This window comes from Fundulus heteroclitus, unplaced genomic scaffold (genome assembly GCF_011125445.2).
Source record: "Fundulus heteroclitus isolate FHET01 unplaced genomic scaffold, MU-UCD_Fhet_4.1 scaffold_472, whole genome shotgun sequence".
NCBI lineage: Eukaryota > Metazoa > Chordata > Actinopteri > Cyprinodontiformes > Fundulidae > Fundulus > Fundulus heteroclitus.
In genome coordinates, this window is record NW_023396893.1 from 20,540 (window position 1) to 92,628 (window position 72,089).

Genomic DNA, 72,089 nt, shown 5'->3' on the forward strand with positions numbered 1-72,089 from the left:
TCTTATTATTATATATTTTTGATGTTTTTCAGTTCCTTTAGGCTGGATGAGTCAGTAATGCACAACAATTGCAGGTAAATCTTTGGGAACACTTATTACTGGTTCACTTAGAGTTTGAAACTTTCAAGTTATAAGCTGAAAAAAAATCAACTAAAGTGGAAAGAAAATGAAACTGATGTAAATTAAACCTTAAAAGTTGTAGTTTCTCACAAACCCAAACTTTGAAAATTAAATACAGCAGCTGTGCCCATAACATGCAGTAATGTAATACACACACATCTCATGGTAAACAGAGTAACGTTCACATATACTGTTGGAGCTTTTGAAGTCACTGAAAATATTAAATGCATAATTAGTTGCTAACCTGATCACTGACAGCAACAATGGCAAATTGTTCTGGTTTTCTGATTTCACATCCAGTTTAACCCAGATTAAGTTGGGTGTGAAGTATTGCCAGGTTGTGCCTTCCTAGGCTAAAGTAACACAGCATAATTCTTGTCAGAGGATGCTCCATTACATGTACACATATTATTTTTTAATAATTGTCAAGTCCCATTGACAATTTTGAATTTCAAGTAAAAAAGAAAATAAATTAACGCATCCTGAATTTGGAATCTCAAATTCAGGAAGTCATGGGGTAGGCTACTCACCAGCCCAGACTTCAAAATCCAATATGGCTGCTGCACCTATTAAGTGTAGTGGAAGTTACAGCTATATTGAATTTCTATCTCATTAAACCATTTTTAGACAGAACACTGTACAACATGTACTTGTAGAGATGTTGCTTAAATGTCTGAATGCATAAAACAAAAAAAAGAAGCAACGTGATTGAATCTCATCAGATGTTAACTTCGTCTCTAAGCAACAACAGCAGCCCTCTGCTTTTCTAACCTGCAGCTGGAGCACGTTTGGGACCTCATGCCAGGATTCATTTACATGAAATAAATATTTTCTAAAGATGCTTGGTTACTTTTTTTTTAAATCATGAAGCCATGCATGCAAACTTTCACAATTATTTTGTAGATTCCACATGTACTGTCTGAAAAATCAACTCGAGCAGCAACTGCAGTCAGAATGTTGACTATGACTATAAAATCGTTAGGTTAGGTGTGTTGTCAGCTCCACAATCTGGGCTTCCAAGGCAAAGAAATGCAGCTTATTGTTGTTGGAGGATGCTTGGTTACATGTTTAATCATAAAGCCATACCTTTAACCTATTAAAATGGTTATCTTAATTCTTCCCCATCTCCGGTGCATCTGGATCACAGTCCAGCAGAAGCAAAATGCACATGAGCTTCAACAAGCAGTGAAATAATCACCATGATACATTAACCATGAGCAGTTATGGTAATGGGGCTGAACATGACCTGTTATGCGAATGATGTCATTAATTAAGCTTATTACTTTAAGTTTTAATTAGCTGATTTTTCTGTCAGTGTGTTTGTCTTCACTTGGCTGATGTTAAAATGAGCCGAAGGGATGAAACTCCTTATGTGCAACAATTTCCGGGTGAAGTCTAAGTACCAGTAAAAATGAATTTATCTCCTCCAGCATTTTTTTTTTTATCTTTACAAATTTTTTTTCCCTGTTTAGATGCAAAGCAACACAAAGTTCATGGCCCATGCAGCGCCTTTTTTCTTCTTATGAAATAACACAAAATGCTTATTTGTGTTATTTCAGCACCTTGCAAAGATATTGATTCTACTTGAACTGCTGTGTCTGTGATTAGCTTAAGGCAAATGATTGTACTGGATTCAGTTTAGGCACATCAAAGTGAAGTGAAAAGCGTGTATAAGTTTACCTCCACTTCACAATTAAGCGATATTTGGTGTTGGTCTATGATATAAAAAAAGTAAAATACATTTATGCGTGAGGTGTGACAAAATGCTCAAGGGGTATGAAGACTTTTGAAAGGCACTGTGCGCTTGTACGGATTTTTGCAGTCATACTTTAAAAAAAAGCGGTCATGCAATTGATGTTATAAAGTGTTCATCTCTTTCAGTTTCATCTAGGAAACTGGAAAACGGCTACCAGGCTGACAATCAGGGTCCAATTCACAATCCATGAAGCAGAGGTCAGCGGTGTCATGGAGTGTCCTTCACTGCAACGGATAAGTGCTCAGCCTACTCATCTTTACAAGAGAAAAGCTCTGAAAATGAGCAAAGCGCGGGTCTCTGATGGTTCTTCATTAGATATAATTGTCTGCAGGCTGAGAAGTCAGGCGGTCTTGTATGAGCTACGGGGCCCTGCTCCCCAAAATGTGCAGGTGTTAGCACGCCGCTGTATCTCAGCCGCCACTCAGGAGCACACTTCCTCGGACAAAGGCTTAATCCAAACTGCTGTCCAAAAAGGGAATGACCTGTGAGAGGAATGTCTTGGCCAGATAACAGACATCGGCCTCTAAGTCCTCACAGGAAGATGAGGAGGAAAACTTCCCAACCACACTGTTAACAGCATTTCATTGTCGAACGGCAGTGAACCATGTGATTGGTCAGCCAGCGTGTTGCGTTTGTGCATTTCACACAGCTAATGATTACAATCGCAATCAATTAATGTAACAACGGCAGGAAAAAAAAATAAAAAAAACTCCCAGTTATGAAGTCTAAGGTTATCACAAACTGTGCGATGCATGCTCTGCAATTTTACAACTTATGTTGGGAGAAACTACAATGCAGAACTTGGAAGTATGCAGCATCTTGGGAGTCTTTTTTAACAGAAATACTCAAGTACAGAGCTAGAAGTCCAAGGTTGTGCAGATTATACCAGACTTTTAGAAGAATGGTGGTTAAAGCAGGCCGCTTGCTTCCTGGGAAGGCTTCAGGCCCCCCCAGTCCTCGTTCCCCCGGCGGCACACCGCTCCCTGAGGGATGGGATAAATGCTGAGGGCTGGCTTCATTGGAAAGTACAAAACTGCAATGACAAATAAAGATTAACTCTGAACGCTGTAACACTGGGACACAGGATCAAGATCACTGTGTTAGAAAGAACAGAGAACCGTCAAATACCAGTCAGGCATGTTTGGGCATTTCTGTCACCGAAGCGCTCAAGCTAATACACATTAAAACTGATCAGCCAAAGGGTCACACAAAGTAAGGACATCTTAGATGATAAAGGCTAGAGAAAGGCAACAATTACTGTTTGTTAGCGACAGGGTGCCCACCCAGTAACCCATATCATTGTTATGTTGTAGCGACAACAACGCCAGACGGAAGGAGAGAGTCTCTTTTTCTAGTCAATGGAAGGCGAGACCGTCTGGTTACCCCTCATCAAAAAGAACTCGTGACAGACTGAATCCCAATAATCCGTCTTCACAAGAGTTCAGAGGAGTTTTATAGCCCTCGCAGGTCACTGTGTCCTCACCCGGGAATTGAGCGCATTGTGATTAGAATACAGAGGAGCCGGTAGAAATAACAACTGCCTGCAGTTACTGAACCTTTGCTTCCGAGTCTGTTTTTAGGTTCACACTAAAAAGGATTTTAAAAACGTCTCCACACATCCCTGACATTTTAAGACAACCGATGCACACAAACATTTGTATAATTTTCAGGCATTAAATGAAGTCTACAAAGTTCACTTTGGCTGAATGAAATCTATTCAAGTTAAAGGAATCCACCCTATCAGTTATATGTTGATTTATAGACCTATCCCAAGAGTTTACAACAAGATTTAGTTAAAAAAAATGGCCACTTAGGCTTTTTAGGCCTGTGTATACGACAACAAACCTTTGAAAATGGGATTGTTTTTCCGTCTCCGTTAAAACTTCTACATGACAATGTTTGATTGCGATTTCAGTGGAGAACACAATAGTAGAAACGTTAAAAAATGTGAGAATTTTACTGTCATGCTACTAGTAGGCGTTTTGTTCATAAGAACTCAACAACATGTACAAACTGTAATGGATCACGGCAGCGGACCCAAAATTCAGCCAGACCAGCAGAGGTTCTTAAAAAAGGGATTTATTAAACAAAACAAAAAGCAGAGCAATGCAAAAAGGACTAAAGAATCAAAAAAGATTAATAAAAAAAACATCCAGAACTTCATAGGAACAGAAACTGACTGGTAAAATGACAGAATAGCTGAGGTTCTCTGGAAGGGGAAAAACTTGGTCAAAATTCCAAAACCAAACATCAGATCAGGATTGACTCACCCAAAACCATGACAAGACCAACAAGACGACCTGGCACTGATGTCTGGTCCCAACAGTTTATATGGAGGTGGAGGCAGGTGAAACTGGTGAGAGGTGATTGCAGCAGGGGTGGAGTTAGGCAGGTGTGCAGAGTAAGTAATTAGACCAGACATCAGTGCTGAGGCTCAAAACAAGAACAGATCAGAAACCAAACCTAAAAAGCTGAGAGGACAAGTGGACAGAAACAAACTACACCAGACCTGATAAGAAACAAAACAACCCCGAAGTATAAAACTAAAACAGAAGATAAAGCTAAGACTAACACAGATGACCAAAACAGGATAAACTAACTGTAAACAAGCTAAACAGGAACCTAGACAAGACAAAACTCAAAGCAGCCAGAGAACCTAAGGCAGGAGAGTAAACAAACCAAAACAGAACCTAGAATATTACACAAACACTCCTTGATTAAAAGGGCACCAAAACTAAATAAAAAAACTAAATAAACTTTAAGAATGGCAGGAACTCAAATGCTTATTATTATTATTATTATTAACTTTGCCCTCAACATAGATTTTTGTGGTATTTGTGCGTTCACAAACATGCCAGAATCCATCTGGTACCGCTCCGGCTTCAACCATGTGTGTCCGAATCAAAAACGGTTCGGGCCAATCACGTTGCAGTGATTATGGTGTAAGGCGTCCCAAGCGGCTGAGCCCACAGCAGAACCAACATGGCAGCACAAGATGCGTAGCTGCTGCTGGTTTGTAAGAATCCACGATTTAATCTTTAAAAGGAGAACGGGAAGAAATGCCTTGACGAACGTAACTTCTTGTAGTTTCTCATGATGGGTGCTGCTTACGTTTCCAGTTGATACCGTGATTGGCTAAAACCAACCGTTGGTAGGCGGGCACTAGGTGTCACTTCGTCCAATCAGCTCGGAGAGTTCTTCTGAATGTTCCTCCTTTCCCCAAACAGATTCAATTGGAGCAGTCCCAGATTGATAATGTGCAGAACGAAGAGTGCTACACATTATCAATCTGGCATGGTTACACAAACAGTAGAAATGCTACAAAACTTTACAGTTTTAACCAAAAAATGTTGTGCACACAGCCTAAGATTATTAACAAGATTTAGCGCCCGCATGTTGCTGCTGCAGGCGGCTCTATTGCAGATTGTTCAGAGCCGCCTGCAGCTTACATCTGGAGAGCTCGATCGTTTTTTTTTATTTATTTTATTTTCATTTATCTGTATTTACTAAAGAGGGACATTAAACATAGATGAACATTTTGAATAACACAAATGTAAAATCAGCCTAATACAGCCCAGGCTGATTTTTCTTTGTTTGTTTCCCTCTGAGAGATGGATCCGGTTGACTGACCAAAAACTAATAAAATAATAACTAAAACAAAAAAGAAAGAACAAACAACATTAAGATTTAACACCTGATATAAAAACAGGGTATACACAACATTGCATGAATACACTTCATATCCAACAAGATCAAAATCATGTACAATAAGCACAGATCTCACAAGAAGAGATACTTACAACAACTCTGATGTTATGAGAGGGGGTGGCTAACATTTTTTTTTATATTACTTGGTAGTTTAAAACAAGGCTTAACGTGACTTTGCACAGATTGTAAATTTGACAGACTGCAAGGAGTGATCCGATTTCCTTGGGTCAAAAAAAGTTACTATCCTGACTGCAGTGGGAGGATCATCATTACTGTACGCAGTACACTGAATAATTGGTAATTAACCTGGTTGAATGGCATGACCAAATGTATTTATTATGTGTTTAGGCAAGGCAAGGCAAGGCAAATTTATTTATATAGCACAATTCAGTACAAGACAATACAAAGTGCTTTACATGATTAAGATATACCAAAATAATAAAATGTAGATAGAAAATAGAATAAAAGCAAGTAGGGATAGAATGTAGTAACAAAAAAGAACATTAAAAACAGTAAAACTGTTTAACTAGAACAGTCAAAGGCAATTTTAAACAGATGTGTTTTTAATAGTAATAGTTTTCATAACTTGCAAACATGCACATCACCAGAGGGATAATTATTAGCATCTGGATCAGAATTGCCAGATTTCTGACCCATTCAGCCACAGACAAAAATGGTCTCTACATTTTCTGTGATTCTGCCGTCTTCTGCTCTCTTTTTCTTTCTGCTATCCACTGCTCTGCTCTCTCCTCCAGTAGTTTATGTCTCTGCATGCTTCTCCTCTCCTCTCAGTCTTAACTCTCTCTCTCACTAGGTGGCGCTCAGCTGCTCGGCCCCTCCGCCACATTTTAAGGCAGATTCAACTCAGGTATATGGAGGACCAAGTCTTCCAGATCTAAAAATAAATACAGAAATAAATAAATGCTCAATAAATAAATAAGCATACAATTAATTGCCACCAAATTAATAAATGTAGGTAGAAATTAAATTATACAGTGAGACATAAATGTATATATCTCTTTTAATTAGCTTATTCTTTTATTCGCCTTTGTAATAATTACCTTATTTATTTATTGTGCGTTATAATCTTCAACTTTATTTATTAATTATTATTTTTTTTAAGTATTTATTTTTGTGCATGTTATAATATTTTTGTCTGTTTTATTCTTCCTTTGTATTTTTTTTACCCTATATATTTCTGTGATGCTATTTATTTCTGCCTGTCGTTTTTACATTTCTGCCTGTCCTTTTTACATTTCTGTATGCATTTCTGCCTCATTATGCAAATGAGGAGGGGCTGTGTCTTAAGGGCTCAACTTCTTCCCATTGGTTGGTTAGCATTTTACTGCATCGGTCAAATCTACATGGCTTTTCCCCGCACTAAAGCTCGTAATGTCAAACTCATCAGGCAGACGTTCAGTGTCCAACCTCTTAAGGAAAGTTGCTAATAGACTGGAAGAATTAGAACGCTGTACATTTGGGATTTGAATGTTTTTCTGAGGTTTCAGATTCGGTTTTTCCAGATCAGTAACTCATCGGCGGATGATTTCTTCTACAAAACAGACACCTCTCCGCAACCACAGCAAGGGAGACACTGAGCTACAACCGTAGTTTCCTCAAAACGAGTCTCCCATCGCGCTGGGTGAATTACATTGGACCCTATGCAGAGCTCGCTTGATAAGAAAATACTGTAGTTGATTATAAAAGGCACAATATGAATTATCAGATTCACATCCAGGCAATAAAAAGCACTACATATTATCATTATTCTATCCATGTTGGTCTAATTTGTGAAGGAGGCGGAGTTTCATCAAGCCGATCCAACATTTCCCCTCAGCTGCAACACTTGGGGTTCACGCTGCGTCTTTACGCTTGATCCAGCACTGCAGTGAAGTTGGTTTGAATTTGGATATTGGACATTACAGTTCCGCGCAGTCAGCAGGATCTAGCTCATGGTTAATCCGGTTGAGGGACTCCGATTTCGGCCAGCGTCTCTCAGCTGCTCCCTCCTCCCACACGCGGTGGTGCAGTTAGAGACCGTCAAAAAACTTTTGAACCAAGCTCTCTTGAGAAATAAAAATCAATAAATGTATTATCTTGTGACCAGCTAAGATAAAGTAATATAAATTGATGCCAATAGATAAAAATCTGTAAGGCACACTTGTTTTTATTAATTTTTAAGCTATTTTCAATTTTAAAGACAAAAATTTGGACTTTTCTTCAATAGCTTCCAGGTCATGTGATCCACTCACTCAAATTCTTTGTGAAATTGTTCTACTACTTCAGCCAACTATTGTCTTTGAATAAATCTTAAAAATTGAAAATAGCTTAAAATGGAATAAAAACAAGGGTGCCTTACAGATGTTATTTAGTGGCATGATTTTATATTAGTTTTGTCATAGGTGGTCACAAAATACGGAATTTATTGATTTTTGTTTCTCAAGAGTGCTTGATTCAAAGGTTTTTTGGCGGTCCCTAAATGCACCACGCGTGTGGGAGGAGGGAGCAGCTGAGAGACGCTGGCCGAAATCGGAGCCCCTCAACCGGATCAACCATGAGCTAGATCCTGTTGACTCCGTGGAGTCAACGGGACTTTTATAATCAACTACAGTATTTTCTTATCAAGCGAGCTCTGCATAGGGTCCAATGTAATTCACCCAGCGCGATGGGAGACTCGTTTTGAGGAAACTATGGTTGTAGCTCACTGTCTGCCTTGCTGTGGTTGCGGAGATGTGTCTGTTTTGTAGAATAAATCATCTGCCGATGAGTTACTGATCTGGAAAAACCGAATCTGAAACCTCAGAAAAACATTCAGATCCCAAATGTACTTCTAATTATTTTTAGATATGGAAGACTTGGTCCTCCATACAGGTAATGTGGTGAGTGAAATGCAATCGAATTTCAAATGTTAATGTGTTTGATTCAATGGAAAAGTGGAAGTAAATAAATATGTGACGTGTCTTTTGTTTTAATTAGCTACTTAGTGGAGCTCAGTTGTTCGTGCTTTATAGACGCGGCTCCGCTACGTCTGCTTCCAGGTGTTAGCTGTTGGTACAATGGACCAAACCACTGTAGCAGTAATGGTGGATTGGTGAGTTATACATTTATAATTGTATCCTAGATGAATGGATTAGCTTTTTTTGTGTTTTTATTCTGTATGTAAACAATAGGTTATGTGTGTAGTGGGGTGGTAGATGAATGTTTTTCCTTGACAAATCTCTTTTGATTTGAGTCTGTTTATTGATGGTAACAGCTAATTACTTAATATTTACTTCTCATTGAGAGTTTCTGTAAAATGTAAGGTCTGTAAAAATACAATAGATTTCCTTTTTAAATCCTCTTTCCACTTTTTTTTTTCCTTTTTTTCTCTCATTGTTATTAAGTTATAATTAAGTTTTCAAAAACAAGTGCTGCTGAGACCGAGAGGAGAGAAACGAGAGAGAAGAGTGAGCGAATGCAGACAGAGAAAGAAAGAGTAAAAAAAAAAACAAAAACTGAAAAATCATAAAATGTCCAAATTAATCACTCTGGCTGAATTACTCGAAGTTTTGCCATTTCAGATTCAGATGGTAATATTTACCCTCTGGAGACGAGTGTCGACCTGGAATGCACTCCATTTGTTTCTGGTTTAGAACCCCAGCTTCAGACTTAATCAATGACTATATACTGTATATATATATATATATATATATATATATATATATATATATATATATATATATATATATATATATATATATATATATATATATATATATCAATTCTCCCATGTGTGAGAATCCCTTGATTCTCACACATGGGAGGCAGTGATGTGGTCGTTACTGAAACAGATAAGCTAAAAAATGAAGCTATGGATAAGCCGGTCCGTCTAACTTCTGACTCTCTGACTCTAGCCTGTGGTGACGAGATATAGAAAGGAATCAGATATCCGACCCGGTTGTCCCCTTTGGAGATGTTTTAGGAACATTTTCCTGAAAGAGACCCTGGAGTAGACCCAGAATCTGCTGGCAGGATTATATATCTCTCCTGGCTGGAATACAAATAAAAATGATTAATTTTTTAAATAAAAGTTTGTATTCAGCCTGGTCTTGTACATTACTCTTTTGTTTTCTTAGCTGTGCCTATCATTTGTTTCTTAAAATCACATTAAAACTATTTTACGAGATAATCCCTGAGCACCCCTGAAACAGTTCATTCACTCTGCAGAATTTCATAACTCATAATTAAGCGTGAAGGTTTCTGGTTTTGTGCAGACGACGGGACACCCTGAGTATTTTAAGTCTGAAAGCAAAGGGCAGTGGCATCAGTAAGAAGCTCCATGTATACATTTGAAATGATGAATAATGCCTCTCTTTCTGGGACACAACCTAAACACATAAAAGGGAGATTCGTACTCCAAAAGCATTCAAATTCTGAAGCAAACGCAATGCACCCACAGCTCACATCCACTCTTTCAGGAAAATAATCGAGTTAGCACAGACGTAATCATGTTATTGAGTGCTCTCCTTTTGCCTGGGAGTTTACATGCAATCTGCTGTTGGGAAGGTATGTTTCTTATACTGTATAACACTTATTTTCTTTTGTTGTTTTTTTTTTTAAAAGGGAACAAAAAACAAAAACAAAAAAAGAGTAGAAATCCTCCGATCCAGCTTCTATTGTAGCTCTCCCACACATATCCAGGCATTGATTATGATTGTATAGTGATTATGCATTCTGCATGCCAGCCACGCAGCAGAGGAGTGGAGGGGAGCATTAAGGGGCTTGGCGACTGCGGGACCCCCTGCTGAGATGAGAGGGAAGGTAAGAGCCAAGGAGAGGGGAGTGTGGAGAGGGCTAACCAATCGGCTCCGTGCTTGGAACGGGACCAATCATAGCTGTGGCTCAGGGCTCTGTTGCTCCCTATTTTTGTCTAATTCCCCCTTTTTTCTTTACATCTCTGTCCTGTTTACTTATCTCCTTTTAAAAAAGCGCTCTCCTTCTAGCTCTTACCCTGAGTTTCTCACTGCTGTCTGACTCATAAATCATCCAACCGGGCCTCATGAAGCTCTTTTACCTCTAAACTCCAGAGCACACCATTCAGCCGCTGCCGGAGCCCTTCCTCCTCCGCCTGACGCGTTTCTTCCTTTCTGATTCGGTGGCCTCTCCTCTTTACACGGTCAGATTATTATTCCGTCTGCAGTCACTAAGGAGATACACACACCATCCATCACAATGTACAAATTCTCAGCGCGCAGATTTGCTTGGGCTCTAATTAAAAACCCCTTCCACTCGTTTTCTTGAGAGATAATTAGACTTTCATCTCACCAGGATGCCACATCCATAGATCCATTCTTTTCTTCCAAGAAGCCTATAGGAAGGGGAAAAAAATAAATTCAAGGGCTTTTCGCCGCTTTCCTTCAGGGTGCCAGTCAATAATTAAAGATATTGTTATTCTTTTTCTTCTTTTCTTTTTTTCAAAACAAAAAAAATTCAAGGAAATGAGTGGAAAAACCATTAAATCCTAATACTAATATCTTCAATTCTTAACCAAAGGAGACCGATAAATAAATTCAAGGGCTTTTCGCCGCTTTCCTTCAGGGTGCCAGTCAATAATTAAAGATATTGTTATTCTTTTTCTTCTTTTCTTTTTTTCAAAACAAAAAAAATTCAAGGAAATGAGTGGAAAAACCATTAAATCCTAATACTAATATCTTCAATTCTTAACCAAAGGAGAGTTTCTGTTGAATAAATTATCAAGGTTGGGCTCTGCATTGATGTCCGCGCCGAAGAGTCTTTTAAGCAACCAAACTGGTGGATGTCCCGACTGAAAGTTGCCTTCCACAAAAGGCTCTGATGAGAGCTTGGAGGCCGTGGAGCTTTGGGCCTGATAGGAGACAGCTGGAAGGGTTGAATTATTGAAGAGCGCGGACCAGCTCTGAAACACGGGCCGTGTCCTCCCAGCTGCTCCATGTGCTAAAGCCGACACTTCAGCAGTCGTCAGACGTGTGCAGCTAACAGGGTCCATCTGTTATTGAGGCGTAATGAACGCAGACATAGCCACGGAGAAATGAATCACTGCCACTTTATTAGTGCCTCACAATGGCAACGACTGCACCATCCGCGCAGTCACAACGGTAATAATTATGTTATTTGTGATTATAATGATGATTAGAATGCAGATGATGGAAGCGGAAGCGACGCTGGCGGTGCAGGTGATGTGTGTCTGCAACGATGATGACGGCGCACAAATACATGTTTTTGGAAGAAAAGGGAAAAAAAAAAATGGACTTTGGAAGACGTTCACATTTGCGCTCATTATGCATGCATGAAGCGGGAACCATTTGCATACCGGCAGCGGACGAGGGGGACCTGCAGGCTCGAAGAAAAATAACAAAACATAAAACTGGCTGTAGCTGTAATTGTTGACAGTTTCATGTAAACACCTGCCAAAAGGAAAACTCATCATTCTAATGTACAACAGGCCAGCGTTGAAAGGCACACTGAGTGCAACCCCCAAAATCAATAACCAGCACGCCTTTCATTACATAAGTGACATCTGTATTCATCTCAGTGATATATATTTATCCCACTTATACCCATGGTCTAAGAGTAAATTCATTTAGTAATGATTATCTGACTCAGGTAAAACCATTTTCATTCACTTGTTACCCTGGGTTAGCGACAAGGGCACAGCGCCGGTCACTTTTCAGCAGTTTTTAGTTTGCATTAGCACCATCAGCACTTGGCCTGGAACGCATTCAAATGAAAAAACTTCCCTTTGCTTTACGATCGACTCATCAGAGAAGTTGCAATGACAGGAAATAGAAGGAGCCTGCATGGCCTTTTGTACTGATACGCTACTTTAAAGTGGACAGAGAGGTCATGTGGGAGCGCTCACCCTGGAAATGCTTGAACCCCCATAGCTGCCACTAGGGTAGCTCGGCATACCCAATCTACTTTATGTCTAACTTGGTCAGTAGCAAAGCTTTGTCTTTGTGGCGGTGGAAATATTTTTATTCATGAATCTAAAGCGGAGTTAGAGTTTATTTAAATGGTAAAATGACTCACATGGCCAAAAAACAGAGAAAATCTTCTAGAAATCTTGCGTGAAAACACCAAGTTAAACAACAAAACCATTTTCTTTCAGTTTGTTCTTTGTTTTCCTCATTTTGTGTGCAGGTCAGACAATGAATGTATTTCCTTCTTACAGTTTATTTTTCTTAAAGGCGTAGTGGACGATTTTTTCAGCTTTGGGTTCTGGGAGTATCACCTTTTTTTATTGGTTTCTGCTTACTAGCTACGCATGCACACTTCTGGTATTTATGCATCCTGTTAGCTTAGCTGTTAGCCGCTCATTGTACATTGAGACATTGCTGGTCTCACTGTATGCTTTGAACATGGCTGAGAGTCACAAGAAGCGAACCACGTTCATGTTTATGCGAAGAAGAGGAAGGAGTCAGTGTAAATAAATAAGACCAGAGTGGATTTGGGAGATCAGGTAAGATGGTCTTCTGCAGTTATTCAAACAGGGACTTGGGTGTTTCTTACCTACATTTCTGGAAAAATCATCCACTTTACCTTTAAAATATATGATTTTTTTTAAAAAAATCATTATTATTTTACCTTGAATTTCCTTGATAAACAACTCTTAATAAGCTAGTTAACGGAGATTTAGAAATAAGGTATAGAAGTTGTTTTTTTCATCTTGAAAGGAGCATTGAAAGCTGTCCTTACGGAAGATTTAAAGACAGGTGAATGTTCAACTGTGTTTTCTTTGGACGCTTTTGGGATCACATTTGTCTGTTCTATAATCAAAATTTTACACAGTGTTAGTAGAGTTTTTCTTTTGTCTTAATTTGGTCTTCTTTTACTCCCCTTACTAACTCAAGATTGTGGCTCTTGCAGCTGTGAATAAGAAATCCTTCTTAATCTGGTCAAAAAAAAAAAAAAAATAATGTTCTAGTCATTAGTCTGTTGGCAGATTTTGTCCTGTCATAAAAGATGTCTGCCACTGGCATCTTTGGACAGAACATGCATTTATCAATCAATCAATCAATCAATCAATTAATTTTATTGTCAACTACAATTTGAATTGCAATTGAAAATTCTGTTCCAGTACAACCGTCCATCACATACACTTAACAAACATTTTAGGGGAACGATTGACTGAGGCCGTGCGTTGCCAAGGAACGCAGCCAGTCGGCCGCTGCTGTTTCAGCGCAGCCGTTAGGTGCGTTCCTCCAAACAGCCACGGAACTAGTTTATGCCGAGTTTAAAAAAACAACATATTTTCAATCAGTTGATGATTTAAAGTATATACCTTTCATCTACTCACCCTTTTGCATGGAAAATCAGTTATGTGACTCCAATGATGATCAAGATTCAAGAATCTTTTTTGTCATTATGTAATGATGATGAAACTTAGGTAATAATAATAATAATAATAATAATAATTATATTAATAATAATAATGCATTTCATTTTTGATGCACTTTCAAAGTGCTGCAATTAAGAGACATCCAAAAAAAAAATCTGACACAATAGAGTAAAATAAGAAAAGATTAAAGAAAAGTTAGTGAAGAAACATTTTGGAAAGCGCAGTATTTAGTCCTTTCTTCAAGGACTCGGCAGTCTGTGGCGCCCTGCGGTCTTCTGGGCCAGCCTTCCACAGGCGAGGTGCAGCTGTACAGAAGGCCTCCCAGAGACGTTAGTCTGGTCCATGGGGAGGTAACTGCTGTGGGTATGGAGGGAGCAGCTCTTTAAGGTAACTGGGGGCAGTTAAATATTGTCTATCAGCAGGAGGCTGCTCAGAGTTTTTTCTGGGTCAGAATCTCCCATTTCTAATAGGAGTCAAATGTCCCTAAAGGGGTTTGGAGAGACAATAAATGGAAAAAGGGTGCGTGTGTAATACAATCTTTAGAAACTGTTATTAAGTTAAACTTTGTTTATTATGTTTCTGATTTGTTTCATCCACTTTTTTATTTCCTGCAGTGTTGTGTAACAGAATCAGCACCCCTTTAATATTTCAACGTTTTATTGTTATTCTGTTGCAGATGTTACTGTTTTGGGGGGATTTTATGGTTTAGCTACACAAAGCATAACTGATAATTCTGAAGTCAAAACAATGACACATGGCTTAATTTTTGTCTTACAAAGAAAAAGCTAAAACAAAATGGGAAATCGTCTTTTATTCACCTGATTTTACTTTGCTGATACCTGTAAATAAAATCCAGTGCAGCTAGCAGCCTTTGGAAGTCACCTGATTAGTAGATAGAGGTCACCCATCCTCATTTGTCTCATATAAAAGCGTCACTGGTTTGGTGGAGACCATTAGAAAAGGAACGAATCACGGAGACCAAGAACACAGCAGACAGGTCCGGGAGAAAGTTCTGGTTCAGTTTAAACAGGGTCAGGTTCTACATTAATATCCCAAGCTTTCAGCATCTCCCAGAGCTTTGTTTGTGCAAATGGCACAACTGCAAACCAACCAAGACATGGTCTATACTACATATTCGCCTTTATGCAAGGGTCCCAGGAAGAAATCCATACTGGGTCAGTTTGCAACAACTAAACTAACATTTGGATGAAGGCGTTTCAGTCAAATATGAGCACAATTGGACATTTTGGCTACCTACCTATCTGACCTGTATCGGTATTTGAAAAGTTATGTTTTGCAGAAATATGACAAATAAGAATGGGCAAACTTGTCATTCTTTAGATGTCCAAAGCTGGGAGAGACATACCTGAAATGGATTTGCAGCTGTGACTGCGGTGAAAGCTGGTTCAATAAAGTCAGTGGGGAGGGGGGGCTGAAAACAAATGTACGGTACAGTTTTTAGAGTTTTATTTATAAAGTAAGTCAAAAAAAAAAGTTTATTTATAAAGCACTTTTCAGTAACAAGACATTAAAGTGCTGTTCATGAACTGAAAAACATTACAGACATACGCAGGAAAAAAAAGGAATAAGCTAAATAAATCCTTGACTAGAATTATTTCATAGATTAACAAACGTATGGAAAGATTTAATTGTTTCAATTAACAATTAGAAATAAGATGAGTATTCAATTCATTTCAATTTTATTTATATAGTGCCAAATCATGAAACATGTCATCTCAAGGCACTTTACAAAATCAAGTTCAATCATATTATACAGATTGGGTCAGATTATACAGATTGGTCAAAAATGTCCTATATAAGGAAACCATATATATTTTTGAAAATTTATGATCTAAAGTAATTTTGCCCAACCTTTCCAAAGTTACAAATAAAATAACTTAGTAAGCTAAGTAAATCCTTTACTAGACTTCTTTCATACATTAAATTCAAAGCTTATTTTTTTATATTCATAGAGCTAAAATTTGATGTCTCTGATCTGACTTTACTGACTCTACAGCTAAATAAAGCTAAATCAAGAGATAAAGCTAAGACATTCCTACTTAAAAGTAGGAATAAGTGAATAAGTGCTTTAATAGGTGCTTTAATAAGTGAATAAGTGCTTTAATAGGTGCTTTAATAAGTGAATAAGTGCTTTAATTTCACTAAACATTGGGAGATTCCAGGGATAAGAACACTTTTTCAAGGTGATGTGATAAATGGGAATGAAACGGTTTGTTTACGGGTACAAAACGAACATGTGTTGGTCTGAAATCATCTGAAAAGTAAAGTTCTGAACCTGTTGTTTGATGTAAAAGTCTTTAGAATAACAGTTTGGACATATGGCCATGCAATATTCAACTTTAAAACCATTTGTAAAGGATAATTTTACTTTTACTCAGTATGAATTGATTTATATTTATGAAAAAAAAAACAGACCAAAACTAAATACTGATCTAAAAAAACAAGAGAAAAACCAGCAAAGACTGTGGCTACCGGGCAAACTGCCAACCCACGGATTTCCAAGGTGGGTCGCTCTGTTTTTATTTTATACAAACATATTCTCAAGCCGTCCACATGGAGCTGAAATGAGCCGAAGGGAAAACAGATTTTTATACTGATTCTTGTGTGCGTCTGTTTTTAGTCCTTAACGACGCTCTTTTTCTGCTTGTGAAATGCGCAGAGGGTAACTTTCTGTCGTGTTCAGCTCTGTTAGGAATAAAAAAAAAAATCTTAATGAAATTCATTTAACTCCTCAGGCTCATCGAGATAAAACAGTTACCAGCTGCATCCCACACGGGTACATTTGGAATTTCACAGACCATAGAGTTCGCTCCCTGTTTCATTTACACAGCTATTCAATTTGTTTCTCTCCGTTTCAAAGCAGGAAGATAATTGTGGCTGACACTATCAGAAATCATTTTGTCCATCGTTACGAGATAATGTGACACAAGTTTTCTGTCAAGTTGATGTAATCACCATCTGAATTAATAGCGTCTGGGCCTTCGATCAGTTCTGCTCCGCCATCAATAACTGCCACTGAAACCCTTGGGGCGTCAGGACTGACCGTTCTGCTCTCCAGCCGTGAGCGTAGACGTTACACTAAAGTGTGACATCTTGTTTCCATACAATTACTGGGGATGTGGGCCGCGCTCGTTGAGTCGGGCAAGTGTTTGCATGTGGGAACCAGGCGCTCGTCCTCTGAGAAGTTGCTCTTACCATGGGTGTTCTCATTAGCGGCGACATCAGTAGCTCAAGCTCAGCATCGCACCCTTGATCTTTCTCCGTTCGCCTTACTTTTGCCGGCATGTTCGATTTGACTCGCACATTGTTGATTTGCGGCGCCGCCGCGCCAACTCCTCGCAGTAAACACGCCGTTTGGATGCCGACTGGAAGCGGACACGTCGTCTGCCTCCTTGTTAAACTACCTGCATGTAGCAAACGGAACAGTTTGCCATCTTAGTCCCGCTCTAATTAGCTGCTGCAAGTATCCACAGAGAACAACAACATCTTTGCTGCTCTGCAGGGGGTGGCAGAGGGTCAAACTGAACCGAGCGCCAAACAGCAGCTTACTCCAGTTTATCAGCTTTTAAAATCTCTGCTAAATCCATGAAAAACTAGCTACTCCAGCCACAGGGACTTGTTTGTCGTGGCTATGTGTCTTCTGCTCAGGAACAAGCAGGTGGATCCTGCTCGCCGCCTTGTAAGACATGCACCTAGACCCAGCAGTGATACATTAGAAGCAAGGAACAGTTTGAGACTATTTGGGATGGTGAACGCTGCTGTGCACGTTACTCTGGGTTTCTGATTCCTGTCCTGCTTCGGGGGAAAGAAAATGCCGCTCCCTTTCAAAGACCCCCTGCTGGATGTGTCAGAGCATTAGCTCCCTCCGTGCACCGTAATTGAAAGTGATCCAAAATGTCTTGTGGCATAATCTGAAGCTTCAACCCTTTGCGCTCATTCATTAGCAGGGTGACACAACTCCTGCACTATCGGCATGAGCAGAAAGGCGGACTGGCGTCAACTCCTGTGTTCTTTCCCTAAATCTGTGGGAAGATGATTGTAGATTGATGAGAAACAGTGTGTGGGTAATAGGGATGTTTTACATTTTTGTTACATTAATGGGAAAGTTTAGCATGATATCATAAAAGTAAAAAAAAAATATCCATAGTTTCATACATTCTTTAATATTTCAGGTCTGGACTTTGACTTGTGACCATCCTAGCCCATGAATTTGATTTAAACCATCCTTTGCTCTAACTGTTAATCTCCAGCCACGTCTTCTACAGCTTCAAACCGGTTTTCTTCCAGGATTTAGCTCCACCAACCCTGACCAACTTCCCATGTCCTGCTAAAGCGATGAATCCCCTCAGCATGTTGCTACCACCGCCATGTTTCACCATGTGGATAGAGTTTTAGTTTTCCACCACAAATATAGTTTTTCATGTTGGCCAGAGCATCAACCAACACATTTGCTTTGCTCTAGATGATTTGTGTCAATTTAGATTTTTTTTTTAAATGAGACGTTGTGCCTCAGCAGGATCCACCTGTATAAATGCAGGTCATGACTTAATAAGATAACCATGATCTGAGCTATACGTGGCTTTGGCTTACCAGCAGCTTTATGTTTTTCTTTCTTTTCCATAAAGGCCAGATTTGCAGCTTGCATTACTAATAGTTTTCTGAGAAACAGCCTCCCCCACCTTAGCGGTGGATCTCTCCTGCCATGGAGCTCTGAGCTGCTTCTCTGGTTGCCCATCCTGTCAGTTTAGGTGGACGTCCATGTCTTGGTAGGTCAACAGATGCTCCATCCTTACATCTTCTTTGGGTTGGTTGCACTTGACATTATATTCAGGGGTGTCTGAGTAAAGGGGGTTGAATACAACTGCAGCAGCCAAGCGTCGTTTTTCTTCCCCTTCACAGTTAAGAACATATTTTAGTTTTTCTACCGAGCAAAATCATCGAGGTTCGTGGTTGGAGGTGACAAAACGTGGAAAAACTCATAGGGTGTGAATACTTTTGCAACGCACTTCACGTACGCAGCAGCATACTATCTGTATTAAGCTGCTCCTGTTCAAATTTCACCAGCTAAATTCTACCTTTCAATTAATAGTCAATTAGGTATCAGAAATACATTCTATTCAGTTACAAAACTGTGTAAAAATGGCAGTAATTATAATTTGATTATAATTAAAACAAACAAACCAAACACACATTCCCCTGAGAATATATGTATATTATTGCATATTCCCACCATGAAAACCCCCCACAGGTGAGAGGATTGATTACATGCCCCCGTCTTGTCGCGCCCTAATTAAAGATCTAAGCGATCGGCTCTCTCGGGGCTATCGCAGCTGTTTCATCACCATGGCACATGATCCTGATACGTAACTCACCACTGCCTTCACCTGTGGACCTGAAACACACTGAATCCGTGGTGCGTTTGTGCAGCTAGGTTCACAACAGAGAGAATCTGATCGCCCGGCTTCACGTGAGACAAAAGCCCACGAGGCAAAACAATCCGTTGAGAGTTTCTCGTCCGACATGACATCAGGAATTTCTCCGCCGGTGCGCGGAGCTGGAAATGACACAACCTCCGCCGGCGAAACATGCTCTGACAACTGTCTCAGCTACCAAGGTTTCCATGGCCACCTCCAAATCATTCATAATGCATGACAACAAAACAGATGGCGAGGCATAAATGTAAGCCAGTGCCATTGATTCAGTGATAGATGCCAATCAAAGCGCTGTCGGTGACGGCTTTGATGAGGACGGCATGATGAGAGTTAACATGCTTCATTATGCCTTCTCATTATCTGGAGAAAGGCGCAGCGGCAAGTTTTCACAAATGGACCTCTCGCCTTCACAACAGCTTCATTTGAATCCAAATCAATAGTTCTCTCGCTAACCTGAAAGAAAACAGTGATTAAAATGGGGGCCACAATTCTCTCAGCACTCTGGAGGACCTGCTCCTTTGGCTTGGCAAGAAATTTAATTTGGAAATCAGCATGGCTTGAACAAATCTTTACTCAGCAAACGAGCGAACATTGTCTTTTGGTGACTGAAGTCAGTGGGGAGAGGAGCGACCTGACTGGAAGCCCTATTGCCAGGAAAACAATTCGATTGTGGTGCTCACATTGGTTATTTGTCCCAATAGTCTGATAATTCCTCCTACATTGATCCCAATTAAACCCGCTGAATAGGCTGTGAACCAGAGAAAAGCAGCGGTCGCTGCTCAAAACATACCGACTTATTTAGCTTGAATGCTTTATTTTTTACAGTGCCTTCAAAAAGTGTTCGTCCATTCAGATTTTTTCTGTTTTTGTCACACTTGAATGCTTCAGATGACCAAAAAGATCTTAATATGAGACAAATAATGTGAGTGAAAAGAAAAATATTTTTTCTAATGATGATCCAAAAACTCCCAAAGCCTTTGAAATGGCTCTCTTTTCCTTTTCAGGGTGAAATATGTACTTTTCTTCTATTCTTGAGTTTCTTTGGATCGGGACATAACGTGTTGCTTTTTGAGATCTTTGCCGACTTCGTGTTGTCAGGCAGATTCTAAATAAGCAACAGCTTGATTCTACAGGTCTGGCAGACCATTGTGTAGTTAGTGAAATAAAACTCTTGTGGTTTATCAGGTTTAATTCATCAATGGGTGATTACTGTATCCCTAAATAAATGAAAGCATAATTTTTACCATGCTTCTTGCGTTTACCCAGGTTATCTAAGTCTCCTATCAAAATGAGTTTGAAAATTTAAAGCATTTATATGTTACATAAGAGTAAAAGCTGAAGAAATCTCCAAGGGAGCAAAATATCTTTTAGATCACTGGACAGTCCAACCATACTTCTTCAGTCCATGAAGCATAAAATAAATGTGAAATATAACGTCTGAAGCATTTTGTCATCTGCGTTGAACAGACGTGTTAAAAGTTCCTGAAACAAGAAGGCAACACAGAACCGAGCAGGAACAAGGGTACCAAGCATAAGAGGATGGGAATCTCTTTAGCTTTATTTTAAGAAACTGTACGTTTTTCTTCTTCTTCTTCTTTTGAAAGATTATTGGTTTCAAAATGGGGCAGGTGTGTTTAGATTTGTATTTGTTGGGAAGCTCAATGAATCTGAGTGTGGATGCCAGTTGCAAGTGAATAAAGAGCTTAGGAATTATCTATAAACTGCAGCTTCTGGCTTTGATACTTATTAAGATTAACAGCATGTTATGATCCATAAGTATCTGTTTTTTTTGGGTTTCTTTAGTGTCTGTTTTCAACACTTACCTGTTTATTTTTCTAGTTGTTGCCATTTTACTAAATTCCTTGTGAATTAGTTTCTTAATCTGTTTGTGTGTTAAAAAACAGTTGAGTAGGTTCTCGCGACGGGTTCTTCTTTGTTGAAATGTTTAGCCTATTCTCCAAAAGACTTCTTCAATGTGAGAAATAAAGGTAAACACAGCTTTATAAGCAGAACCTTCAGATAGTGGATCAACTAGTTTAACGGTGACAATCAAAACTGGTTGCTCACATGCAAAAGAGGACCATCAGCCTACCAACTGATCATCAGGGCTCTGATGGCGGCTTATTGTTCCCAGAAGGCTGAGTGAGACTAGCGGTTCGACTCCTATCAGCCACTTGAGGACAAATTAGGAGTCATCAGGACTGTGGCATTCATCTGCAGGCCAACGGTCACTCTTTCAGGCATGAAGACATTCTCATCCTGGATAGAGAGGAACGTTGGTTTGAAAGGAGAGTAAAAGAAGTCATTTTTGTGAAGGGAAACCATCTGTCATTAAACAGGGTGGAGGGCACCAGGTGCAATCGCTTCAGCTCCCTAGGAACAGTTAGTGCCCATCAGAGTATCAATGATCAAGTGTTGGCCTGATGGTTCTCCTTTGCATGTGAGCAACCAGTTTGGATTGTCACCGTTAAACTTGTTGATCCACCATGTGAAGGTACTGCTCAGATGGCTGAGTTTGCCTGTTACTCCTTAGACTGAAGAAGTCTCTTGGAGAAGAGATAAAACGTTTCATCAAAGAAGAACCCGTCCAGAGAACCTACTGAACTTTTCTTTTCTTTTTTTTACCTGGATTGTTGAGATACATCAGGACCTATTCATGTGTTGTTCATTTTCAATTATTTCTGTAAGATCTGTGAGAATTTGTCCTCGGTTTTCTTTGCCAATCTGTTCTTTACTCCTCTGGGTTAATTAGTCTCCCTCCCTCAGCTTCCTCCTGCTATTCCTCATTTTCATCAGATTGCTTCTTCCTTCCCTCGTTTCCTTTCTTCACACTTCCCTCAGTATTTAAACTCTTTGGTTTGCACTACAAATCACTGGATTCCTCCTTCAAACTGTCTGATGTTCTGTTCATCCTGTCAGATACCGCGGTTCTCCATCTTGTCAGCCCTCTGCCCTATTGAACCTTTCTTAACCTAAATGTAACACTGTAAAAGGGTTTGAAACTCAAGCTTATCAAATTCTCCCCGCCATCTTCAGTACTTTTGTTTTTACAAAGAAAGTTTACTTTTCTAAACTTGATTTGATTGAATGGTAAAGGACAGAAGCAGCTGACCTTTACAAAGTGTCACACTGACAGTAGACTGTAATCACCATTACTGAGAGTATAATAACCAACCTGAGTCATTTGACATTTAACCCTCTATTAGTGGAAAGTAGTTTTTTCCCTTGCCTTTATTGAACCTTTATTTAGACAGGATGTCTCATGATCCAAGATCTTATTTAACAAAAGAGACCTGCTTTGATTGAAAAAAAGTAACAAAGACAAAACAATTTAAACTGTTAAAACTTTTGATTCAGATTAAATAAACTAATAAAATATTACCTAAAAACAAGAGCAAGTCTCATAAGGCAAGGCAGGTTTATGTATAAAGCCCGTTTTAGTAACAGGACGATTCAAAGTCCTGCAAATGAACACAGAAACATTACAGAGGGAAATATTACATATGAAAAGAAAAACATTGCATTAGCAAATGAAAAGGCTAAGTAACTCATTGACTAGACTTCTTTCATGCATTAGTAAACATGCAGAAAGAATAAAATCATAGGGCTTAATTGTTTCTATTCATTATAAGAAATAAACTAGTTAAATCCGTGGGGGTTTCTGATCTAAAGTATTTTTTCTCAACTTTTCTAAAGCTACAACTAGACTAACTTCCTTTGTTTCATTGTAATGAATAAACTAGGTAAACCCTCACTATACTTCTTTGGTACATTTAAATTGTCCCAAAGGAATCGACATGGATAGTTTCAGATGTTTCTGTGCATGGGTCCGAGTTGACGGGGCAGAGTAAGAAAATACTTTTCTCCACAAGTTCTGATCATATAGGATCAATATGCCGTTAAGAGTCCAAGGATGGCGTTACAGAGAAAATGTACCGATGCATGAGTCTAAGGAGTGACAAAGACAATCAGTTGACCTGAGAATATAAAGTACAGGGATGAGATATTTATACTCTGTTAAGAACCGTAATGATTCATGTTCAACATATGCAGAGAGATGTCAGATGCCTTCATATTAACAGAATCAGAGTAATCCAGCAGAGGCAGGAAGGTCATTGAGACAACATCCTTCCTTCACTGCACTGAAAGAAAAGCAAGAAGAAAAACCCTAATTTGATTTTCAGCCTACTTCCAACATGGCCATATGCGACATAAATGAAAGCTTAAATGGGCCAGATGTACCTCTGCTGATATATTCAAACACACACATAAAGCCTCAGAATTGCATAAACAATCATCTTAAAAAACAACATTAAAATATGAATGCCAATGTCTAGCACATGAGAACCTACTGATCATCAACAACGAAGGGATTAATGTGAAAGAAAAAAAAGATCTGGACATCTAAATTTTGTAATTTCATGGCAAAAAAAACAAATAAAACCAGCTTAAACCCTAAAGGTGCAGTGCAACATCGTGACAGACACCAACTGAGCCATTTATAGTGCAAATTATAACACGAGCTATTTTCAGTGCCAAATCAAAGTGGCATTTGTGGGTAAAAGGCTTAGTTTATTAGAATATCAGCTTCTTTTATTAAAAAAAATAATTATATTTTGATATGAGTCCAAGTAAATTTAGATTAAGTAAACTGCTTTCTTTTAATAAACAATTTTTATAACACATAAATATCTTTCAGCTTGAAAGAAAACTATTTTTTATGCGCAGTGTTACAGTCCATCAGGAGGTCAAAAATACAGCCTTTAGCGCCACATCTTCACTTATTGCTGCCTGTCTACATTACAAAGGCTGGATTGACACTTGCATTCCTCTGTTGCAGGATTTCTAGTCTAAGTTGTCAACAGACCTGACAAATTGCTTCACAACCAGCCCGTTCAAAAGCAGCCGTTGTCATAACCATTAAACGTCAAAAGCAAAAGGAGCAAAGAACATTTTCAGTAGTTTAGGACTGTCCACACACACATACATGCACTGCAGTTAAAAAACTGGCAAATTACTATCATTATTATTATTATTATTATTATTTATGAAGAGCAATTTTTCTAATTTAATCATGTTTCAAATAGCTAAAATCCTCTCATTATTTTTTTTATACATTTTGCATCATATTATTAATTCAGCTCCAACACGTCAAACATACAGTGCTGTGAATTTGTTTCCTCCCTTTACAGATTTATTCTATTTTTGCCCTACTTAAAATTCTTTAGTTCAGTTTAATTTTTATATCCATCCAGTCATTGTCTTCCGCTTATTCAAGACTAGGTTGTATGGTCAACAGGTCCAGCAGGGATCCCAAACATTTTCATTTCTTTTATTGATTTATCAGGCGCTTTAAAACATTCAGGCAAGGAGACCAAAGCTCATAGCAATAAAATCATAAAAACACTCAAAAAGATTATAAAAGACTTAATAAATTCAGTTAAAAATGGATGTGCTAAAGAACATTAAAAGCCTTTCTGAACAAATGATTCCTTGATTCGCTGTTACAAATCTGCTGAGCAGAGGTGAACATCTTGCTCCATGTTTTCTCTGCCATGTTCGGCAGCTGGTGATAAAAAATTTGGAGGGGAGGCAGTAAAGATTGCTCCCCGGGCGCTGTAAAATCTGCCCACCGCTCCCTGAGGGATGGGTTAAACGCAGAAGGCAAATTCTGTTGGAATCTACAACTGCATTGATAAATAAAGATTTCTTCCGTTCCCTTCTAGAGGTCGTGGTTTACAGCACAACAATAAACTCTACTTAAAAATAAATCCGTCCACGGTCACTCTCCTGCTGCTGGGTTTTTAAATCTGGCCTGGATTCCTTATTCTGCTTTTTTTCCTCCAGCGAAAGCCTCGTGAAATTAATATTTTGTAAATAAATGCCTGACTGTTCTTTCGCTGCTGGCGTTCTCTCCTGTCTTGTCGTTGTTGTCTGACTCTTTTGTTTGCATGATGTTTGAGGGACGTCCGCGCCAGGATCTGACTCTGACTGACAGGTGTGATCAATTAATCTGACTGGATGAAGAATGACACAAAAAGCGCTGATTGGCCACGGACACAGAGAGTAGTATCATTTAGGTAACCAGTTAGAAACCAGCATGAAGTCACATGGAAGTCAAAAGTTTCTAAGCTGTATACGCTCGTACGAGTCACACAAAAAAATTGCTTCAAATAAACCAACACATGGAATGGGAATGCTGAAAAATCAAACCTTGGACACCGTTTAGGACAGCTGTGATAACTCATTCTTATTTTGTGATTTTACTCTATGGTTCTCTCTTGCCATTTTCATGGTGGCGGTGCCCTAGTGCCGCCTATTGACAAGCCGCCACTGGTGGTAAACCTCCCCAGGAGGAGTCAGCCTGTAAAATGTTTTCTAAAATTCATTCCAAAAAAAAAAAAAAGTAAAAAAACAAAGCAACTGAACTTGTTTTCCATAGTTGAAGACGTTTCGCTTCCTCTCCAGGAAGCTTTCACAATTCAAAAAGTCTGGAGTAATGTGGAGTACCAAGCTTTATACTACTGCCTAACAAAGACCTTGTAATGGCTTAGACAACATGCAAATTCAACCGAAACTGGTCCACCCCTTAGTAATGGGCGGTCATTAAAGTCATTAAGGCAGCAGCAACTTTAACAACCCTTTCCAACAGTCAAAAATGGAATTCATGTGAGCGATCCCAGGCCAGAACCACTACTGAACCAGCAACATGAGGAAGAAAATAAACCAGAAAGGATACCGACAGGCATTTAGCCAACCTAAGACCACCCCCATCTGCCAAAAAAAGCAGCACAGGTACTCAACCCGTTTACCTCTGCATACCTGTGTAAATGCTTTTTTTCTGCGTTAACGTTGATCAAGAACACGTACGAGTCAAGCCTGTGGGTAGAGGATGATTTATGTTTATTCCTGTCAACAGTGCATCAGGCGCCTGTACGTATCAGAGAAGCAGACTCCCTCTAAACACCAGCCAAGAAACGGCGTTGGGCTAATATGAGCTAATAGTGCGTTTAAAAAAAGCACAGATGTTTAAAATGTGAAAGTATGAAAAGAATGAATAAGTGCAGCAGCAACAGAACGTGTAACAGAAATACTGTAGTGGGGAGTTTTTGTCTATTTGCTCTAAGGGAGGCTAACTCTCCCTCACTTTTAAAACCCGGTTTAGAGTAAACCTTTTGTCACTTAAAAAGTGAATCTTGGCTTTTCATTAGTTGTATGCCAAAGTCCTCAAAATAAACCTAAAAAATGGTTGAATTATATACATCTTTGTGTATTTAATGAGTTTAATTTTTTTTTTTTTTTGCAGTTAGTAACACAAATATTTTCATTGTTTGATTACTTATTCAGTGCCACCTTGGAATGGGCAAAAGCCTACGCTCTAACTTTCATTTTTAGGCAGGACAGCAAAATAATGATTATCTAACCCCCCATTAAATAGACCCTGGAGTATCACAAACAAGCATTAAGGCATTGAGGACAGAGATTAGATGGTTTTCCTGTGCCAATACACGCATTGTTCTGGCTAATTAGTACATTTTCTGGTATAATTTTCTCTAAGTAGGTTGTTTACTCATCCCCCTCGCTGCCACACTGCATGAAGGGGAAAGGTGACTTAAACAGATTAATACCCACGTCCCTTCATCCATTTGCTCTGAACAGGAAGGAGGTGATGCAAAGGGAGCAAGCAGAGACTTGGTCAAATGACTAAATTAGGTAAACTTTTATCTCCTAATGACCAGAAGTTTTATGTGCCCGCAACATAGAACAAACCAAAGGGGTTAATGATATGCATTTATGCACATTATTAAAATAGCTCCTGACTTAATGATAGCTTGTTCTTAGAGATATGACAATTTGATGTTGCATGTTTAATCGGAATGGGAAAGTAAAGCAACAGACCATAAGGACTTACACAAAAGCATGACCCAAAATGTCACCAATAGATGTTAAGTAACTGCGGCGATGACTTTGAAGACAAGGCGTGCGTTTCCGTCTTATGGCTCGACAGACAGCAGAGGCGTCCAGCTCAACGCGGACAGAAGGAACGCTGGTAACGTATTTTAACAAAGCTATCAACGTCTTACAAGGCCTCTATTGATCAGCTGTGCGTCAGTCAGCGTCAACAACCAGCCAGGAAGACAAAACACCGTATTGATCAGCAAATGAAAGAAGACATTCTCAGAAATTGTCCAAAGTTAAGACAACGTGTAAATTGACAGGAGCTACAGCAGTACGTCTTTTATATCGCCGACAGTTTTACCTGAAGTTACAGCAAAGGATCATCCTCACTGCATATGAATCCTTTGTGCACCTCAGCACTACTTTCTCTGAAAATATCCCGGGACCAAAACAAGTTTTCGTCAACTTCATCATAACTTTGGGTCCCAAGTTAAAAAAGGAGGTCCGTTAAAAGTACTTCAAGTGATCTGCAAAGATTTTCAAACTAAATGCATTTTCCAATTATTTGATAACAATCCCTTCTCAGCATGTCTTTAGACATTTCTTAAAATCCTCAGGGAATCAAAGAGGAATTTATCTTATTTTGGAACAGATCCTAAAAGGTTTAGAGCCCAGAGAGGATCTTCAGGGTAAACTTCTCGCTGCTCCAAATTTATTTTGCCACCTCAAGGGTGCAGAAGTAATTCTGTGATAACTTTCCATATTACTAAAAGCCGCGATGACATAGGACCTGAGAAGTAATTATTTACTCCTTAAATAGGTTAGCAGGTTGGCCTAAAGCTGCAAAGGCTAATTAATAAGGTGGTAGGCTCCCTCTCTGATGGGAGGCGGTATTCCCTGTGTGATCCTGTGACTGAGGGCCTCCAAGTGTTTCCTCTTTAGTGCAGAACAACATTGAGCACAAAGCCCTTGACCCCAAAATCTAAACTTAAAGCAAATAACAGCTCTTAAGCTCAGATTGAGTTTCTCCACCAAAAAGGATAAGGACTGCAAACAGATGAGAGTCTGATTGTGGGAAATAACACCTTTATCCCGCTGGTGGAAGTCCGTCCACATTTCACTTTAAACCAAAGATCTCTCCCTGGAAATTCTTGTTAGCCCTGAACACACTCGTACCTTTCATCTAATATTTGAAGCTCATCCACCCTAAGATGGTTTATAAACTTATTGAATCCTTACCCCAGCACTTAAATATCAAACTGTCCTCGTCTCACATGTCGACGGATCCGTCCGTAGCCATCAGGCATCATGTTTGTGTTTAAACATTCAGTATTTTTATATAACTTATGACAAAACAAAAGCATTATGAAGTTATAGTGGTTTATATGCAAATATTCACACATAAAACTCAACTTTGTACACATACATACTGTACAACCAGCTTGTGAATAAGTCAGGCCTTCCTTAATTTAACGCCGCTGTTGTCAAATATCTTTAAATTATTTTGTTTTTTAACTGGGTAATGTTTGGACGTTGTCGTATTTGCACATGTAGACTCTTACACGGTTTCACTCCTTAGATGGAAACATTAAAAGTTTTCCTAGATGCTCGAGCCCTGAGAATCTTGAGATTTTCTTGTCTTCAGAGATCATAGCCTCCATCTCTGTCTGAAAACATCTTCTCTGTTTTTAAAGGCGGCAGATTGAGTCTCACTGGTGCAGTTTGGTATTGGATTAGATCAACAAACTTTAGGGCATTTAATTTATATCATAGTATATCTGTATGTTCACAAAAGCCGGCATTATTAATTATTCTTAACACCATTTTCTGTAGTTTCCATAACAGTTTTTTTTACTTGAGATATCCAACCATAAGGGAGGAATGAAGTCGTTAAATGAATGTGTGATTTTAAAAGTACCTCACTTTACCTAAAACCAAAACAGTTTTTGATTATTTAGATTTTATGAGTTAGTTGTGGGAAATACTGATAACCGATCCCTGAGTCACTTATTAAATAAAAGGAAACGGCGAATTGATCAAATTCCAGCGCTTTGTTGAGAATCAGAGCAGAGAATAAAAGTAATCACACCCCTGGACCAGGCTGCAGAAAAACAACAGAAACATCTCACAGGCTAAACATTTATAATCCTACACAGTAAATACTCAGGTAAAAGAGGAAAGTAGTGGAGAGTGGAACCTTGAGCAGACCCTTGGGTGTCGCTGCTCATAAATTCTAGGTCAGAAGTGACTTTAGGAGCCGTAATATTTCTATTCACAGTGATTCCAACTAATGCCTGTTGGTAATATTTGTTATCACACCTCCAAATGTATTTTCATGAACTCTTTCCTTTATGTATTTTTGCTTCCATATTTTAAAACTTTCGAGATATAATTTTGTTTTATTGACAGTCATTATTTGTTTCTATTAAACCACCTCACTAATTTGTGCGTTTCTTGGTTAATCACCAAAAAATGTTTTATTTTCTAAATCCTTATCTGAGCACAAAATGTTTATGACATCAGCAAATAAACCAGATCTCATTATGTCTGATACCTGGCACGTATAATTAATCTACAGAATAAATAGTTTAGTATCCAACACCGGTCCCTGAGGAAATATTCCAGCAGGGTGATGGAAATCCCCCCAGTTTCACACATTTCTCAGAAATGGATCCATTCTCATACCGTTCTAGTTAGCTCTAGTTATGAAACCGATTGCTGTGATTGATTTTGTCAAATGAGTTTATTAAGTCTGTGAAAATCCAAAATTAGTATTTAATTTGGTCAATATGATGTATAGCCTCAATGAAGTCAATTGATGCCAGAGTTGTTGATTTGTTTGGTCTAAAACCATAAAAGCTTTCTGCTAAAACATTGGCTTTATTAATACTTTTGTCCAGTCTAGCAGTGAAAAGTTTTCCCATAATTTTTGGAGAACTAAGACAGACACGTAATTTGTGATTTGATGTCTTTCTCTAACATTTATAGATCGTATGATTTTAGCTATTCTCATTTCAATTGGTAAATGGGTCGGACTAAAATAACAGGTTACAGATTTCTATGGTTTGGAAATCCCATTAATAACCTTCTTTTTTAATAATGAATAAATTAATTTAACTCTCCAGTCACTTTTGCTTTACTTACCTAGTCTGTAATTCTTTCTCCAGTACGCCTGAAAGAAACATCAAATTTGGATTTCAGTTTATGACTTCCTTGACCTTTTCTTCTGGCAGCCCTTCATTTGAGAGCTGGTTTGCCAGATCAGGTCCAACATGGACAAAAAAAAAAGTATATTTATGTGTATATTTATGCACATTTTTTTATTAGATTATTGAATAATGTGGGTAATTAATTTGGCTTCTGTTAGGTTTAATAATAAGATTCAATGTATTCCAGATACTTCTGGATATTTTTATAATTTACTGTAATAACTTTTTTTTTTTTTTTAACACATCTTTGATATTTTAAAACTCTTTATAATTATTCTTTGCTTGCTTGGTTCCAGATTTTATGAATTCTTTGTGTAAGGTATTTTTCTTAAAGGTGGGTTCTTTGTATTTTTACAATTCCTGCCAAACTGTGTTAGTGTACAATATTTAGTGTATAACATTTTGAAGTTTCCTATAAAAATCCTATACTTTGTTAATATAATTTTCCTTATAAATTACTTCCCAACTTTGTTTTAACCATTATTTTTTTGTTGTTTTTAGATTTCTCAGTTGTAATCTTTTTTGTAAATCAATTTATTATTCTCCTTATCTTTCCTGTAAATGTTACCAGAAACCAGAAACACTGGTGAAAGGTCAGTAATATTATAGACTTATAACCCCCTGAAGGCACTATTGTCTACTAGGTCTAGTGATTTTTGGATATAGTCCCATGCAGTACATTAGATTTATAAACTTTACCTCTAAATCTGTTTATTTGAATTTAATATAATATTAAAATCTCCAAAGATAAACATAAGTTTCTGGTTTTTTAATGGATTTTCTAAATATCTCCTCTATCCAGGCATTAAACACTTCTGTATTTAAACCAGGCGTTCTACAGATACAGTGCAATCTTTTTTTTCTTCTTGCCATCCAAACTTATTTAAACTGTCCAATATATTTTCATCTACAGCAGTCATTTTTCATACAATTAATTTTTGTTAGCATAAATAGCCACACCTCCTCCATTCTTGTTTATTCTGCTCCTTCCCCAGCGTTAATCCGTGTCTCTGATTTAGCTGCAGTGAGTGATTGAATTTACACACCAACTCTTTAATGCTTTCATAGTTGGTCTACAGGCTCCTGCTGTTGAAGTGGAAAATTTAAAATAATGCGTCCATCTACAGTTCTGTTCACATGTTCATGTAGTTTTCCTAATTCTACATCATGTCAGATGATAAAACATCTGATTTGACCCGTAAAGTTATCTGAAACCAGGTTGCCAGGGTAGGACGACCAGGAAGCGGTCTCGCTCATTCCAAGATTATTCCAAGACGTTCTCGGGCCAGAAGGAACATTTATGGTCCCCCCAGCGGGTTCTGGGTCTCCTCTTGGTGGGAAATGCCCAGAAAACCTCTGAAGGTAGATTCTGATTGAAGCATCTCGAGTTAATCGAGTTCGCCCCTCTACTCCACATCCCTTCTCTGAAGGCCCTGACATACGTCTCCCCGTCCACGAACACGTTCATGAACCTGAGCCCAATTTTCTCTCCTGCCTTTCTGCGAGATAAATTATCCATCTGTGGAGAGCAGGGGATCTCTCCTCGCTGTATTTCCTTAACGAAACCCAGATTCTTTTTTTCCTTCTCAGTGTGATGCGCCTCGCTGCTTTCTTTATTTGATATGTGCTCAGCATCACGCTTTTCCTGGAGGTTTTGCTGTCACTGTTGAAGCACATAGTCAGTGCTGTCACAAAAATCTGGGCTCTTCCACAGAGAGTCCAGCCACCTCCACTATGTGGGGACATTTGCATATTTCATGACTAGTGAGGGTTGGAACAAAAAAAAAAAGAAACACAACCTTAAATCAAGAGCTCCACTGTTTGGCTCAGCTCTTTCTCAGTAGATGAAACCTCAATCCTTCCTTCTACCTTCCGCTCCATCGCACCATCAATCATGAACAAGGCGCCAAGATATCTGAGACGTTAAATTTTCCCAAGCCGAGAACAATATCTGCAAACTTAGAAGCTTTTATTGTTTTAAATCGACCGATTCACATTTTCTCCAGTTCGTGCTGAAGGTCACGACTTAAAGACGCCAACGGATCAAAGATGACGTCCCGCGGTTCTCCAACCACTCCTTGAGATCCTGTCCATGAACAGCAGCGACAGAATCAGCTTTATTTTCTGTTAATAGTTGTCTAAGGAATGATTAGTGATATATAGATATATCTCCCTCCTTTAAGGCCCAGAAATATTCATTCTTCTAGGAGAATTAGATTTAAAGTTAATTTTACTCAACCAAGAAGTTTGTTTCTGATAGGAAATGAGACAAGCATCCCTCATAATGAAATAAAACACTGTAAAAGCTGTATCCATTCAGAAAAACAACAACTTATCTGTCTTTTGTATATTTTAATCAAAACGACATGTCAAAGATGATTTACTCTCTTTTCAATAATCAATGGAAAATGGTCATCACAGCAGTTAAAACCTTCCCTTAACTGAGCAGCTTTTTGCAGATTCACATTGATATTTGGATTATTTATCTTCTAGCTGATGTCTATAGCTGTTTCCATCCAAGTCTCAGGCAAACTTTAAGCAAATTTCAAACAAAAAATGAAATCAGACTTTTTTCTGTCTACAGGTTTGTAGGGAATTAACCAGGCAACAATAAACAGGAAGTAGATGTTGCTAACTAGCTAGCACAGATCAGTAATGACTTAGACTTTATTGTAATTTTTTATATACAGAGTGCATACAGAACGAAATTTCATAATGGAGCGAGGCTTTAATTAATGTGTTGATTTTTATTTCTTTTCACGGATGAATCTAAGAAATGCTCAAATGTTCGTCCACACATACCTACGTATTTACAGCAAACGAGAGCAAAAACCTTTTTTTTTGAGAGTTGATTCAAATTTGACTGTTTCAATCAACTCTTTCTAATGCGATACTTCAAAATGTGCATTAATAATAATAATAATTTAACTTTAATTGAACTTTATTGATCTCACAATGGAGAAATTCACTTCTGCATCTTAACCCATCCCCTTGGGGAGCAGTGGGCTGCCACTGTGCGGCGCCTGGGGAGCAATCTGGGGTTAAGGGTCTTGCTCAGGGACCCAGAATGGCAGCTTGTGGGAGTTGAACTCAGAACCTCTCAGACCGAAGCTCTGTGCTCTAACCACTAGGTCACCACTCCCCCGTTTTTTTGCATTTCCATCAAAAAATGTTGATGGAAATGCAACTATTAAGGTTGGAAAGCCTCCTTCCACAGATTCTCTTTCAGATTCAAGTCAGGGCTCTGACTGGGTCACTTCGAAACGCTGATATTACTCACAGTCATAAGAAACATGGAAGAAAAGAAAGATTTTCAACCCAAATCTGCAGGGGGTGTGAATAATTAGGAGTGTAACCGTCCTGCTTCAGAAGGAGAACTTTGGCACCAACAGTGTGAGGAGTGATTAAGAGAGCGGCGAGTGGAAGCTCGAAAAACAGAAGCTTAGCAAACTCTAACTTCTGGGAAGAATGCAGATAGTATTTTTTTTAATCATGGTTAAAATAAATTCAACAGTTAAAAGTCTGCAACTTTGAACAACTGCTATATTTCTTCGTATTTTCAGGCTGCGGTTAGTAATTACAAGGAGCTTTGCTTCTGCACTGCAGCACGAAACGGCAAGAAGAACATGTGCTTATTAAGATGTTATTTGTGGGGAATTTTATCTGAATCCTGGCTGTAAAAATGGTTTGATTCCACCCTGAAACTGCTGGACTCCCCCCCCCCCCCCACACACACACACACCTCCCCCTTGCATCATGGCTTGACAGAAAATCTCTGACAGCACCACTCTTCAAGAGCCGGTTGTCCCATCACAACGCCACACCAGGGAGTTAAAAAAAGATACAGTTAATCAGTCACTCCATCAAACAATTTGAATCCCTCCTCAGCATGTTAAGGTTAGTTCTCGTCAGACACTTGCACGTCTTATCAGAACGTTTCAGGCAGCCGGGAGTGGAGAAAAAGGGAAAAGACAGACGTGGCCCTGCCAGAGCCGGAAAAAAAAAAAGTGCCTCTTCTTGCTCTTTTATGCATGAAGAGGAATTTCAATCTCAGGAGTAATACCTGTGGTTTTGTGATACATCTACCGAGACATTTTCCAACTAAAGACATCTCCATCCTCTCCCTCCCCTCTTAAAGCACCCTTTGAAGATCTTATGGGATCAGGTTTTTTGCAGTACTTGTATCCAGTGCAGCAGGAAAATCCAAGAGTTTGCTGTGTAACAACGCTTCACTTTCAGGGGAATAGCCCCACAAGCGTCCTGTTTTCTCTTTCATGCTCTGTTTTTATAGCCGTTTCACCGACGTCCCGATCGTTCGCACACCCTGGGCAGGCCGTCGAGCAGACCGTAGCCTCGTGGAAACCTGATGCCGAGTGATCTCCGGCTCTGTCATGCAAGTACGAGGCTGCAGTTTTATTAATCTGTGTCATAAAAATGGATTGAACAATAGCACCGTGTGGTTAATGCTTCAGCCCCATCCTCTGGAACACAAGCAAAATTACATTGTGATTGACTCAGCTGGATCTCTAAAGCTACTCATGAACACGGCTCTGCCTCTTCCCTTTGCCTAACTGCTTTTTCCCCTCCCAGCTGAGTGACCTTAATGGACCCGCGGTATGCGAAGTGCATCTAAAAACCTTTACCCGCGTGTTTAAATCTATCACTTGTGACAGCGAAAGGAGGAGTGAAGAGTGATTTCAATAAGTGGAAACAACAGCGCTGAAGTCGATGCAACAGAATTAGGAAGCCTCGTCTCAGATGTTAGTCTGAGCGGTTTTATTCTTTATTCCAACCTAAAGACCAAATTCAATGGTTTCCATTGACGTACGTCTTTGTTCAGACTTATTGGAATTGACTCCTGAGGAGGAAAAACACAGATACAGGAAAAACGTGAAAAAAACTTAAGAGTAATGCTGTTTTTTTTTCCAGTTGCCTTGTAATGTGGAACAAAAGTGCAACAACTTATTGTATCATTAATCTCAAAACTACTGCACAGCAAAGAAAGAAGAACGCATTATACTTTGTGAGACACAACACTCTGTAACACAAGCAAATAATCTATGGGCTTAGATTCAATTTAGTTGTTATTTTAAGAAAAAAAATAGGTTGCTGATATCATGAAAAAAAAAAAAAAAATCGGACAGGAGCTAACGAAAAGCTCTATTTCAATAAAGAAAAGAAAAATGTAACCTTAACGCGATGATGCCTAGTGGTCCCTACAGTGGAACGCTGTTTAAATGCTCATGTCTCACATTTGAGAGTTTGTTGATGGCAAACTTACACATGAACCACTTCCAGAGCAGCAGCTCTCGACGCCGGGGCTCAGGGCCGCCGCCACACTGGTCTCACACTGAGATCCTCCAGGGTTGGTGTCCTGCAGCCTTTAGATGTGTCCTCTGCCCTACGCACCTGAATCAAATGGTTAAACTACCTCATTAGCGTGGAGCATATTGAAGTCAGGTGTGTTGAAGCCGGAATGCATCTAAAAACTGTAGGACACTGGTGTTTGAGACCTCTGTTTTAGGTGTTTGCCTGCTGCAGCACACTGAAATAGATGAATGGGTGCTTAGCAGGCTTCAGCAACGCTTGATGGCACTCTGAGGAAGCAAGACAATCACTTTAATCAGGCGAGTCGTGGAGCACAGAAGACACTGAAAACATGACGGACAGTGGGCCATGCGGACCAGGATTGAGAACCCCCGATCCAGAGTGTTGCTCCATAATTTACCACATACCGGCTAACTGGTGGGACTAAAACATGGCAGGTGTCACTGCATTACAGCCACATTTTCTGATAACAGGTAGCAACTGCATTTCAGGCCATCTCCTGAACAGCGCCCTCTGCAGTCTCAGAATCTATGTGGCGTAACATCTGTAGCCACACAGAAACACTGAGCACACTGGAAATAGCAGCACTTCCATAGGATCAAGCCCTTAAAGGTATAAAAAAAAACAATCACTTGACAAAAATACATTGGTAAAAAAAATCATTTCATGCATGAAAAGGTTAGATCTATTCTGAGAGCAGTCATTTCTGTTTCTCTGCTCTGTTAAAAGCTGTTTCCCCCCCTCCCATTCTGAACCTGGACATCTTTTGTAATGAAGAAAATGAGCTGTGTGGTGGTAATACACAGTGTTTTCCAGTAAGCATTCATCTGACCACAACCCATGACAACAAACCATTACGCAGCCCGCACTGTGGGGTCTGCTCCTGTTTGAAACCTGCCTCGTCTCCCCATGGGGCAGCAGCCCTGCATAAATGACATCTAGCTGGCCACCATCCTGCTCCTGCTTAGGAATCTAAGTCATTAGAATTGCATGCATGGATTTATCTTTAATCCTGCATGTCTGACAGTCTGTTCAGCAACCTTTAAAAAATAAAAAATAAAAAAATGAACTCTGGATGCTCCCAAACACAACTTTGCAGGGGTCTCAAACATTCAGGCACAAATAATAGAGCTGTATCTAAGCCTCTGCAGCCTATGTAGATGCCTGACTGACTGTGCAGATTTGGCAACGTGATCTGAAGAGCTGACATAACGGAAGTTAAAAAATGGTTTATGCAATCGACGGGCTAAAATGAGGTCTTGTTATTGAATGACATTGGCTCTTCTTAGCATATGTGCATAGTATGTAAATCTCCCTATAGGGTACGTGCATTGACGGCAGACACCGTGCATCAAAAAAATGCAATGCAGGCATTTATGTGATTTATCTTGAGGCTTTTCTGACAACACGGGAATAATAAAAGAGCAAGCCTCTGCTGGGCCTAACAAGAGCAGGAAGGATTTTCTTTTTCTTTCCCTGTCAACATTTCTGAGTTGTTCAATGTTTTTATTTTTTTTCCAGTTTACTTTCTCTAAAATGAGACACAAAAGTTTTATGCCCATAACACTATATATATATATATATATATATATATATATATATATATAAAGGGAATAGCCGGCCTCATGGGATAGTTATATTTTATATTATGGGTGACAATTTTGCCTCTGGCATTACAGTACAGCTTTGACAAATAAGCTTCTGCACGTTAACTAAAATCCCATCAGGAGTTACTCTTAGGGTTCTAACTAAAATAACTTATTGTTGTTTCGTTGTTCAGTTTAATCATTAAAGCCAAATGTGACTAAATTAAATCTAAAGAAGACACGACTCCATCTGTACAATAGTCCACTCCTGTTCGTCCACTTCTGTGTTTTCGAGTATAAATATAAGCCAAAGGGTCAATAAGAGAGGCAACAAGATGTATTCAATGAACTGAAACATAAACCATAGAAAGATTTTAGGTTAAAAACCAATACAAACTAGTGCATGACTATAAGGTGGTGTTAAATGATGCATCCCTTTCAGCCTCCTGCACTACAATCCACTATATAGGAGTCACCAAACTACCAAATGGAGTCTACCTGTGTGTAATTTAGTCTTTCAAGAGGTGTGATTGGTTGATACTACAGGAAGAAAAAAACAACACATACACACAAATGCGCTCCAAGTGATGAAAGGAGAGAAATTAATTCAGACCGGATGAAGAAATGTGTGTCGTGATGATTAAACTTAGCTAAATTAATTGTCACACAGCATCAAAATGTTTGAACGCACCTTATTTACATCCTCAACAGAAAATAGTCTTTCTCACCTCTTTTATTTTTCTTATTTTTTAATATTCTCCACTTTTTAATCAGGATTATTAGAGTTGTCACGATACTGAAGCTTCAAACTTGATATCGATACCCTGGAAAATAATGAATACTTGACGGCATTTGCGATACCTGACAGAATTCATCATAAAGGCCAGGGTGTCGGTCCTTGAGATGTTTGGCCGAACTTTGTTGTGCTGCTTGACTTTGTTGCACAACTTTAAAGAACTGTTTGCTCACAGGCTCATCAAGATCTTTGGTTTACCCTTCTAGGTTTGCCTTATATGCTAAAATATTTAGTATCAATACTATGCCAAGTTAGTATTGTATCCAGCTACAGCATTTGAGTATAGCTACTTTTCAGAGTGTCGATATTTTTGACAACCCTAATGATTATTCAATATTTTACTGTTATTTATTTATCCTCAATAAAATTATGTTACGAGAACCTGCTATTGAGGTTTCTGTGCTCATTTCCTCCACTGTTTAGGTGGTGGATCAGCCAATCAGCTCTCTCTGTTTAGGTGGTGGATCAGCCAATCAGCTCTCTCTGTTTCCACCATCTTCCTGATTAAGATGCTCTTAGGCTCACTAAAAGTTCCTCACTGCTCTTGACATTTTGTCACATTAGGAGCTCTCTGAAGACCTAAGATACATTGTGAATAACTTTTATCTTACTGAGGTAAAAATTAAGAAAAGTATTATAATTTGGGAAATTCTAGGTTTTTTTCTAAAATGACATCACTAAGAGCTACTTTCAGTCTTAGGATTCTTTGAGAACACGGGCACAGATGTTTGTTAGAAAAGATTGGTGGACAAACCAAGGAACACAACAGAGAGAACACGGATAATGTGAGAAGTTGATACCAGAGTTAGGTCATGAAACGATATGCCAAGCTTTGAACAACTCATGGAGCTATGATTAATCCATCATTTGAGCATGAAGAGAAGACGGGATACCTGCAAACCTACCTACCACCACCTCTGACAGTCATTGTAGTTTGATCACATGTTATAAATCGTGTGTGATCATCACCTTATTCTCCAGATATAGTGTATGCTTTAGCAAGTGCTGACACTGCACATCCAACTTTTAAAGATGGTGGTGGCAGGATTATGCTGTGGGGATAAAAATGTTATGAGCAGGGACAGGCGAGCTGATCCCAGTTGGAGATGAATGGAGTTAAATTAACGATGCTGGAAAAAAAGGTCTGTGAGAGGCTGTGAAAGACTGGGGTGGAGGTTCACCTTCCAGCAGTAAACGGGCCTTAAACCTCTGCCAGTAATAATGAAATGGTTTAGAACAAAGCACATTAATGTGTTTAAATGGCCCAATTAAATTAATGTGGCAAGACTTGGAAACTGATGTTCACAGCTGCTCTCCATTCAGTTAGACAGAGTTTTAGCAATTTCCCAAAGATTGAGCCCAAATCTTTACTTTTTTTTAACGATTTGGGCTCAATCTTTGAGAATAAAAGAGAATGAGCCCAAAGCTGAGTCTCTAGATGTGCAACGTTGGTCGAGAAATACCCCCAAAATGTAGCAACAACTAGTATTGACTTAGAGATATTGAATACCAATAAGTCACATTGTTTCAGATATTTATGCAACTAGTTTTGAAAGTCATGTAGTATTGTCCTTGCACATTATGTGCTATTATGTGTTATTCTGTTTAATCAAATTTAAATAAAGCTCATTGAAGTTGGTGGTTATAAAGTGAAAAATTGTGAAAAAGGCCATTGATGGTGTATGAATACTTTTGCAAGGCACTATATTGACACTGATGCATATTCATATTAAGTCCAGACAATTAATATCCAAGTAAAACCTTAGAGTGGTAGCTATACAGTGTGCATAGCAAAGCATTTTATGGTCAGGTGTTGAGCCTTTTAGTGCTGCCATCATTTCATCTGTCTTAATATGGATTTTACAGATTCCTGAGCTCCGCTGAAAAAACTGGACACTCTCTATCAAACACATTGTTACTGTGTTTCAAGGATGGTTACATGGTGTTGACTCAATGATTAGTCCAAAATATCTCAAACATTCCCCATCTGCAGTCAGGCAACAGGATATAATCCAGATAACCGTCATGCTGAACGGCAGCTCTTCTCTGACGGCAGAGAAATTCCCATCCTTCAAAACAAATATTGAAAATTGATTCACATAGGGGTATTATTTCAAAGGAAAGTGGAACGGAGTATAACAGAGATATCATTGTTTGATTCAAGGATTAAATTCAATTTTATACAGTTATCTGAAAAACAAAAACTAAAATTTACAGATGTTAATCTGGTTCATCAAGAAGAGGTTTTATAATACAAACAATTCTACGGAGTTAACAAAAACCAATACCCGAAATCATTTAAAGGATAATAGGTGAGTAATATGACAGAGGCGCTCTAAAGAAATGATTTAGCTTTTCCCTAGCTAATTAGGATTTCTTGGCTATGCTTCCAAAGGGAAAAAAAATTGGAACGACCAGTTGTTGTTTTTTTCTCCTTCTTTGTAACTTCATGAAAGAGGAACCACAACTTTTCAGGTATGGGAGAACTACTGATGTTAGCTGACAGACTGAAATAGTGTTTTCTCTGAAGACAGATCTGTTCCAAGAGACCGTCTAGCTTGTGCCAGACCGTGAATTTCTTCTTCTTTTTTTACCTTTCCTGGGTCTGACAGCTGGTATCGCAGCTTAGCTAGTGGGTATTTTACCCCATTAATTGTCTTTGAAAAAGTCACGTTGTGTTTCAAATTCATGTCAAAGCCTTCAGAACTTTGGCAACTAGGTTACAAAGGCAGGTGTCTGGACAGACCTTCGAAACATCTAACGCCAACACCATAGAAGAAGGTTTAATAAAAGAGGAAACAGACAAAAGTGATATATGGAAACGTAGACATAAAATCTCAGTAATTTACTGCTAAACTGGTCTTGTTCTTTTATCGTTGTTTTTGTAGATTGTTAAAAAAATATACCCATTTCTGTTTAATTGGCATGTTTTTTGACAAAAACATCACAGTGCAACTTATCTGCCTTTTAGGAAGTTGCTTCTTAACATTGCTCTACTACGCTTTTGGCAGTTTAGCACAAGGTAAACCTTGTGTTTGGACATTTTGAAAACCATCACCGCATGAGCTTCAGTTCTCACACACCATGCAGACTGCATCCAGAATCAATGCAACTGCAACTTAAATATTGCAGCAATAACCCACTGATAACATCAATCATTATCATGCAATGCTATATAGATGCCTCACCTACCTGGGCACCCCAGATGTTGGGAACTCAGAGTGAAACTGATGGCATGACCTACTTTCTGTGGAGAATATGGTATCTGACCACTTGGGGCACTCACACACTTTAAATTTCCTGTTCATACTTAAAATATGCGAAATAACTAAAACTACATGTAACAACAAACATAATGTACCTCAGGACACTCTAGAACTTGATGATTTCCACACCCTTAATCACAATATGCATGGTGTATTCAGAAAGGGATTGCTTCAAAAGTGACACGTACTTCAAAGACATGACAGGACTATGTTCCATAAAATCTGCTTCCTTTTCTTGTTTCTAAACCCACAAATCAGACATTTTCAATGCGCTAACATACAGGGTAAGGTAGTGGAGAGTGGAGGAAAGTTGTATATGACATAAATTTTGTACAATTTCATAAAAAGAAATCTACAAATCTGCTTGAGGGAAATGTAAAAATTAATAAGATATTTCCAGGTTGCAGCCGGCCTGAAGGTAAAAGTCTAAACAGTTTGTGTGCGGGATGTGTGTGATCTGAAGAAGTGTTGGCTGCTCTTTTTTTTATCGTTGACCTGTACAAGTCCTGATTGAAGGAAAGTTAGCTCTGATCTACATGCTCCCTCTAGCTCACATGATAAAAACAACATAAGTCTCCATAACTATGCAGACGACACACAGCTCTACATCACCATGTCACCAGGTGACTATGAACCCATTCAAGCACTGAGTAAATGCCTAGAAGAAATCAATGCATGGATGTGTCAAAATTTTCTTCAGTTAAGTAAAAATAAAACTGAAGTAATTATTTTTGGACCAATAGAGGAGCAATCGAGAGTTAGCACTTAGCTTCAGCTGCTTCAGCTAGGAACCACTGATAAGGCCTGAAATCTGGGTGTAGTAATGGACTCAGACCTGAACCTCCATCTAAAGACAATTACAAAGTGGACCTTCTATCACCTTAAGAACATTTCCAGGATTAAAGGACTGATGTCTCAGCAGGATCTGGAAAAACTAATCCATGCGTTTATTTTTAGTAGAACTGATCACTGCAACGGTGTTTTCACAGGTCTGCCTAAAAAGTGGATCAGAACGCTGCAGCTGATCCAGAACGCTGCTGCCCGCGTCCTCACTAAGACTAAGAAAGTAGAGAACATGGACCCGGTTCTGAAGTCCTCACTAAGACTAAGAACGTAGAGAACATGGACCCGGTTCTGAAGTCCTCACTAAGACTAAGAAAGTAGAGAACATAACCCCAGTTCTAAAATCATTACACTGGCTCTCTCAGAGAATAGACTTTAAAACACTTCTGTTTATAAATCTCTGAATGGCTTAGCACCTAAACACATCACAGACTTGTTATCAAACCACTCAGGTCTTCTGACTCCAGCCTGTTCTGCAGAACCAGAACCAGACATGGAGAAGCAGCATTTAGTTCCTTTGCACCACTGATCTGGAACAAACTTCCAGAAGACTGTGTACTTTTCTCTGTAACATTTCCTTATGTTCTGTTGATGTACAGCACTTTGAATTATCTTGTTACTGAAATGTGCTTTACAAATAAACCTGCCTTGCCTTTCTGCAGCCCTAACTGGTTGTTGTAGTCTGAATATTTCCTGTTTTGTGGATGATCCAAACCAGACAGTAAAGGATGTGCTCAAAACAGCGTAGAAGATGACCAGTAATAGTAACATCGTGGCAATATTTACTTGCTCTACCTTGCAGACGTTTGTGAAACCTTTCAGATTGTACGCAAGTCTTTTGTGCACAACCCTCTTCATGCGCACTATAGATTCTTTGTAAGGTGTAGTTCTCTTGCTAGGCAATTCCAAAAAGATTCAGTTTCTTCTTGAAAACCCTTTTTTGATAACTTTAATGTATCCTTTAGATCATTGTTTGTTCATCTTCAGCTTTCTGGTAGATACCAACACATTTTTGGCCATAATTAACATTAATTTGGATCTGATAAAACCCCAGTTCCAGCTAAAATAATAATAAAAAAAAGTCAAAGCCTCATGCTCCTACCATACCTCATATTTTACTCTGGCAATGGGAATGGACATTGCTGCTTTTATATCCAATGTCATTTTTAGAATTATAGCCAAACATTTTAAATTTGATTTCCTGACACCATAACACATTCTCCCACGAGATTTGGGCACTTTGCCTGTTCCCGTATGTTTTTATTCTGTCCTAAAAATCTCCTCCACAGCCCACAAATGTGCACATGAGATTGTTGTCACATGTGAAACACAGTTGGTACTTGGCTCAAATTCTTGATGCTCTGTCAGCGTTGCAGGAGGCTGATTTATCAGCCGCCCAGACTAAAAGTAACTTGTTTTTTCCGATAATTTTAGATAATCAACTTCTTAGTCATGACATTTTCTTCCATATTTTTCCATCTCTTGGTAATTATCCGGATGATGCTCCATGATACTGTATTTGTAAGGATGTGGGTTCTCTTTTGTTATTTTCCTGACTGACAACTGTGCACAAAACATGATGCTTGGAGCATAATGGCTCTAGTTAAAAGATGCAAATGAGCAAATGTTGGGAAAGTATTATTAGTACACCTCATTTTTATGTCAGGTTGATAAGATTCACTTTATTGGACCCAAGAACACTGAATGCTTAAATTAAAGGAAAAGAAGCTTCTAATCAGACTACCCTTTTTTGTTATATCATATTCTACCCCAGAAGATTTAGTTTGTATTTTTAGTTCAGTTGACTTTACCACAAAATGCAGTTATAACCGGACACATTGTGGCTTAAAACATTTCAAGAATTAACTTTAAGGAGGTTCACACTTTTAAACCTTTTTGATTTTAAAAAGTTGGTGTGCTTAACATACAGTTAAAACTTTGTCACATTTCGCCAAGTGACAACTTTGATTGTATTTTATTGGGGTTTAATATGACAGGCCTACACAAAGCAGATCAACATTGTGAAGAAGAAGCAGATGACATGTCTGTTATTTTTCTTTTACAAATAATAATCTGGAAAGTGTGGTGTGCATTTGTTTTTGGCTCCTCTGAGTTGAAGTTTTGTGGAAGCACGTGATTGTGCCACTGCCCCATTATCACCACCATATTCCACCAGCCTGTTTCTTAGCAAAATAAAACATTACATAACATGTAGAGTAATTTAGTTATTGACAATTTAGTTAATATCTCTTATTTTGCCCACAGCATGCATTTTTTTTATTTTCTGCCTAGTACATCCTAAAAGGATTTACCTGTAGTAACATATAGCAGTTACTATGTTAGAAAAATCAGTTTCCTGCACTGATACTAGTTTTAAAAAGTTGCTCTGAGCTGAATTCTGCTCAGACATTTGTCAGTTTAGACAGCAGGTGCTGTCCATCAGGGATTATACAGAGCGCCTCTGTTCTCTGTTTATCCGCATGCTTTTTGTTCAGGTACCTTTACAGCCACCTTTACTAACACACTTCTTACCCACGGAGACTTCTGACTGATTTTAAAAAAAACAACTTGAGAGGACATTGTGATTGATGAAGTTATTATTAACAAGAGTTTCTTTTATGTGCTGTTCTTTAATTTAGATCAATAACACAGGTGAAAGCAATACTCTCTGTTCCTCTCATCCATTTTTTCTCCATCAGATACCTGTCAAATCACACTAGGACTTTCTATTGTTAAAGGAAAACCAATGAATAAAATATTAGTGAAAATTGTATTTTTATATATATGAATAATGTAAGAGGGAGCATGCTGTTAGTGTCCACGTCTCAAGGTTAGACTATATTGTTAGTTCCCCCACCATGGCTCATGCTTTGTTCTTGTTTGGTACAAAATCAGAGGATCCAATTCTATCAAGTTTTTTTCTTCTTTTTTTTTTTGTTCTAAGGGACACTTTGCCTCATCTGCCAGAAAATGTTATTCCTGGAACTTGAGAGAAAATCCCAGCATGAGATATGTAATGTCAAGGCAGTGCCATATGGTATCATTTGGAGAGTAAGCCAAACTTTTCACCTCAGCCTGTTTCCTTCTCTCTGTCACAATCAGCTGCCTCCTACCGGGAGGTAAATTGAAGCAGATGAAAAATAAGGACTAATGGATATTTGGGATATATGCTCAAGTGACTTGGGATGACAAATAACTAATAACTTGATGCCAAAATTGTTCTAAAAAGGAAACTTTGTTTTATACGGAGCCCCCTAGGGGACATGGAAATTTTGTATTTTATTTTGCGTTACCTAGCAAAATGTTTTGCACCCAGTAAACAGTTCATTCAGCATATTGAATACTGAAAGTCTTTCTGCTACAATATATGGTTTCTAAAAGGTTTGTCCATGTATGTTAAAATATAGTTAGTAAAATATCTGAAGTTTTATATCCTTTCTTTAGGATACAAATGCACCACAAACTTCTGTGCAAAGTGCAAAAGCAAAACGGGTTAAACATGGGTTTCCATCTCTTTTCATCCCTTCTAAGACAAACTTAAACTTTCTCTAAGAAATGAATAATGAAAAAATACACTCAAGCTATTTGGACTAGTTTTGATTTATTTTCACTGGGTAAGAAAGCCATCTGACTGTTTTGATTGTGTCTTTTTTTGTCTTGGTAGTCTGGCTAATAAAGGGCCGTTTTCATGTGCCGTCCCATCCCCACCGTACGCAAACAAACATGAACACGCAGTTAATAGATCGATTTTAAATCAGTTTTCTGCACCAAAGAGTTAACAATGTATAAGCACGTTTTCACTGAGGCTCTTTAAAGGTTTTAGCAATTTTAAATTCAACCTAATAGTGTTGCAGAAAGACTTTTAGTGTTCAATATAAAACATAAAAAAAAAACATTTCCCATGTCCCCTATGGGGGCTCCGTAGTTTGATGAGCATCTTCTGAGAAAAAAAATCAGAGCATAGGGTTTGGCCTTTATTATCTCCATGTGTGAGAGCATAAAGACAATTGATTTTCTACACAGAATCAAGCAGGGAAAGCAAAAATTTATTTTAGATATTTTTTTTAATTTTCTGCACCAAACAATGCTTGTCTGGCATGAATAATGGACCTTGTAAGAAGGGCAGAAACTTACCCTATTTGATAAAAAACTATGTCTGCCTCATATCGGACAACGCTACAGGTAACTTACAGCTCTGGACACTATAATGGGTTAAACCATTCAATTCAATTCAATTCTATTTATATACAGCCATTTCTCAATACGTGTCATCTCAAGACACTTTACAAAGTTTAGTTGCCTTATTAGCAGAAACTGCTGATCAACCAGTAACGATGTGGGCAACATTATTTTTGGCACACTTTGGACCCTTTAGACCCGAGTGAGGCTTTAGGAGAGGAACAGCATGTCTCAACTCTCGACATCCAAGCGACAGGAGGTCTCTAATAAAACAGTGTAACTAAGTCAGTAATATTATCTGTCCTCCAGGCTGCGTTCAGTTGTCCACTGGCCTAAGGGTGACATCTCCACTCCTTCCATTATTTCATGGGGATTTTAAGTCAGACATTCACCTGAGGCTAAAGATATTCTGCCTTGGATTTACTGCTTTTTTTTACCGTAGCTGTCAGCACCACTAGTGCACCTGGCTTAACTCTGACATATTTCTATGAAAGAGTCACTAACAAGAGCACAACAATCTCATATGTCAAGGGTTACATGATGGCAGTGTGCTTGCATCTGCATAAAATTCAAGCTGTCATCCAAGGGGCGAACTTAAGAGAAAGCACTAGTTTAGTTTTTTCCTAAAACTAAAGCTCGGAGCTGTGATTGGATAACATCCCTCTGTCCTGTCTTCGTCCCCTCGCTGTGCTGCATTCCCTGCCTTCTCAGCCACACCCTCAGATATCGGCCTTGCAGACTCTTCTCCACAGCAAGCCATCCACCATCCTCCAAACACCATTAAAGGCATCCTTATGTCCATTGAACACCAGAATAACCCCTCTTCTGGAGCAAAGAGTAAATGTAGAGCAACAGAAGACCTGTAAATGTGTGTAGAACTTTAAGAAGTATTCACATTTAATAAGAGCCCCCGGCTTAAAGCTCCTAACAACAAAGAGTTGTTTCTGTACATATTTACTGCTAAGTGTTGAATCCTACCACAAAATGAACTAGTTATCTCCCTGGTCAGTTTACTCCCATCAACAGTATCCGCTCTTCATCAGCTGCGCTGTAACTAAAAATGTAGATGAATGTTTTACTGAAAACACCAAAAAGAAAAAAATTCTCTCCCCTTTCAGAGTCAGAATCATGTGGCCCTGAAATGACAAATAAGTTAACACTAAATAGACCTGAAGAAATACTTTATCGATCCCAAAGGGGAAATGATTTTGCTCTAATGTTAGATGAAAATTGGGTCTTTACTAATTTACGACAAAAGAAAAGAATAAAAGCCATTGAAAAGGCATTTCAGTGGTTTATCTAGAGTCGCTAGCAGATGCAGTCACTGTAAAGCGCTGCCTGAGTGGGCAGGAACAACCTTTTGTCCTGGCTCTTGTTGCAAAAAAGAAATAAAAAAAAAAGATCCTCACAGTGAAGCCACTTCATTGTTTAATCAACATGCTGTGGAGGGTGGGTACTGCGGTCTATCATGCTGAACATCTTGTGTAACTATTTTCTTTAAAGCTCTAAGGATTCAAGAACAGTCTCCAACACATCCTTATTATCAGTATGCTGTTTCCTCTTGTCTCTGGCTTTGATGCTGTGGCACCAATATATGGCTGAAAGGATAAACACCCCATCTGCTACGGATTGAGATGTGAAGTCTTCTCTGTCCTTCTTTGTAAAAAGTCTGGTTGTTGCCCTTCCACACCTTTCTGTTGAGTAAGAAGGTGAAGTAAGAAGGTGAACGATGGTGTATCTGAAGTCCTCTAACTTCTTCTCCACTTCTGCCATGGTAGAAAGAACGAGCAAATGTGGCGTGCATAAATATTTAGCCTACATTGCTCAGTAACCTACTGCTTTTGGATGTCACCGTCTTTATAAAGAGTTCACCTGTGTATGACCAATCTAAGTTTTATGTACAATACCTGAACAATGGCAAGAAGTTGACGTTATCCTTTCATATCTCATTTTGTTAGAGAACATTAGGGATCAAACATCATCATGAAGACCGAGAAACAAAGCAGCAAGGTCAGGATTAGAACCATGGAGAACAATAAAGCAGGGTTGGGTTCAAAAATAACATCTCCCAGACTTCTGTTCAGTCCATCACCTGAACATGGAGAGAGGATGGACCACCTGCAGACCTACCAAAACATGGACGTCCATCTAGGCTGACAGCCCGGACAAGGAGAGCATTGATCAGAGAAGCAGGAGGACCGTGGTTGTCAGCAGAACAACGGTTAGTCATGTTCTCCACATTTCTGGACATTTCGCAGGAGTGGCAAAAAGGAAATTATTGTTGAAAGGAAACTGTTAGGAATCCCGTATAAAGGCTGCTGTGATCTACGTTGTGGACACAGCAACCATGTGGAAGAACTTCTTATCTGCATTGCATGTGGAAGAAAAGCAACACTTTTCATCCCCCTGAAAACTACATCCCCATGGCTACCCATCCTGCTTTGGAGAGGCTTTTCTTTAGCAGGGACATGGAAGCTGGACACACTTTTTCTAACATTGAATGGAGCTGCATTCAGGGTAATCCCGACAGAAGACATTTTAGAGGCTTCAAAAGACTTTAGTCTGCGACGGTGGTGCAGGAGCAAGGGAGTTCGATAGGTTGCCGGTTCAAAGCCCCTGCTCAGACCATCTCAATCGTGGTTTCCTTCACCTGCTTTGCCTCCTGGCAGAGGTCAGAGGGCCTGGTGGCTACAAATATAGTATACCACTGTCAGGGTGTGACCCAAATGCTATTGGGAAGCTGTGGCAAGACTTACAAATTGGTGAGCACAGACTTTCTCCATTCTGACCGAGCTTGAGAAATTTCACAAAGCAAATCGTGTCGACAATTTCCGTCTCTAGAAGTCCAAAGCTGCTACAGACAGAGCCAAAAATACTTTCAGCTGTAATTGCAATGAAAGTGGTCCTACAAAGCACGTTTTATTGTGAAAAATGTGAAAACCAGGAGTCCTTTTTCTTCAGCTTCACAATTATGAACTACAGTTTGTTGGTCTGTCAAATAAAATCCCGCCAAAATACACTGAATGTTGCGGCTGTGATATGAAAAAATGTGAAAAGTTTTCAGAGGTATGAATACATGTGCAGAGCGCTGTAGTCTTTGTTACGTTCATTCTCCTCTTAAAGTCCAAAATGATCTGTTTTGGTTTTTGTCAAAGATGAGATGATTATTTTCACACTGTGCCGCGTTTGTTCAAATATAAATTAAGCAGAATCTTTCTGCTGATGACAGAACTGTGTGTTTGCTTGAAAGTTTGCGTTGTAAAGGGCAAAGAGAAGTGCTGAGTTTCATGTTCCCTGAGGTGCAGCTGTTCTGCCGACCACCTCCTCAAACACAACTCTTCTTTCTTACAAACTGTGATCTGTCTGTCAGTTAGTCAATAATCCAGCCAGTTCTGGGGGCAACCACCTTTATTTTCTGGAGTTTCTCACGTAGTGGTAGTGAACGCTGAATTGTGTTAAAAGCACTGGGGAAATCAAAAAAACATTATCCTCTCAGTGTTGCATGCTTTGTCCAGAGGGGGGTATGCTCACTGAAGAAGGCAGAGAAGTGCTCACACCGACGCCCAGTAAACAAAACAAAACCAACAAAATGAAATGAAATGACACAGCTTGGATCACAACAATGCATCCATGAGTTTGGAGAATATTAGAACCCTGGCAACATCATCGAGCTGGGAACATCTGCACTCATCAGACCAAATGACCCACTGCACTTCTTCCGAGTCCCATCATTAAGCTGTCTAGTCAAACTGAAGCCTTCTTAACCCTCACTAAGGACAAGGACAATTTCCCAAAACCCCAAATTACTGCTGATTTTACCTTATTTGTTCAATTACTTGCCAATGACAGTAATTCTAAAGTTTCTTCCACTTTAATCCTTTGAATATTACGGTTTAGCGGTCTCTTTTCAGGTTTCAGGAACACACTGCTGTCTTAAACTAAAGTTTAGTGTCCTGAATGGTAATGTTTTTTTTATTAGTTTCACTAGAATATCTTATGCATATAATTAGATCATCCACTCTAGGGTGCACAATATATCAAAAAACATTCATTGAGTGAATGTAATGGATTGGGCAGCAAAAATCATCATCAACTTCACGTTTTATACAAATGAGCCAATTAGGGGGAAAGAAAGGGTGTCCTTGGCTGATGATAACATAAGAAACATAATGAAAGCAGTGTGCAAATGTATTTTGGTTTTAAGGTTGTGTATACGTTCTGATAATGAAAAGCAGATCCTCACCTTCATAACAACAGACAACATCTAACAGTGAATAAAAATGGCAGATGATTTGATTATAGCAATCAAACTGGAAGACATGGGTAAAAGTATTGAGCACAGCATCAATTCACAACAAATATAATTTCAAGGCAATTTTACAAACAAATGACTTCAAACATTTTGATGTAAATTCAGTTCAAGTCAAGCCTAAACATCCCTGCTACATACAGTGCTACGCAGGACAACCCAAAGCTGAGTCGATCAACAATAATGGCGAACTTATTGAATCTATTGTGGATTTTACAAGGCGGTTCACACAAATGCATCTGCTTTTTCTTTTTTGGATTTTTTGGCAGATGGCATCCAACGTTAAGATGCATTACCGCTATCTGTGCTGGAGTGTGGGTCAGAGTAGCTATTTTCTCTAAACTGTATTCTTATGTGTAATCCTGTTTCCTTCAAAAAAAAAAAAGCCTCTTTTCTCTCTGCTACTTTTGTTGTTATTGACCTGCTCTTCTTGCTTCTTTACTTTGGTGGCAGCGTTAGCGCTGGCGTGGCATAGGTATTACAACACCTATTACGGCTCCTCTGGTTTTGTGCGTTTTTTTACTCTCAAACTTTTCTGTGGGCACACAGTATTCAGCTCTGTGTGGATGTAGCATCGGAATCAAGTCGCCTGACTGGTGGCCATAGACAACTGTATGTAAAAAAAAAAAAATAAATTGTGTAGCTTACTGACTGTTAATGGCCGCGAAAGATCTGCTGATTTCTTCATTAAAGAGACAAACCCGTTTAAATAGAAAATCACCAAGTCAATAGTGCCAGTGCTAGCTATTCTTCAGAATAAAAACAAGAGGTTTTTGGCAGAAATGGTTCCCTCAGTAAATAAACATGGTTAAACACAGAAACAAAAAGCCATGTGTATAATCTTTCGAAAGTAAATGAAAAAAATGGAGAGCTAACAGTGGATCGCAAACAATTAGAGAGTCATTGGAGCCTGTAGCAGCATAACTATAGAGATAGCTCAGGGTAACATGAGCCACTCTGACTATAAGCTTTGTCACAAAGGAAAGTTTTAAGATTAATCTTAAAAGTAGACGGGGTGTCTGCCTCACGGACCAAACTGGGAGTTGGTTCCACAGGAGAGGAGGCTGATAGCTAAAGGATCTGCCTCCCATTCTACTTTTAGAGACTCTAGGAACCACCAGCAGACCTTCAGTCTGGGAGTTAGGAACATATGGAGCAATCACATCTTTGATGGATAATGGAGCTTTGTCATTAAAGGATTTCTATAAAAAAGGAGCCTTTTAAATTCCACTGAAGATAAGTCATATTTGACAAATGCCATCTTGTCATTAAATTTTCATCCCAACTCTCTCTGCAGCATTTTAGTCTTTCATTGATTTTTTTGGGGCTTCCTAATAATGAAGAATTACAAGTCCAGCCTAGAAGAAAAATATGTCTGGACTAGTTTTTTAGTGTACATCTGGGACAGGGTTTTATTTATTTTATAATTAATGTGACAGGGATAGAAGGATTTCCCTAAAATATATTTTATTTGGCATTTATCCTAATTAAACATGACAACAAGGTTATTTACATTAGAACAAGTTAATGTGCTCAGCAGCAGCAGTTTGTTTATCAGGTGCTCTTGTCCAATCATAATCCTTCTAGGACCAGATAATAACATTTGGCACTTTGTGTGTGTGGAAGTTTGCAATTATTTACTGTACACAATATCAAAATTTTGAAATGTGATACAACCCCAAAAAAAAAAAAAAAAACAACCCTAAAATGTTTTAGGGGATTTTTCTAAAAAAAAAAACAAACAAACAAAAAAAAAAAAAAAAAAACAACTATGCTCTATATGCACAACTCACAAAGGTGAAACAAATGACGGCAGGTATTCACCAGCTGTAAACAGATTTTAAAGACAGCCATAAGAAATGATAGACATTCATAACACAAACAACCTGGATGTGACTCAAGCAACAAGCACAGCAGGACAAAAATCTGAAAATGATCTGAACAAGAACCAACAACAAGGGTCGTTTTTTCAGCTTGCTGACATTTGCCAAGCACAAACAAACCATCCAACATCTACAAAAGCACATGCAGCAAATACTTACCTTGGTTTCCTTCCGTCTCCAATGTAAATTAAACCCTTGAGAGGAGTCACCGAGATCCCAATCTGCCAGCAGCACAGCAAGGTTTCACTTTGCACCCTTTAAGTGGTCAGCTTGCAGCACGCTGGTGTAAATAATGAGCGTATCCTCTGAAGCAAGTCAAAAGGATGTGCACCTATATAGAGAGGTTGATGCCATTTTTCCAGTAAGTTAACATGGGGGCGAGTCTGTTTCCAGCTACTGCTGCATTTTACAAATGTAATAGCCCTTCGAAACAGACTAAGAGCTGTGTCTTAAACACACTAGCATTATGTAAATATTTTATAATTTAACACATTTTAAATAGCAATATAATCCTCGTTATATTCACTGTGAATTGGATCAACATTTACATTTGGTGTGGCTCCTTTATAAATAACAGCAGACATTAAAAGCTCAGTAATATTTATTTCTTAATATTAAGGTACCGTACTCAAAGCATTGTGCAGTTTTAAACTCAATGTCACGTCCTACCAAATCACAAAAATAACTGCAATGACTACTTTGAAATATTTGGATTCAGAACATTAGGTATTATAAGTTTGCTCCTCCTTAAAAGCATAAAACACAACACCCCAACATTAACAAACATATTAGGTCATGTAAGTTATATCAAAGTATTAATCAGGAACTGATACGATCAGATGCTAGAGGAAAATGGAGGATATTTTACTCTGTTTTAACAAGATGGGAAGGAGGGGGCACTTGGTAATAGTCATGTCTTGCAAATGTTTCCTAGTCTGTTTTTTACAACTGTGTGACAATATTTATTTTTTTAATTTTATTGTCTTTCTTTTTCTTTCCCCCTTAAACCCAGGTAGCCGATTCTTATAAAACAGCCTACTGCAAGCTGGAGATGTGTACTGTCCCTTTAAGGAGGTGCCCGCCCACTCAGCACGTGAGACAACAAGGAAGTTTAAATGCAATATCCTGGCAGCCTGAATAGTAGCCTTTCTTTAAAGCGACTTTTCTTCAGAAGCTCCTCTTTATTTCCGGTTTGCTGTCAGCTAACACCTGGACAGAAGCCATGTAAAGATGATCGCGGTGTTTTAATGTCTAGGAGTTAGCAGCAGAGAGCACAATGGGTGCATCACTCTATTTTTTCTTTTTAATGTTGTGTTTTCGGCTTGGACAAACCTCGTTACCGCTGGTCATCAACACATGGCCCTTTAAAAGCGCAACAGCTGCAGGTAGGTCCACATTCCCTTCTGTCTACCTGTAGCTGCGCCACAACAGTTAAAAACATGGGGTCTGCACCATTTACATGCCGGACATGTAGCAGCCCGCTCAGTAAAGTGGGTGGAGTTTATACACAGTGCCTCTGCATACCCTGTGAGTAGCAGATTTGCTTTGGAAACCTGTGTTTGCAAACGGGGTATTTTGAATAAAAGAAACTATAATGTTTATGGTATAAAAATTTAATTGCTTTACACAATAATATAAATGTTCATTTGAGTACTAGTAGTAACTTAAATGGCGTCCATTGAGAAAAAAGGTAGGCTAATCGAAATAAGACAAAACCGATATGAAACGTGGTGTATTTTGCACCGTAATTTAGTTCAAAATAATATTATTAAATTTTAGTTTTCATAATTGAACTCTGCTTAGTTTAAATATAACTTTTATGTTGTCCAAAAATATTTTTAAGAGGTGGATGTGAACGAATGTCAACATAACATAAATGATAAACATAATAACAATAGAAGAATTAGTAATTTACAGCCACATAATTAACAATATTAAGGAATCAACCCTGTGTGTTAGGATTAAGGGGCAGATATACAGATTAAAAGCAGTAGCTGACGACTGATGGTCGTAATATGTGTATATGTTGGGTAAATAACTCAATATGTTGTAACTCAATATATTTATAAGTAAATAATCGCAATAATCATTATTTGGTCTGATTCTGTGTCCAACGTTTTCTTTTCCGTTCACATATGAGATAAACTCCTCCTTCACAGTTTGTAATTAAGTCGCGCCAGATCAGCTGCAGGCTGCTGGAAAACGAGCACACCCATTCTTTTAGTCTGCATCAGTCATGTGAGAAAAGGTCAATCTTTGTACCCACTTAAAACAACTGTTTTATTGATACACTGTTTTCAAAAAGTTTTCAATGCAAACAAATAGATTATTTTTATGTTTATGAGCTAAAAAAACAAACAAATGGTTAAAACCGTTTAAATCAGCAGTGGGACAGAGTTTGGATCTGTTGCAGTTCAGCTGATACGTCCACCGGATATCTGTGTTACGTAGCGGTAAAACCACCAACATGTAATATTTATATCTGCATTAGAAATGTAAAATGAATCATATTAATGCTTTGGTTGATCAATTTTCTCAGAATTGATGTAGACTTTTGTTGCCTTTAAATCGACTACCACTGTGATAATTGATCAGCCTCTGCTGAAGCAGATGTGTCTGATGTATGATTTGCCGGCCATCTCTGTTAATGATAATAGGTTAAAACGTCACCTTTAGCTGTGAGGAATTATGGAACATAATATTTCTCTGAATGTGCAGAATCCATTACTATTCATTAGCAGAGGTAATATGTTTTTCCTCACATCTTGTGGACCAAATGATTAAAAAGTTGCCGGTATAATGAAATATGCAAATGGTGCAGCTCTGAAAATATTTGTGTTGTCAGATTTTAACTCTAAACTTATTAATAACTGAAAAATGAATCCCTTGGACTAATTTTCAACGGTGATAGGAGAGAAACGAGTGTGTGTGTTCGTGTCCGCAGAGTGTGTGTGTGCTTAAGTTCAGGCCCTGGCCGATTCATAACCGGTATTTTCACGTTTCTCTACTCACACCATTAATTTTTTTTTCTGCTGGTGTACTTGTGACTCAGCCAGAGCTTATCCGTCTGAAAGAGCCGCCGAGTCTTAGATGAGGGTATGAAATAGGCTGAACCCACAAGGCTTCATGGCTGCCGCCGGCAGGCCTGCCCTCACTCTGTTTGATTTCCTTCAGGGTGATGCATTGGACGTGTTCAAATTGAAACTGAAAATATTTCGCCGCCGCTTGCGACTTATCCATCAAGTCGATTTCCGGTGGGTGCACAGCTCAGCACGGAAGATGATAGAAATGGTATTCAAAACATCTTAAGCATCAGCTCAGGCCTGTCGAGGATCTGAGTTCACCTGAGAGTCTCGCTCCTGGGGAGACGGACGCCGTTAATATGTCAGGTGTCTGTCAGCGCTTTCTTTTTTTCTTTTTTTTTTTCCAATGCAGAGGAAATAAAACTGAAAAATGGACCCAGGAATATTTTGCATGGAGTATTTAACGATGCCGGCCTCAGCCGTTAATTCACCCCAGTAGATCCTCTCCACTGGGGGATTACAGTAGCAACAGGCATCAGCAGCATAATCTCTGCTTCTTTCTGTTTGTTTCTATTAAATGGAAAAAAAAAAAAAGTTTAGTTTAGGTTTGGATTGAAAATGAAATAAGCTCCGGAGTAGCCGCAGCATTTAAATGGGACGATGATGGCTGTAGCATCAGCTGGTTTGATGATCCCTCCGGGGCTCTTTGGGGATCAGTGACCAAATGCTCGTCAGCCCCCTGTTTAACAGCAAGCCGCCACATCGGTCATCTCGCAGATCATGCAGAACTAACTCGTCTTGGCTCAGCGCTGATTTGTGATTTTTGCCAAATGCAGCATCTTAAAAAGTCCTCCCTCAACCTTCTCTCACTTCGTCACGTTACTACAGCAAAGTTTAATGTGATTTGGGGGATTTTGTCAGAAAAAACTCCTCAAAGCTGTGCAGAAGGAAAGGAAAATGAGTCTTCCTTTGTTTTTACAAATTAAAGCCTGGAGTTTATCTGTACCCAGCCTCTCTTTGCCCCTTAAATAAAACCACGCTGGCACAGAGCCGTTTTTTGAAGAGTTATGTTGGAGAACATTAACGAACACACACAACCATGAGGACCAGGGGAACCAGTAGACTGGCTGCAGGGTTAGACTGCAGGGTTAGACTGTAAAATAATGTTTAATTTTTAAGCATTTATAGAAGTACCGTGCTTACAAATGTGATCCTGCCAAGACATGGCTGTCTGCCTGCACTGACAGGCCGGACGACAAAAACAATCACAGAAGGAGCCAAGAAGGCCCCTCTGGAGGAGCTGCAGAGATGCCCACCTCAGCTGAGAGATTCTATTGACAGGTTAGGTATCTGTCTGACATTTATGGATAGTGAGTCAGAAGCAAGAGAGGGGACACAGTACACGCTGCACACCAGCCTGAATCCCTGTTACGAGACACGGTGGTGGCAGCATGATGCTGCGGGGTTGCTTTTCTTCAGCAGGGACAAGACGGCTGGTCAGAGCTCATGGGAACCTAGAGGGAGCTAAATAGTACAAGAAAATGTGTTTGAGGGTGCAAAGGACAGAAAAAGATTACAGATTTTCAATTATGTGTTTATTATAGAAAATAATAGGAAGGAGGTTTATAATGTGACAAAATGTGGAAAAGTTCTGAATACTTTTGCAAGGCACTGTGCGCTGAACTCTTACTTTTATATTCCTGAAACAGCCGACAAATTATTCCTGCATCAGGAGCTAAAATCCGCCACGGTCTCAACTTTATATTGTAACCCTGGTCTGTTGCCTTTTCTCTCCACAGTATCTAAACTGCTCATGTTGCTTGTGGCACCTTAAAGGGCCTCTAACGTTTCAACCTTAAGCACATCAGTGACCCGCCGAGCCGATTGGTTTTTTTTTTTGGTTTTTTTTATGTGCAGCGTGGCGTGCCCTGCAGTCCGGAGGCTCGGTGTTGGACGCGGTGGAGATGGGCTGTGCCCGCTGTGAAGTAGAGCAGTGTGACGGCACGGTCGGCTTTGGAGGCAGCCCTGATGAGACCGGAGAAACCACGCTGGACGCCATGATCATGAACGGGTAACGTACAGCCGCTGTGCTTTTAGACCAGGGGTCACCAACATGGGGCCCGGGGGCAGCTGGTGGCCCCCAAGGACCAGATGTGGTGCGCTCAAGCCCGTTCTAAAAGTAGCACAACCCTGCAGTGAGCCGCATCTAATATGTTATTTTTAGTCTGTTGCTCTAGTTTCGCAGTCACACGTGCATTTATAGAGATTTAAAAATGAAAATATCAACAACAACAAAAAAGAGTTTATTGGTGAGCGCTGACTATTCTAGTTCAAAGGTAGCCAGTGTCCAAAATTAACTTCCAGATTTCACGTAAAAATCAACTGGCCAAAAAATATTTTTTACCGGCTAAAGTAAGTCTGACTCCTGCTAAATATCTCCACATAATCCTACTACGTAATTAGCATACCTCTCAACGACTGTTGAGAGTGAGATTGTTGACGGGGGGGGGGGGGGGGGGGGTGCTGTTGGTCGATAAAAACGGTCCAACGGGGGGGGGGGGGGTGCTGTTGTTCGATTCAAGACTGTCACTATTTTACTCGGACTTTGCTTTCATGTTACAGTTTGTAATGACACATGCCGACTTACCATTTCATTCGCACGCAACACGGACCGTAGAAGTGTTTCACTTTGGATGAGGGAAACTTGTTTGCGCGGCGGCGGTCCTTGCAGCTGTGTTCCCTCTACTACTGGACGTGCGGAAACCATTGTACCGCAAATTGGTTCCGCCATGACGCGAGGCGTCCGTACGCGTGCGTTTCAAGAGTGAGATTTTCATTGTAAGATTGAGATTTTCAAAGTAATGCGTGTGAGCGTGTGCATTTGATGAAATGCGTGTGTCACACGGTCAATGCGTGAGAGTTGAGAGCTATGGTAATTAGCCTGAGCTACATGCTAATTGTTAGCTCCTGTCGTTCTCGCGTCACGTCTGAGCGTTTGTATATGTGCGCCCAAATGATGACTGAAAAACACGATTTATTCGGTACAAACATTTACTCGCCTTCTGGCAGCTAGCCCTCTGACATTTACTCAGCAAACATAAAATTTACTCGCATTCAGCGTCTGGCGAGTGTTGGTTTCAGACCCTGCTGGTAGCGCTTTGCGTGACACAGTACCAGTGAAGTAGCTCTCAGTTTCAAAAAGGTCTGTGACCCGTTTGACACACAGGAAAATAAGAATTTATGCAGTAAAATAATTTACAAAGCAGACAGATTCACTATAGAGGATTGGCATCATAGGGAGTATCTGTTACCAGGCTTAACATTTCTAAGTATCCGTTATTTGCAGACCATGACGAGCCGTTAAAAGCATAACTAGCTCGACGCAGTTTTGTTTTCATAACGCTGCACTACCATCTCATGTGAGCGTGAAATATATTCAAATCGACAGAGGAAATGTTGAGTATTTGTTTAAAATTAGAACACGTGTGTGTATATGTTTGATTCACACCTTGAAATGCTAATCGGTCACATGCAGCCATCAACTTTTTATTACTTTTTTTTTATTGTTTAATGTTTTTTTTTCTTAATTCGTGCTGCTTCTTCCCATGTATCTTTAACATTTACACACTTAACTGGCTGACCTTTCCTTCAAGCCTTCTGCACAGAAGTACTAATTAAGAGTCTCATTATGATCTGAAAGCGTTCCAATTATGAGGTCCTTAAATACTAACATTTACAGTCTCAGAAGTTATAATGAGAAGTAAATGTCAGCTTACAACAAAAGATAAGTAGCAAGCTGTTTACTCTTTCTATAGTGAATGCTCCCTCTGTCATTTTAACAGAAATTAAACCCTGTTTCTGTTACAGTTATAGATTGTTTTCGCACGTCCTCCTGTCGCGGCGTTTCAGGCATACCGTACCGAGGAGCTGGATTTGTGCGAGCCAGGGCGGTTTTTCTCTACCAAAAAGGGTATCTGGAAACTGCCTGATTGACTTTATTAAATCCAGCCTCGATCCGGCATCAAAGTGGGCAGGCCACACTGATGTAGACGTAACCTGCGTTTGAATGACCTTCAGCTATCTGGATTAATTTGGGTGGGCAGGGCGGTGGGCACACGTGTAGAAATAAGTGTGTTTGCGTTGAGTGGGTGTGTATAAGTGAGGTGCACAGTTACAGGAGTAGAAAGACAATAAACGGCACCAAAGAGCGGCAAAGGAGAGACGGACCAGGCTGCAGCGGTCCCAAGCAGACAGACACAAGGCCTCGCCCCGGGGCGGGTCGTCAGTGAAGCACAAGTGAAGCCGGCTCTGGCCAGCGGGGGCACAGGGTGAGGACGTAGGGCAGTAACCCTGTAGGGCAATAACCGCTGGCAGCAAGACCGCTCCCAGTGCCCCCAAAATGCAGGCCTGGCACCGGCTCGCTGCCACAGCCAGAACCCAGAAGGACCAAGGTAGGGAGGGCACATTACCATCCCACTCGGTGAGCTATCCACCTTAGAGGTTTAAGAGGAAGGGGGCCGTAGGCCACCAGATGGGGGGGCCCCACCATTCAGGGAAATGACCTGAGCACCCACACACACATGATCGCCCCAGGGGGGGTCAACACTGCACCCCCCCGACGCCGCCAGACAACTCGAGTCCCTGCCGGACCAGTACAGGTGCCGGGGTGGGACACTGCTGTGCCTGAACCAGCCCCAGCCCACCTTGACCAGTACTTTGCATGTCTGGTTACGCCGTGAAATGCTGCAGTGAATGCAGAAGCGTATGTCTAAAGTGCATGAAGATTGTTACACAGTCGTGACTACGTCGTAGGGAGAGGATATTCTTCTTCACGCAATTCAATATAAATGCAAAAGAAATCCAATAAACAGCAGCAGACACATTCTACATTCATAAGAGCAAGAATCTAAACAGTCAAGTGATAAATACTAGATCTGTAAGAGAAACAATATTTACTCAGCGCAAACTCTCGAGACTCGAGCTTTTTTTTTTTTTGGTTAATAATGAAACGAGATCTTTGTAATCTTCCCCAACGCTGATTTATAATGGAGATGCATTACTCACAGATGATATTTGGCTCTGGCAAACCAAGAGAAGTGTTTCTTATCTTGTGTGCGTTCTGTGAGCAGCAACACGATGGAGGTGGGTGCCGTGGCAGACCTGAGAAGAATCAAAAATGCTATTGGAGTTGCCAGAGCTGTGATGGAGCGCACCGAACACACGATGCTGGTGGGAGAGTCAGGTACGCGAGGACTGCCGTTCCTACTCCCTGGCTGATCCAGCCAGGAATAATGGATTCATGTATTTGAACAACACAGAGTATGTAAATTGCATTTCTAACATAACGGCCTGTTTTAGTATATTCCTATAGAGGCTAAAAGAAAACGCTTTCAGCATCAGAGGACTCTTGAATCTGCATTAATGATCTCAATTAGGCACTTATTACATCAGGACCCAAACCTTTTAGACACTGCATAAGCTTTTAAATGAAATGACAATCATTAGTAGTAAGTGAAAAACACATGGGTCATATGGTCTCCTGAGCTTGAAGCGCATAATTGCGCGCTAGTCGTGCAAAAAGATAAAAAAAAAAAAACAGTCAAGAGCTCCATTTATGCAGTGGACGAGAAGAGAGGGATGATGAGAAACTGAAGCTTTTTATTCCAGCATGATGTACAGTTCTGTTCAAAATGTTAGCAGTCAAACATCACCAGATTAAACGCAGCACGCAAAATAAGTACCGCGCCTGTCATCGTGTTTAACAGATATTCTGTAAATGAAATGAAATCCACACCAGATGTGGATTAAAAACACTCTACACATGCAAAGAAATCAGAACAAATCAATCCGCATGTTATAAAAACGAGGAATATGTATTTAACAGGATTCCAGCGGAAATCTGTCAGTCTTTAGAAAGCATTCCTGCTGATATGAGCTCAATATCCGCTGGTTTAATTTAAACTGACGGCCTATAATAAGGTTTCTAGTCACTGAAATATTACAGAGTGGTTTGATTGCTTAAAGGGAAGCGAATTTCACAAAAAAATTAAATAAAAATACAGTGTTGATGGCAGTGGTTACAGCTGCATTTCTAAACTTCTGGAGTGTTCTTAGTTTCCTTGAGGCATAATCTGGAAGTAGAAGGAACATTAATTCACAGTAAACCAGCCACGCCCGGGTGCCCCTCAAAATATTTCTGACAGAGGAGTTGTAGGAATAATCAAAGAGTCATCCGAGAACCAAGGAGGATTGGAAGGGGCGTTTTTTTAAATAATCGGGACGTGGAGTTCAGACAGTAAGCCCATTCACTCTGTCAAATGTTTTAAAATGGAAACCAAAACCAGAAAGACGTGGGAGAAAACCGAGACGTCCCCAAATACTGAATCCCGGCCACAGTGGACTGTAAAGCATGGCGGCTCAGGCATCATGACACGGGGAAGCCTCTCAGATAATATTCATCAACTGCCAGGGATCATGGGTCAGTTTAAATAAGTCACGTTGCTTTATGCTGGTGAGGAAATGCTCTTAAAATGACCCAAACCCAGCATTAAGTGAGCAGCTTCCTGGTTCCAGACCTTAACGACCCGGAGTGACCAGCCTGATCCCCAGACCTCGGTCCGAGGGAAAATTTGTTGGATGACATCAAAGATGGTGTTTCCTGATTCCCAGGAAAACTCAGTCTTCAAGCCCTTTTCAGTTTATACAGCGAATGTTTGAGTTTGTAAAGAAAAACGCTGACGGTGCTTTCTTTGAACAGCCTAATATCAATTATTCCTCACTTTCTGCAAAGTCAGGACGTCTTTCATCATGTTCTGTTTTAGAGTAGAACAAACCGTGTTCCCAATGAGTGTAAAGCTGTTATATGGAGCTTAGCTCACTGTGAAAAAAAGAAGAAAAACAACTTTATATGTGGGAGTTTTAATGATTCTGGTTGTGTGTCATAGACTCCGTCTGAAGACTTGTTGATCATAATTGCCGCGCCGTTCCTCAGGAACTTTCACGATGACAACCTTTCAAAGCAGCGGCTCTCCTAAAACCAGATAAACTGATTCTGAAATGAGCTGAAATTGCTTGCAGTCCTTTCTTTGTCTGTGACCCTTTTTTTAATTCCTGACCTGCGGTCAAAGTGCTCTCCAATGTGCAACTTGACCCGATTGTTTCCTCTCTCCTCGTAGCCTCTGTGTTCGCTGAAAACATGGGCTTTGTTGCAGAAGACCTGACTACCAACAAATCTTTGAATGTTTTCTCCCAGTGGCTCAAGGGCAACTGCCAACCTAATTATCGAAAGGTAAGTTTTTCCCTCGCTTGTGTCTGCCACGGGCGTACTGCTTCTAAAAGATTGATTTCAAAAGGGAAAATTGACAGGCATACTAAAGTACCTCGGAAGGGAAAAAAAAGTCAGCTTTTGTGGTATAGGTGATGCCCTACAGCACCGAGCTGTTGCTTCTCTTCAAAAGACTCCTCTTCATTTCCACAACAATGTCACAACATCTATAGACTGGGGGAGGCGTTACGTATCCAGAGATCAGCCAGTCTTCCATTGATCAAATTCTCTCTATTCATACTTTTAGGAGAAACAACTTATAAAGTTCTTAGAGCTATTATTGGAAATATCTGCAGTTCAGCAAACCCCTGTCAGAAACTGAATGGATACAAATGTTGAACATATTGTTAAAAAAAATAACGTTTTAAATCTGTGGGGTGTGAAGGCTTGATTTCTTTGTTTAGATTTAAACTAGAATGATGTATCTTTCTTACTCATCGTTAAATTGGAAAACCTTGGGAAGGCATTCATACGTCTTGAACTGTTTCATACTTTTCACTCTATTAAAACAAGCTGAATGCATTTTACTGGGTTTTAATGTGAAGGTGGAACAGAAAGTTGTTCAGCAAACATGTGGAAGAAGCTTTCATGGTTAAATGAGACAAAAATTAAACGGCCCACATGCAGAACTCTGTGTGCAGGAATAGATCAGCCATGGGAAAACCATCCCCACCCTAAAACATGGTGGTGGCAGCATCGTGCTGCGGGATGCATTTCTTCAAAGTTGATGAAAGGAGTGGTGGAGCTAAAAACAGGACAATCCTGGACAAAAACCTGTTAGAGGCTCCAGAAAACGTAAGACTGGGGCAGAGATTCCCCCTCCAGAAGGAAAACAACCCTAGACGGTTTTCCTTCTTCAACATTTTTTGTGTATTTTTACTTTTAATGCTCTTTTTGGCACTTTGATGTCAGTTGTGCTGTTTTTTAAAGTGCTTATGAATAAAGTTGGCTTGGCTAACCATACACCCAGATAAGCGTGCATCCATGTGTTAGCATGGCCTAGTCAAAGTCCTCTCCTAAAGCCGTCTGAGAATCTGCAAGAAAGAAGAATGAGTGAAAACAAATTAAGTCTCTATAGCTGCGTTATTCACTGAAATCCATCACCCTGGGTATGCCAGCAGTGAAACAGGCTAATATCGGACTATCTCCAGAGGAGAACTTTATCCTTTGTGTCAGGATTTGTCTTTATAAGATTATACCTGAGGATATCTGTAGGACATACGGACCTGCAAGGCAAACCCAAACAGGAACGGCGTAGGAAGGCAGGTCCGATGCGGAGGAGGCCTTCAGACCACCTGTCAGCGTTCAGCGTCTTCAGTCGTCACATCATGGTTCTGTAATGCAGCCCAGAGCAGAGCCTTCCAGAAACTGGACGAGCAACTGGAGCTTTTAGGAGTTTTCAGTCTTTGAAAAGACGTGTCTGCCGGCGGTTTTATGCTTGTGATGATTTATTGGTGCAGCTGTTGAGAATACCATTTGCACAAATGTTTAGTTTGTTTTCTTGGCTTGTTTTGTGAATCAGCCATGATGGACCGTCTTTGAGCTGCAGCCAGAGAGAGTGTTTGTTCTGTGTGCAGTCCATTGTTGCCTGTCACTGTGATTTCCAGCTGAAAATGATCTTAGTCCTCACTCTGAGCAACAATGAACCATGGTGTAAGGGTAACCCTCTGTGGAAAATAAACACTCTTATTGCCAACGGCCTAGTCAAAGTCCACATACGTCTGATTAAGTTTCTTCTACATTCAGACTGACTGAACGTGAGTTGTTTGGGAAAAAAACACGGTGCAAACATTTTGATCTGAATGTGCAAAGCCTGAGAGGCGTACCCTAAAAAAACCTGCAGCTGGTACTGCAGCCTAAAGTGGTTCTATTGGCTCAGAGTGGCTAAAAATACACCAAACCACACATGCATGCATACTTTGCATTAATTCAGGTATACGTTGCAGGTGTGGGGCTGCAAAAGCAACATACATGGGTATAGTGGCCAGTAGAATACAACTTTTTTTTATTTCTTTGGTTTATTCAAGATTTCAATTTTCTTCATTTTTTAAACTGTTCATATAAGGTTCCCTAAGATGAAAAAAGTCACTTAGTGATGTAAGTCTTTCCAAAGCAGTACACTTTGCCAGTTCTCTAATCCTTTTGGTGTCAGTTCCTCCATATCATTCAACACAGAGCCTCTGCTCAGCGGACCAGAACGCCTCCAAAGTCCAGTAGTTTGACTGTTTCTAAAGAAACTGAAAAATTCTTCTGGGTTTACTCCCCAAACACAGAGCCTGGCTTATCGAGGTATTTTAACACCCAACATTCATGCTAAGCATTCAGTGTCCTTCCTGAAGAGTTTAATGTTGGAGCGTTCCCAAATGTGAGACTCGTTTTAATAATGGGGGTTTACACATTAATTGTCAGTATTTTGAAGCTTTTAAGTTGTAGGTATTAAAAGGAATACGTTTTTGGAATGCAGTAATCCAGGAACGTCTGGTCAAAAGAAAAAGGGAAAAAAACATATTCATACAGATCTGTTATTTTTTATAACTCCCTCTACACACTAGAGCTGAAATCCACTGTTATTTTTCCCAGGGGTAAAATTCCTCATTGTGATCTAAATTTTCATATGTGCCATACCATACTACAGCTGTGTAGTATGAAACGGATAGCGTGCTTTTTTGTTTTAATGTATACATACAGTTTTATTGGTAAGTCAGGGACAGATTCTTGTCCTTTAGTTACCCAAGATGCACCCTTAATATAATTCTTACAATGTAACACAATAAGGATATTTCTTTTATTCAAAAAGACATCGCTTGAATCTCACATATCAAAGGCAGTTTAACGCAACATGTTTTCCAATAATATCAAAATTGGACTCTTGTTTTCATCAGAAGCGAACTTCCCTTCCACATTAATTAAATGGAAATAAACTGATCGCTGGAGAGTCTCTGGAGATCAAACTGAGATGCTCAAACATCTCCAGGCTCTCAGGTAATCACAACATGTGCTGCCTGAGACAACACCTAGAGCCACTTTGAATGGATATGGGGGTGCTGCAGGTTGCACTACATGAGAGCTGACAGCTAAAGCAGACATCTGTAATTATGTTTTAGCTCCCAGGACTGCTGATTGGGTTTTGGTGTCATTGTTTCGAGCTGCTTCCAGTTTAGGATGCTTTGCTTGAGTGTTGCTGTAGTAAATGAGTCCCAGGACAAAAGCATGATGTAGGAAATGATCTCTGCTCATCATCTGTCAACAGAACGTCAGCCCAGACCCGTCAAAGTCGTGTGGACCCTACGGGCCAGAGGCCGTGAGAACGCAGTGTAATGGAGAGCGGCATGTTAACATACACTCCCATGATACCATAGGTAGGTTCTACCAACTGGCCCAGACTCGGCTATTCTACGCTTTATGGTTAAATACCTGTTTTGTTTTGGTTCAGATATGAAGAAATGCTAATGCTCCTCTTTCCTCTCCTAAAGTATCGTTACAAGGAACCTACCTGTGAGGAATATTCAAACATTTCTCTCCAAACAGCATCTGTTTCACCACCAATTTGTTATAGATCTTTATGTTCATTTAAACTATTACCAGAAAACATCTTTGTTTCATTCTCTTGCGTTTTGCTTTTGTCTTTGCACCAGGGATGATTGCCATCGATGGCGATGGTAACGTGGCAGCTGGAACGTCAACCAATGGACTAACTCACAAGGTTCCGGGGTGTGTAGATTTGATCTAGTCGACGTTCTAAAATGTCCATGTTCGAAAAACATTTTCTTCCTTCTAGGATGATTTCTTTCTCTCTTAACCTTTTTAACCTGTCTGGCCTGATCTCTGTCTATTTTATCAGGTTTTAAAAGTAGGTCAGAAATGGTCATGTCTTTTTCTTTTTCACAAATACTTTTGGTTTTACAGCATTTTAAACACACAGAATGCCATTTAACTATCGAACATGGCTGACTCTCAGAAAAATGCCTTGTGGCGCAGACATGACCCCCAAGGTCAGTATCGTTAAAAACTAAAGTCGTACCTTTTAAACAAGACAAAGCTCGTCTCTCTCCCAGCTGTGTAAGTTTTGTATATTCCCGTGCGTAACGGAGCTTCTCTAAGGCCAGCTTCACACTTACTACGTTCCTTGTCTGCTCTGTTCCTTCACTGCAAAATGTGCCGTGCAGCAATGCAAACTGGATCCGTTCAGACAGCACCGCCCCCCTCCCTCCTTTATTTTGAAATATTACCGGATCCGCCTTACGCTTCCTGCGTCTGACTGCCAGTCTGGCTCATCTGGTCTTCAGAAATTGACGCATTTCGCTCCGTCATCCGTCACAATAGACTTCATCCGTATTTCTTTTCCCCCTCCTCTCGCAACGTTTATCACCAGAGCAATACAGAGGAGTAAACAGATCATTCTAGAAGTTTCTTAAAAAGATATGAGTGATAATTTCTGGCTTTTCTCTTCATTTAATTGATTGAAGCTGAGATCAATGGTACATGTTGATGAAACGCAGGGTAAATCTTATTACCAAAGGCTTTGTCATGTCCTACAATGGAAATCAGCTCTTTTATTTGACCTGCTTCCCTTTTTATAAGATGCAAAACACATTTGGAACAGTTTTGGCACGTTTGGATAAATTGTGCCAAAATCAAAGGCCCGCCTGGCGCACTGCACACTAAAGCCTTTGTGAAACAAATATGTTTCAGCTGATTTAGTCCAGATTTGCTGCATCTACTGTATTTTCATAAGGGGTTTCATGGTGTTTTGCATTGTTTATTCTGAAAAAGATTTAGGTGAGGCTAAGAAAATTGGATTTTTCCTTGATTTAATCACCCTGTAAATCAGACATAGTGACTTTTGTAATACTGATTCCACTTGAAAAATATTCTTTAATGCCTTGGTGTCACACAAAAACTAAATTTTGCATTTACACTTTATAAATTTGGAGCTGTACTTGATTTATATCAGCTATGTAATTTCAGGCGGAAATTGCTCCTAAAACCCTGCAGGCTCACGTTGCTTTTGGCCATCACAAAATCTACTGGATGCTACTGATCTTTAAACCTCTCTTGGCTGTCCTCTAAAACGATTAGGAACTTTCTTACAACATGGATCAGAAATGGATAATGCTTCAGCCAGGTTGTGTCTCGGCAGGGTGAAGGAGTTTTTCTTTTTTTTTTAAGCAGTTGATCGCGTCACAGGAACACTCATAAATTGCATTCCAGGTTTTCGCCTAATACCTCTTTGGAGATGACCGTGTTGGTGTAGAGAAAAATATTTTTCTGCCTTTCAAAGAGAGTCTGACTCCTCTAACGCTGTAAACTGAGAAATGTTTGTTGTATTTATTTACTGAGGGCCGATGTGAGAACGTTTAAAGCATCTTTTTTTTTTGTGCCCGCAGACTTTGACTCTCTGAATACTGTTCATAGTTCTGGAACAGAAAAAATGAGCCAAGGTTGAATTTTGAGTTTGGAGATTATGAACAAATAAAAACAAGACGTCAGTCCGTGCTCGGCAACACAATCAGTTCTGTTTAAATTCCTGATGGAGGAAAGGAGACGCGCCTCTAATGAGAGAAAACGGCAAAGAAAAAACAATTGGATTTTATCATTTAAAAATGAACAGAAAATAATTAGGCACTGGCTCTAAGTTATCTAACCTGTGGAGAGCGAGGACTTACAAAAGTATTCACCCCCCTTTGCATTTTTCATATTTTGTTGTCTCACAACCTGGATCTGAAATGGATTGTTAGACAGTTTGCACCATTTCATTTACAGAAAATGTGTTAATTGTTTATTTTATCTATATATAATTTTCTCATTTCACTTCAACAATTTAGACTATTTTATGCAAATTTAACACATAAACTAAGATTAAAAATATTTATAGTACAGGTTGGAATGCAACAAAAAAGGTAAAACTTAAGGGGCTGAATCCTTTTGCAAGGCACTGTACAGCTAGGCCTAACGATGGCTGAATGATGGGTTTTAAACTAGTCTAAGTCTTATTTTGGATTATTCAGTTGAGCTCCTTTGTAAACTCTGTTTATGCTGAACTTCAGATGCTGTTTTATGCTCCTTGAACGCATTAGGGCCCATGTTTACATCTACCATACATGCAGCTTATGTCACTATTTTCTCATTAATATGCATCAGCGTTAAACATTCAGTTTGCAGGATCCTGCGAGAGCGACAAGTGTCTGGCAGCCGTTTAAGTCTGTCAGGAAATGAGTGAATTTTAAAGCCGTCTTTGGTTTATTTTCCCCATGGTGTTGCAGAAATGATGGTAACAAGTGGTGTTTTTGAATATAAAATTGTCCTTCAAAGGCAGTTTTCCTGCAATTGCACTCTAATGAAAATATGGTTATTATTTTATCCTAACAGTGGATTGCTTTAAATCTTACACAAAACATTTACTTTTGATAAGCATTGGAACTTGAGTTTTCCTGTAGCTAGAGAAAAAAAAAAACTGATTAAATTAAACACTTTCCTCCAGAGAGTGGAGTCAAACAAAGCAGAGGCCAACCCCGTGAATTTGTCGTGTTACTGTCGCGGGAGAACAAGTATTTGTTCACATCGGCTTTGTGTTAGGGTGGTTGCACATATGATTGTGAATGTAGTTAAAAGACACTCCCACAGGAGAATAATCATTTAAAAAAAGCTCACACTAACTGAGAAAAAGCATATTTGTATAACAATGACTCATGAAACTAGGACAATGCTTTTTGCTGTTTTTTTTACATTTTAAGTTCTGATGATGTATTATTTGTCTTTTGTGTATTTTGCCTTGCTAACGTGTCTATTGCGTTGTTCCTTCCTGGTGTCCTGCAGCCGTGTCGGCGACTCCCCCATCATTGGAGCAGGAGCCTATGCAGACAGTTCAGCCGGTGCTGCCGCCGCTACTGGAGACGGGGACATCATGATGCGCTTTCTACCCAGGTGCTTCCCAAAATTATTTAAAAAAAAAGAAAAGCAGTTGTGTGTAATCCCAGGATGGTGTCACAGACTGCTCCGTGCCTTGCAAAGGTTTTCCTACGCCTTGAACTGTTTCACCTTCAGGATTCAGCATCTTCTGCTGCAGTTCCAGCTGTAAGTCTTATGGCGCATGACTGGCAGCTTCGCAGATCGAGACGCTGACTTTTATGCCCATCCTGCTTTGCAGGTTCTGCCAGATATTCTCAGTTGGTTTGAGACGCAGACAGACCCCTGGTGGAGCTAAGGCACTTGGCAAAGAGCAGCCACCATGTTTTTATACGCATAAAGTCTGCGACTTCAAAGCCTTGTCTAGTTGTGTACTGGCGTTTGTCAGGTTTAATGAAGAGACGGGATAGATACAGACAGGCAGAGACTTTAAAGACAGCTTTACTGTTATTATTACATGATTATTTTGGCTGTTAAAAGTAAGAGTTGATGGGACAAAGTGGGTTTGATTATTCAGATTTTTGCACTGTGTGGATTAGATGTGTGCATTTATTTAGACACCTAAAACACAGATAAGCATTTATATTCAAAATAAAGATGACGCCCTCTTGTTGACAAATTCTTCCACCCTTATTGTGTGATGTGCCTCATTTTAGGGGCTGAGCCCAGCGCTGAAACCTGTAATAATTTCTCTGCCGTATTGGATTAAATTGTTAAACTCTAAGTTTATGTGTGAGTTAGAGGTGTTTTTATTTTTGGCCCCAGAATGCTCCAAAGGCACCGCACAGTGGCAGCCCACTGCCCCCTAGGGATGGGTTAAATGCAGAGGACACATTTCATTGGAATCATGCAATGATAATTATAATTATTTTTAATATTAGCATGCACTATATGGTCCCGTTCTGTCTAATTTTTCCTGTTATTCGTTTATTTAATTTTACCCTATTTGATTACACTTGTGTCGATTGTGTTAACAAAATAATTATCTGAGTTAAATACAGCCTACTGTGTTTTTAATTTTATTTTTTATCATATGAATAAATTTAGCAATCGGTGCCCTTTTTTTGGTTTGAGCACCCAAAGAAATGTCTGTGCACGTGCCTGGTTAGCCTCAGGTCTGGGCTTTGACTGAGCCATTCTGACCCAGGAACATGTCTTGAACCATTTCAGTGAAGCTGTGGTTGTATGTTCAGGTTGTCCTGTTAGAGGATGAATCTCTATCGCAGCCTTTAAACATTTGCTAACGGGTATTTAGCTCCATCAAGTCCCTCCTAAATAAAAGCAACATGTTTCCACCACCTTGTTTTACTAAGGATGGTAAGGTCAGTGCCCATTTTCCTCCACACATAGTCTACAACACAGGTGGGCTCTATGCACTAACTGTGTGACCTGTGTACCTGGAACTGATGGCACTGGAGTTTATTTTAGGGGTATGATGCTAAAAGGGGCTGAGTAAAAATGCACGCCACACTTTTCAGTTTTTTCCTTGCCAGGAAAAAAGTGAAAATCACAAATTTTTCTATTTATGTGCTACAGTGTGTTGGTCTATAACATAAACATAAGGTAAAAAAACAAGATTTAAAGCAGGGCTGTCCAAAGTGTGGCCCGTGGGCCATGTGTGCCCCTTGGAATAGCTCCGTGTACCAATTCAGCCTGCCAGCTGAGGCTTTAAAAATATTTTTTTCATGGGGACATTCTCCCTGACATTTACAATAAAATCCTTCAAAATGGAAAATTTTTGGTACAAGACCTTTTTATCAACCACATTTTCTGTTTTCACTTTAATTTCCCATTAATTAGGACCACGAAAGTCCCGTAACTTCTAGAGCTGGACCTAACATTCATCAAACTGTCTTTGCTAAGGAGGTGATGGGAATTTGTTGAGGACTGGGGACTCTTTCTTTCAGTAAGGCGTGTGTCTGAGACCATTCTGTCTGTTTTGGGTCTACGATCATTTAGAGACAAAACATTTCTCCAAAAAAATAAAATAATAAAAATCAGACAAAATTGTATTAATTAATTTAATTTAATATTTTCAACTTGCTGATTTTGGCTCTGATGGCATAAATGTTGTACACCGCTGTTTTAGAGGGTATGGATACGTTTGCTAGTCAGCATCAGTAGATAGGTGAAGGTTTTTGGTGA

General features: G+C 39.5%; 1 protein-coding gene and 1 long non-coding RNA gene across 2 annotated transcripts in view; one reads left to right on the forward strand and one right to left on the reverse strand.

Annotated features, from left to right (window-relative positions):
- Positions 1-10,436: 10,436 nt before the first annotated feature.
- Positions 10,437-35,881, reverse strand: LOC110369422. Its single transcript, XR_002429039.2, has 3 exons — positions 35,783-35,881; positions 10,889-10,931; positions 10,437-10,766 (listed from the first exon to the last, which is right to left on the reverse strand). It is a non-coding gene; the product is annotated as an uncharacterized LOC110369422 (long non-coding RNA).
- A 17,893-nt stretch (positions 35,882-53,774) lies between these two features.
- The window catches only part of LOC118556329 (N(4)-(beta-N-acetylglucosaminyl)-L-asparaginase-like), a gene marked incomplete at its 3' end in the record, with an annotated part of 20,705 nt that continues 2,390 nt past the window's right edge, over positions 53,775-72,089 (forward strand). The window contains 7 exon segments of the mRNA XM_036132132.1: positions 53,775-54,076; positions 57,632-57,785; positions 60,844-60,956; positions 62,890-63,002; positions 66,289-66,397; positions 66,674-66,749; positions 69,855-69,962. Of these exon segments, the coding sequence (XP_035988025.1) occupies positions 53,968-54,076; positions 57,632-57,785; positions 60,844-60,956; positions 62,890-63,002; positions 66,289-66,397; positions 66,674-66,749; positions 69,855-69,962 (782 nt within the window).